Here is a 72,089-nt window from a genome sequence, read left to right on the forward strand (position 1 = left end):
TGGACGTAGTCTGTTAAATTACCGATGTCATTTTAATTGATTATTTTGCTCGTTAATATTTTTACGGAATAATTTTTCCGCGTTATTCCCAACAGAGGGGAATGGTGCAATGTCATCTGTAAAATTATTCAAATCTGGTGTTGGAATTTTCTTTCCCACTTCAAATAGGATTTCCTTGTTTTAATTTTCTCTATTAAGAATTTCATTGAGAGGATTTCATTTAAATCTAATTATGTCTGCTGTTCCAGCTAAACACTTGCGTTGTGCTTGTTGTCCAAGTTGTGCTCTGCTCATCTTTTATACTTGAAAGTTGGAATTGTTTTGAAGTAGACATTTTTTGTGGAAGTGAATATTTGAACATGGCGTTTCTTACTTTTGTACTTATCATTTAAATTCTGTTAAGCATATCTCTACAGATCACGATAGTCAAATAGAAGAAGGATAAGAATAGAAGTCTTTGTTTATTTTATCTCTTATCTCTTATCAGTCAGTTAGTTGTATTTTTTAAATTTGAATTACAGAGTTGTATAACAGAACAACAACTCTTCTTTGTGTATAAAGGTTACGTTCTTAGTTAATAAAAATCATCAAAAGTTATTGCCTTGAAATATTCTCATGGTATCAGACCTTTAAACTCGTTAAAGCCAAAATTATTTCTGCATAAACTCTTGCATGTGATGTTCATCTTCTTTTCTTTGTTACAATGGCAAAAGAATCTGCACTCACAATTCAACAATTCCATCAATGTTCTAGCTTGGTATCAATCAGGCTAAGTCTCACTAACTATCTCTTATGGCGTTCACATGTTATTCCTTTGATCCGGAGCCTTGGTATTTATCACCACGTCTCATCAAATATTAAACCTGCAGAAAAAATTAGAGATGCCCAGAGAAATGAAAGTGTCAATCCTAATTATAATGTTTGGGTGGTTAACGATGGTCTTCTTACATCTTGGCTTCTTGGAACAAGGAAGGAAGATGTCATTAGTTTAATCTATGAAGAAGATTATACTGCTCATCAAATTTGGTCATCTCTTGATGAACAACTCCTTCCTCACACAGTGGAAAAAGAACAAAGTCTCAAAAATCTCTTAATGGGGATTAAGAAAGGGTCTCACTCTATTGAAGAATATCTACGAGAATTCAAATCTATTTGTGACAATTTGGCTGCTATTAAAAAGCATGTGTCAGATTTAGACAAAGTCTTTCAATTTGCAAATGGTCTTGGTGGAACATACATAAATTTTCGGACTGCTATGCTAAGCAAACCTCCATATCCCTCTTTTAATCAGTTTGTAATGGCACTCCAAGGTCATGAACAAACTGTATCAGCACATCGCAATGACGAAAGGAGCTTTCTGGATCAAACTCAAGCATTTTATTCTCAAAGAGGTCGTGGTAGAGGTCGTTATGGAGGAGGAAATCGTGGCAATTTCAATTCCAGAGGACGAGGATTTACTCCAGCTGGTCGGTTTAGAATCCAAAACAGCAGCCCTTCTTTCAAAAACGGCAGCCCTTCTTCCAACAGTGACGGAGGATCCTCGGCTATCAATAATCAATCCAAATCAGATGCTGCTCTTGAATCTTCTGGTAACAAATCTATTTGTCAAATTTGTGGCAAAGCTAATCATCTTGCTATTGATTGCTGGTATAGGTTTGATTATTCATATCAATCTGAAGATTTTCCTCAAGCTCTTGCTGCTCTTAATCTTGCTGATACTGATCCTTCTCTTTATGCTGACACTGGTGCAACAACTCATATGATTAATGATGAGGGTAAGTTATTTTCAAAAAGACCTTATAATGGTCATGATAAAATTTATGTTGGCGATGGAACTGGACTCTTTATTTCTCATGTTGGAAATGCTTGTATTTCTACAAATACTGGCGATTTAAAGCTTAATGATGTTCTTGTTGTTCCTGAGCTTACCAAGAACTTACTATCTGTTGGAAAATTTGCATCTGATGATCAATGTGTCTTTGAATTTACTGGATCTTCTTTTGTGATAAAGGACAGAAACAATAGAGTCATCGCCAACAGTCATAAAAAAGGCAAGCTCTATGCCTTAGATGGATTTTTTCATGAAGCTTTGAGTGCAGTTAGAAAAAGCAGTACAACTTCTTCCATATGGCATGAACGACTTGGTCATCCTCACACCAAGATGCTTTCCCTATTGAAGGATAGAAAATGTATTGATGTTAATCTATGGATTTCTGAACCGAATATTTGTGTCAGTTGTCAGATGGGTAAAAGTTGCAAATTACCTTTCAATAAAACAAATAAAGTTTCGAGCTTTCCTTTGGATAAAATACACTGTGATTTATGGGGGCCAGCACTGGTTGCATCCAATCAATCATTTCGCTATTATGCTCTTTTTGTGGATGATTTCTCTCGTTTCACTTGGTTATATTGTTTAAGAAGAAAATCAGACTTTTTTTATTGCTTTATCAAATTCCAAAAGCTTGTTGAGAACCAATTTGAAAGAAAAATCAAGATTTTTCAATGTGATGGTGGTGGTGAATTTAACTCCGTTACTTTTCATAATCATTTATCTAATTTTGGTGTGTCTCTTCAAGTATCTTGTCCATATACTCCTGAGCAGAATGGAGTTGCTGAAAGAAAACATCGCCATGTGGTTGAAACAGGTTTAACGATGTTATTTCATGTGAATTTGCCTTTAACATTGTGGGTTGAAGCATTTTCTACAGCTGTTTATCTGATTAATAGACTTCCTTCTTCCGCTTTACACAATGATACATCTTATTACAAGATTCACAATAGACATCCAGATTATAGTGGCTTGCGAGTGTTCGGGTGTCAGTGTTTTCCTTCTCTTCGACATCAAGGCAATTCTAAATTTTCGAAGAAAACATATCCATGTATTTTTCTTGGCTATAGCCCTCTACACAAGGGTTATCATTGCTTGGAGCCTCATAGTAAGAGGGTTTATATATCTCGGCATGTTGTATTTAATGAAGCAGTTTTTCCTTGCAAACCTGTTGCAACAAAAGTGCCTGATATAAACTTTGATCTTGTTGAATATCCGTCAACGGACGAATGGTTTTCTTGTGCCTCTTCAAACGTCACATCTGCTACAGTTAATTCTGATGTTCGTCGGTCTCATCCGGGGTGTTGTGACTCTTATGATGTTATTCCAATATCTAATAATGCATCAGATATTCCTGGATCTATTATTTGCTTGAGCAATGATGTGCCTGCATCAGTACCATCATCTGATTCTGTTTCCTCTTTGGATTCTAGTGCTTCAACCTCTAATATTTCAGGTAATAGTGTTGGCACTTCTTCGGCTGATTTGCTGACTGATACTACTGCTGTAGACACCGAGTCGGAGGACTTGTGAAGAAAACCTGAAAACAAGACGGTTGAAGCGGTTGATTCCGGAAGTTTTGAAAAAAAAACAAAAAAAATAATAAGTACATAATAAGGAAGAAAAAGTTACGGCGGTCGCTGTTGTCGATCGGATGGCTCGCGAGTGCTTAGCGGCATGGTGCGAGTGCTTAGCGGCGGCCGACGGGCGTTCGATAGCACGGGGCATGCGCTCGACGTCCGTCGGAGGCACGTGTCCAACCGCGAATGGCGCGCGCTCGACGTCCGAGCGATGCACGAGCCCGGTGGCGCGGAGCGCGCACTCGTCGGCCACGGGGCATGTGCGCCCGGCAGCGCGGAACGCGCGTTCGGCGGCCGCAATGCGTGGGCGCCCGGCGGCGCGGAACGCGCGCTCGACGGCCACGGGACGTGCGCGCCCGACGGCGCGAGACGCGCCCCGGCGGCCGTTGGACGAGCGCCAAACAACGTTGGGCGAACGCCCGACGATCGTTGGGCTAACGCCCAACGGCGGTTGGGCGTGCGCCGTACGATTGTTGGGCGCTCGCCCAACCTTTTTGGGCGACGCCCGATTTTTCTCGGGCGTCGCCCATTCCGCGGGGGATCCAAATGCCTATAAAAGGCACGGATCCCCATGCATTTTGGAGAGGAGGAGGAGCCTTTTTTGGAAGGATTTTCTCACTCTATACATTTTTAGAGAGAGAAAATTTATTTTTTGGGAAAAAACATTTTTTTTTCCTAAAAATTCCAAATCTCCTAAAAGTTAAAATTTTATCAAAAACATCAGGAAGCACGATTCGTGGAATCAATCGACGTCAACCGTCAATACCGAACTTAAGGTATTATCCGAGGACTAGACTCTTTTATTTTATTTAATTTATTTCCTTCTTCTATTTATTTTTATGTTATGTTTTTATTTATTTAGTTATTCATTTATTTTATCACTTTTTATTTAATTTTGGGTATTTATTTAATTTTCATCTCGTGTTGAATAAAATTGGGTTTTGTTTTAAAATAAAAAACCTCGTTTTGATATCCCAATACGAACCGTGATCCGATAAAAAGGTAGTTCGGGTATTGAAAACGTTGTAATTATAAGTTTTTAATTTAAAAAAATTTCCAAATAATGTTTTAAAATAAAAACGTCGTTTTAGGAACTTCCGTTATTGACTATGACCCATTTTTGGTAGTTCGGAAATCCAAAACGATTGAATTAGACTTAATTTAAAGCTTTTGAATAAATCTGGAAACGATTGGAGTGCTGCTGTAATTTTCCATTTCTGTCACTAATTGCTGTTTACCGACGGATTTTCCATCGGTAAATCTGCTGGAATGTAAAAAATGCTGTTTTGGTCCCTGTTTCTTAACTTTTAAGCTTTTGGTCCTTTGTATATATATGTGTATTTATGTAATATATATTTTCAAACTATTTTTAGACATTTGATACATATAGTTATTTAGAATGTTTATATATCATTTTTTATTTTATTTTAAATATAAGTATATGTATATATATCTTTTCTTTTCTTTTTCCTTTACTTAAAAGGTAATGAATTTTATTTTAAAATGATATTTACTTGGGTGTTTTGGGAGTGATTAATTAGTAGACATTTTGTGGATAAATGGATATTATTTTGACATTTAAATTACATTAGGTATGCATATCTATAGTTTTGGACTATTTGGACTATATTAGTTATTATTAGATAAAACTATTTAGGGGACAAATGATATTTTCTTATTTAGGGGTTTTATTTATTATTTTCACATATTTAAAGTAAAAATGTATTATATTTAGTATTTTTCATATATGTATTATATAGTATCTTTTCATTAACCTTTATTTCATGTTTCTTTTTGGCTAAAATGTATATATATATATATGCCTCTATTATTTTCTTTATTCTTTTGGTCATTCATAGGTCCATGTTTCAAATGGGCTTTATTTGGGAGTGAGTTTGGATTTAATATGTTTATTGTTGTAATTATGACAAGTAAAGAATCCATTGAGTGAAAAGGGGAAAATAAATCACAAAAAGAGTTTTCAATTTAATTATCTAAACTAAAGGTTTTTTTTAGAGGTTCCTAATGTAGATAAATAGTGTCTTTTTGGCATTTTAAATCATTTCTTAAAACATCACGTTTTAAAACCTTAGTCCGTTCCAACGACGGATTAAGCGAACCTTGTAATCAAAATCGTTTTCATTATAAATAATAGAGTTTTGAATCGTTTTCTTAAATGATTTGTACAAAATAAATTGACTTGTATACTTAACCACGTTTTCTTATTAAAGGTTTTTACCTTAATGTTTTGAAACACTTGAGTCGTTCCAACGGCGATTCAGGCGGACTTCATCAAACGGGGTTTTGAAACGTACCTAAATCGTTCCAACGGCGATTAAGGTGCAAACTATGTAAATGAACTCGTTTTGGGGGGAAATGAGTTAGTATAGAATTAACACGCAACACGAAATGTAAATCACGTTGTAAACAAATCAATTCTTCCTTCTTCCCCTCTCTTTTATATGTATATTGAACTGATGTAAATGGGTGATTCTTTACCAAAGTGGCTTTTCAATGATATATGCTCAAAACGGTTTTCAAAACGAGAAAGAAAAGGTTTCAAATGAATTTTAAACTTAAAGAAATATACGATTAGTCCGTTATCGCCTAACATGCTGAGTGGCCGGTGGTTCATAACCGGGCGATGTCGGGGTGCCTAGTAGCCTTTCTCCGGAAAGGAGCTAGCCTTCTCGGCTCGTACCTAAGTTTCCCGAACCCACACCGGTCTCCCGCAAGGGATCGGTGTTCATTTTCCCATTCGTGGGTGGCGACTCTTCCATATCTCCGAGCTCCGGTCCTACCGAGCAGCTTGATTCCACGATTGGTTGCTTTCGACGCCAATCACCGCTTACGTCGCCATGAGGTGTCCACCCCCCGGTCCGCCCGGGAGATTAGGCCGCGGCACCTCGTCTAACAAGTGGCGACTCTGCTGGGGAAGCGAGAAATTTGATTCCGGAAGGCGTGTATTAAGCCCTTAACGGGGACGGATCGTATTATTGCTTTTCGTATGCATTCATGTGCATTATTGCAAACCTTTTGGGTAATTTCCGCGAAACCTCTAGCGAGAGTCCATTCGTCGCTCGAAAGAGGCTAGTGTAAGTTCCCCCTTACAGTAAGGCGCCAAAGGGTCCCCATCCATTCGTTAGGGGCGAATTTGTGCGGTCCTCTGAGGTCCCGCGATCAGCCGTGTCAGCATATAGTAGCCTTAGAAGTTGCCATAGGATTACCCGTTACTATTTTTGGCGTGATAAATGAATCAGTTCGTGTTTTCAAATCGCCATGATACGTGTCTAAATCCTAAAGTATGTAAAGAAAATGAAATGATGCGTTAATATATACTCTTGAGTCGACATACTAATTACCCTAAAACATCGAAATGATTTAAACTAAAGACGACTTAGTCATCTCGTATGAATGAACATGTGCGGCCCGCCTTGTCCCTTTCTGTGTCCCGACGAAGGCACATGTTCAGGAAATGCATTACGACGTAAGCACGTATTAGTATGCGTCGGTTTGGTGTTAAGGATAGTTACATTTCGATACAAAAGACTATATTAACAGTAGCCGTTATTCACATTCTTTAAATAAATTGGGATAAAACGAGATCATAATGAAACGAAAACGAAGAACATTTCTGTTTCGAACGACCCTATCATAACGTGAAAAGTTTCGCGCATGTAGCCCGTCCCTTCCGAATAAAAGACGAACTTTTACGTTATGCCCCGTGTCGTTCTTAAGAGAAATGGACGTGTCCGCAGAAGCGACTAAGAAAAGAAAAGCGAAAAATGAACTAAACGACCAAAATCATTCCGAATTTAGGATATATGTCAATCCCGAGCGTAGTTAAAGAAAATAAACCAATGCCGTTGAATACGTGCCTCGAACGAGTGTATACCCCGTTTAAAATCTCGAAGCCGAATTAAGCCAAACCATATAATTGCGCCATATGGACGAGACTACGGGTTTTGACTAACGACTCGATCATTTCGACCGTTACCAAAACTGCAAGAAATATGGCCCGATGTATGTGTTTGTTTAAGTCGTGCCTAAAGGAAAGAGAACGGTGATATCCTCGCTTTGAATAAGCATGCGATTCAACGAAACGTTGATTTTCTACAACCACACTAAGATGATATATCCCGTGGATTGGGAAGAACAACGAACTGTTTCTAGCCGAAAGGTTACCGTGCGCTCAAAATAAGACTCGCCGTCTTTTCAGGTAGCTAAAATGAGCAAACGGATCCTCAACGCTAAGAACAAACACGTTACGCGATGAGTCCGTTCCCTAAAATAAAATCCAAAAGTGATTCCATCACTAAATAAACACGTGGTTACGTCTCTCGATAGATCCAAAAGATCCCGTTGTAATCCAAAAATCAAGACACGAACCCGCACGAACAAAAGGGAACGAGTCATTGACAATAACGAACGATTAGATTAGAAGAATAACTCGTACCACGTCTAAAAACTGAGATGCGCTCAAAGGGAGTCAAAACCCGAACTAATGCGTCTCACGAAAGACGAGTTATTCCGAAAGGACAATCTAACTTGGTCGATTTCTTAGTCACTGAACGTTGATACGTCAAAACGAACTGTATTGTCTGATGGATGATTTACTTTTCCACAATAATCGACGGCATCACGCATCCCCTGGACCGCAATGTGAGCCCCAAACCAAAATCCTAGGAAAGAGACTTGGACCATCGAGTGTGTGGAGGAATAAGGGTGGAAGAGAGATGTTGTGATACATGTAATTAGACTAACGTTTGTTCTTCTTATCTTATATATCCGTAAATAAATAAACGCACACACCATGAATCATGCATATAAAATCATGCATACATACTAATGGATATCGTTCGCGCAGACGTCATCATTAAGCGATTGTGGTACCGAGAGAACAGTCGGCTAGTTAGGCAGTTTGACCAGTTACAGATTGACAGTTCTGAATCGGTAGTTGTGGCTTCGGAATCATCTTCGTCCGAGTATACTCAGTCTTCAGCTAGTATGTCTGCGACCGACGAAAAAGTGGCCGGATTGGAAAACTCTGTGAACAACATTAATGAGCAGTTAGCGGTGATAGCGGCCCAGTTAGCTAAGCTGGCCATGAGAGATGACAAAAGTGGCAGTAAACACGCTGAGAATGAGGTGAATGATGGACCTCGCTTTGGGAATGAGGATGACTATCAAGATTATATCCGGAAGCAGCTTGAGAAAGAGAAAGCTAAGGAAGAGGAGTGGAAGCAACACATCACGCAGGAGGTGCAGGATCTACGTGGGGGAAGTTTCGGGAGTCAAGACTTTTATAACTTGAAGAATTGTTTATCGGCAACGGCTTTGCCTTTAAAATTCCGGCTCCCTGACATGAAAAAGTTCGATGGAACTGGGGATCCCACTGCCCACATGAATCAGTATGTCGCTGTAATGAAGCACATGATCCTGACTGAGGATTAAGTCCTGGGACTGTTTAACACTTACCTAGAGGGGGCTGCCCTCACATGGTTTCATGCATTGCCGATGGTAACGAAGAGGGATTGGAAGGAATTAGCGAAGTCATTCATCGTTCAGTATAGCTTCAATACCATGCTTGAGGTCACTTTGAAAGAGCTAGAGAGCACTAAGCAGCAGACCGGGGAGTCATTTTCCGATTTTGTAAGGAGATGGAGGGCCAAGGCCGCGGTTATGAAACAAAAGCCGCTTGAGCAGGATCAGATCTGAATGGTAGTCGGTAACACATTGTCGTATATTAAGAATGAGTTGCGGTATATGCCTTTTACCGATTTCAATCAGATGTATAGCTGTGCCTTGACCGTTGAGGGGGATGAAGAACCAAAAAAGGCGTACACTAAATGGACGAAGTTTGGGTATAGTGCCGGAGGGCCAAGTGCGAGTGCGGAATCTGCAGCAGTGAAAGTGCTTGATCTTAATGCTATCGAAAAGAGGCAGTTCGCCAAATTTGATCAGACCTACGCAAAAGTTTTCGAACGATTGCAGAAAAAGGGGCTGCTGAAAGCTCTTACTCATTATAACAAGACACCGCCTCCTCCGCAGATACAAGCTAGGGGATATTGCGAGTTCCACAGCAATTATGGGCACACTATTGAGAACTGTGAGAGATTGAAACACGAAATCCAAGATTTAATCGAGGAGAAAAAGATAGCTGATCCTTCGTCAGCGAACCCTTCCACTAGGCGTAATCCATTGCCTAATCATAGGGTGAGCATGATCGGAGTTGGTTTGACAGAATGCGTAGTGATGGAATCCTTCGAGGAGAACGTAGAGGAGTTGCTGGATTCCGACGAAAGGAACAATGTAGGAAATGGTCTATATGTGTCCTTCCTTGGCGAGGAATAAGAGGATGAACCGATGGGAGAGGGATTGGATGGTGGAGCACCGTATGATGAAGATAGTGCCGAAGAGACCGGAGAAGGGTCGTCTCGAACTATTGTGCCCAATTTGGGTCTGTTTAGTGGAGGGGGAAATCCCGAGGTGCACTTGTGTGAATATATGCGCGATATGTTTGTTGAATCCTTCGGGGTGGATGAGATTGCTCAGTGGTTCCACCATTCGCTGATAGGCGAGCCTTTGGGGTGGTTTCACTCATTACCCGACTCTTGCAAGTATGATTGGGATCAATTGTCAGATCTATTTCTAGAAAAGTATCAAAGAGCTGAGGACATGACTGCAGAGCGCTTTGCGATGCAGATCGGACCTATCAAGCGTCCGCTACCGAGGGTCAGTAAGTATAATGGCAACAAAGATCCGATGGAACACCTTCATTTCTACTTGTCGGCCATGGCGCCCTTGGGTTTTAAGGAAGAAGAGATCACCAGCTTGTTCTGTAATTCATTGATGGGTGAGCCGTTGATGTGGTATATGTCACTTCCGATGTATGTTAAGACCGATTGGGCGGCAATGACGAAGAGGTTTATCAAAGAGTATACGGTATGGATGTTGGCGGATCAAACCCCGGACTCCCCCTCTTATGAAACGCCCGAGGCAGTGTTGGCAATGCCTAGGTATGGTGGATACCAGGATCCTGTTGAGCATGCGAGGTTATACCGCAACCATATGTACGACGCCGGATTCCCGCAATGTGAATTACATGAACATTTCCCGGAAACTTTAATGGGAGAAGCCTTGTTATGGCACCAGGGCCTATCAGAAGAAGAAATGGGTCATTGGATACCTCTTAGGAATGCTTTTGTGGCGAGATATGAGATGTATGTTCCATGGACGGGATCCCTGGAAGATCTAGATAGGATCAGGCAATTCCCCGAGGAACCATTCGTGGATTATGCTAGGAGGTGGAGGCACCGGTATGAACAGTGTCACGAAACAATGAGTGATAAGGTGCAGCTTATGTGCATACAGAGAGGAGCTATTCCGTTGGCAGCTAGAAGGATGAGCAGAGTGTCCCTCCGAGATTACAATGATCTGATAGGTTGGGCTTTGTATGGATCAGCGGATCCTTTTTATTTGAATCCGAACGTTCCTCACGTTATGGATTTAATTATTGTGGATATTTGGGAAAGTTCCTCGGACGAGGAAGATGCTAATCGGAGGATTCCTATCAATATTTGGGATGAATCGGATGAAGAGCCGGAAATCGCCATCATGACAAGGTCAGGACGAGTGGCCGAGGGAAAGGCACCTATGGTTGAGACTGAGATAGGGGAAGGGTCGGCTCCTAAGCCCGATGACTAAGTTCTTGAGCAGTTGAAGAAGACACAAGCTAAGTCCACGGTGTGGGAAGTTTTATGCCATTCCAAGTACCATCGTGAGAACCTGATGAAAGAGCTGCAGAATTTGGTTATTTCTACCGATACCGAACCGACAGCACTAGTAGGGGCAATCATGGCTCGAAAGAAAACTGAAATCACGTTTACCGACGAGGATCTCCCAGAAGAAGGGAAGGCTCACAATAAGCCTTTGTACATCCGAGCGGAAATCAACGGGAAGAAGACTAGCTGTGTGATGGTCGATGATGGATCGGCTATTAATGTCTGCCCGTTGAAATTCTTATCTAAGTTGGGAGTGGAAAGGGGAGACTTGACAGCCTCGGAAACTGTGATTAGGGCTTATGATGATAGCCGTAGGCATATTGAAGGAGTCTTTAAGGCCAAGTTGAAAGTGGGGCCGCATGAAGAAGAAATTGAGTTCACGGTGCTGGATATCCCGGTAACCTTTGCTGTATTGTTGGGACGCCCATGGTTCCACAAGTTGGGAGGTGTGCCCTCCACGCTCCATCAGATGATCAAGTTCCCCTTCGGGGAGGAGATAGTGACAACTAGAGCTGAGAAATTGAGCTCGGTGGCAGCATTGGGAATTGAGCCTCAACTATTCTCCGGATTCCAAGTTTCTGTGATCTACGAGTCTAGCATGACCACCGATGTGGTGAAAATGATGAAAGGAGGCTTCATCCCTGGTATGGGTTTGGGAGCACACCATCAAGGGCTACCAGAATTTCCGGACTTCAAGAGTCAGAAAACCCGGAGGGGTTTAGGATATGAACAGGGAGGTTCGTCCGATGCAAGTGGTGAAGGAAAGGTGGGCCTAAGGAAGTATTTTGTGAACGAGGGGCACGGAAAGGTTTATTCGGGGACTCCCGAGTCATGGACTAGCACCGAAGGAAAGATTCTGTCAGGTTTTGAGATCTTCAATGATGTTACTGACTGGGGCAAAGGAAAAGCGAGCTGCTTTGTCGAGGAGATTATGATGTTAGACTTGAATGCCGAGGAGCAAGTCATCACTGTAGAAGTAACTCCAGGAGCGGGAAATGAGCCCAGTACCTCCAAAGCATATGAGAAGCCCGAAAACCTCGATGATGAAAATTGTATTACTGCTTTGTTTGAATCAGATGATGTACTCGCTAATACTATCAATGAAATGAATTCTGATTTTGCTTACTTGCTTGATGTTGATCGTGATCATTCCATGCATTCTCATTCATATAACATTCCTACATTTGAAATCAATGCAATAGAAATGTCAACTTTCAATCTTGGCACGGATGAAAATCCTAAACTTATACAAATTGCTCAAGAATTAACTATTGAAGAGAGGAAAGAATTTGAGAGAATAATAAAAAAATACGAAATAGTGTTTGCTTGGACATACGAAGACATGCCAGGAATTGATCAATCAATCGTAACTCACCGCATTCCAACATATCCCGAGGCGAGGCCCGTAAAATAGAAGCTCCGACGCATGAGACCAGAATGGGCAGATAAGATCAGAGAAGAAGTGAAGAAGCAGTTAGAAGCAGGGTTCATCGAAGTAATCGACTATCCCCCTTGGGTCGCAAATGTGGTGCCCATCGCAAAAAAGGACGGCAAAGTAAGAATGTGCGTCGATTATAGAGATCTTAACAAAGCATGCCCGAAAGATGAGTTCGCATTGCCCCATATTGACGTATTGATCGATAGTGCAGCATCGAGCATCTTACACACGAATGTGGACGGTTTTATGGGCTACATGCAAGTTCAGATGGCCGAGAAACACAAAGCAAAAACCTCATTCACAACTGAGTGGGGAATATACTGCTACAGGGTAATGCCGTTTGGTTTGAAGAATGCCGGGGCAACTTACCAGCGAATGGCTACAGCACTGTTCCATGATATGATACACAAGGAGGTAGAAGTTTATGTGGATGACATGATGGTCAAATCAGAGACGAGAGAGGGGCATTTTGCTGCACTCGAGAAGTTTTTGGCCCGAATTGCAGAATTCAAACTAAGGTTAAACCCGAAGAAGTGCTTCTTCGGCGTTTCATCGGGGAAAATCTTAGGCTATATAATCGGAAACAAAGGAATTGAGGTAGATCCCGATAAAGTGAAGGCCATACGAGAAATGCCGGCACCAAAGAATGAGAAAGAAGTGAGAGGGTTTCTGGGGCAGGTTCAGTATATCAGCCGGTTCATAGCAAGACTCACTGCAATCTGCGAGCCGATCTTTAAGTTGCTACGGAAAGATCAACCCACGATTTGGAATGATAAGTGTCAGCAGGCCTTAGAGAAGGTCCGAGATTACTTGTCTAATCCGCCAATTCTGAGACCGCCTAAACTGGGAAAACCGCTGCTCCTCTATGTGGCAATCGAGGAGCGATCCATTGGGGCAATGCTGGCCCAAGAGGGAGACACCGGTGTTGAGCACGCAGTGTATTATCTGAGTAAGAAGTTCTTGGATTACGAGCTCAGGTACAACATGATCGAAAAGACGTGCGTGGCAGTAGTATGGCTAACAAAGAAACTACGGCACTATTTTCAATCATATAAAGTGATCATTATTTCTCGGATGGACCCCGTGAAGTATCTGTACCGAACTCCGTCTTTGACCGGGAAACTTGCCCGATGGTTACTACTTTTATCCGAGTTCGACATTGAATATGTAACGAAGAAGGTTATCAAAGGGAGGGCCATGGCAGAGTTTCTAGCCAACCAACCTCTGAATACAGAAGAGGAAGAGATAAGCTATGATTTCCCCGATGAACACTTGAACGCAATAGAAGTTATACCATGGAAAATGTTCTTTGATGGAGCAGTTAATTCGAATGGAGCCAGAGTAGGGGTATTACTTATCTCACCAGAGGGAGAAAGGATCCTGATGGCCAAGAAGTTGTCATTCCCTCTTACCAATAATATGGCCGAATATGAAGCGTGCATTTATGGCTTAGAGTCATTAGCAGCACTGGGAGCATCATATGTCGAAATTTGGGGTGACTCCAAGTTGATCATCGAACAGGCACAAGGAAACTGGGAAGTGAGGGAAGAAAGGCTACGTCCATATCTAGATCAGCTAGAAGGGTTGGCACAAAGATTCAAGGAGTGTCGTTTCTATCACATTCCTCGAGCGCAGAACCAGGCGGCGGATGCTTTGGCCACTTTGGTGTCAGTTTGGGACAACCCCCGGAACCTTGCCTCGAAACCGTTGGTATTGAGGAGATCTCACAAACCATTCTACGAGGACGTAATGCTATTAGGGGCAGATGAAAAACCGTGGTATTTCGATATCGTGAACTTCATGAAGCATGGAACATATCCGGCAGAGTCAGAACCGAGGGATCAAGCTGTGATTAGAAGGTTAGCTCGACAGTTCGTCATCCACAACGACTTACTTTACAAAAGGCACATCGATGGGTTACAACTAAGGTGCTTGGATGCGGGAGAAGCCCGCGAGGCAATGGAATCAGTACATTCAGGAATTTGCGGGGCCCATATGGGAGGAGCAGTGTTAGCCAAGTCATCAGACAAGGCTTCTATTGGCTCACCATGGAAAGAGATTGTAGCGAGTATGAGAAGAAATGCCACGATTGTCAAATCCACGGTGATTGTAGTCATCTTCCAGCCATGGAATTACATGTGTTAGCACTTATTTGGCCATTCGCGGCTTGGGGCATTGACATCATTGGTGAGGTAAGGCCTAATGCTTCGAACGGGCACAAGTTTATTGCAGTCGCCATCGATTATTTCACCAAGTGGGTAGAGGCAGAGTCGTTTAGCAAATTGGGATCCAAGCAGATGAGAAAGTTCATTGAGAAACACTTGGTCACCAGGTTCGGAGTGCCTCATCACATGATCACGGATAATGGGGTCCAGTTTCAGGGGGAAGTAAGAAGTCTCTTCCGAGAATATGGCATTGAACATCACAGATCTTCTCCGTACCGTCCACAAGCTAATGGGGCAGTAGAAGCAGCTAATAAGAATCTTAAGAGGATTCTCGTAAAAATGGTGGAATCACATCGGAATTGGCATGAGCAGCTCCCACTCGCATTATGGGCTTATCGCACGACAGTCAGAACCTCGACTGGGGCAATGCCATTCTCCTTGGTATACGGAACAGAAGCAGTCCTGCCGATTGAGATCGAAAAGCGATCGTTGAGAATCGCAGTGGAAGCAGAAATCCCCGAGACGGAATGGGTGAAGAGGCGATGTGAGCAGTTGGCTTTAGTTGACGAGAAAAGGATGGAAGCCCTTTACCATGTACAGTTATATCAAAGAAGGATGGCTCGAGCTTTCAATAAAAAGGTCAAGACCAGTCCTATCAAAGAAGGAGATTTGGTGCTGAAACAGATTCGTGTGACGCACACCGACCCTAGGGGCAAGTTTAAACCTAACTGGGAAGGGCCATTCGTCGTGAAGAAGATACTAAGCAAAGGAGCGGTGAAGTTAACTACCATGGACGGCATGGAATTCTCCGAACCTACCAACCTGGATAGGCTTAAGAAATACTTTTCGTAAGAAAAAAAAAGAAAGAAAAATTCCCGATAGGTTGAAAACCCGTCAAGGGCGGCCTATGCAACAATAAGGGACATCCCAGTGGGTGAAAACCCGAAAGGGCACTCATTTGAAAATTCCGGGATAGTAAAAGGAGAGGAGAAAAATCGCCGGGATCCGAAAACCGAAAGGCGGGTCCTGGTAACAGTAGTTATAACTTGAGCAATTACAAAAACAATGTATAAGAGGCTAAGTATTTCTGTTGTTTGTAAATAAATAAAGGCATGAATATATTTGACGAGAATGATTGGAATCATCATAATCTACTGAATGCATGGTAATATGAATCATGAGTTATAAATTTCCTACCTTACTTTTCACAATAAAAAAGCCTACCTGCTATCCACCCCGCTCCCTATACATCAGCTATACATCGGGGTAACTCTAATGAAAACTACAAAGCAATACATAATAAGCCTAATATGGAGGGAAGTCCCAGTAGGCCTCAAACCCCCTCAAATGCGATGCCCGCTCCGCAGATAAGGTCTCCTCGGTAACTCGGAGCCTCTCCTCAGCAACTCGTGCTCTCTCCTCGGCAGGGAGGCGTCCTGTGGTCTCAACATGCACCCTCTCCTCGGTAGCGAGGCGTCCAATCGTCTCATCACGCGCCCTCTCCTCAACGACAAGACGTCCAGCAGTCTCCCTCCGCATCACCTCCGACCAGTGGTCGTTCCGCTCTTGGTACACCTGGCCAACCCTAGCATCGGCCTCCCGCACCGACTCACTCCATCTCCGCTCATGGGCGTGAAGATCGCTCTAAAAAAGAAAAAAAAAGAAAAACAGATGTGAAAAAAAAAAAGAAAAAACGAAGCAGCATAGGCAAGAACAGAAATCATACATACATGCATGCATTCCACTACACTAAAATCAAGTAAGGATACATACCAGGTGATCGGCACAGCGCAAGCTGAGGCGGTCTTGGAGGTAACCGGATAGTCCCACATAATCTGTACAAGTCTCTCTCGTAGTCTACGAAGCGTCGGGAGGGTCAAATGGCACCCTCGATGTGAAGAGGGGAGGAGCCATCTCGACACCCGCATAGGCTGCCCCGGACTCATCATAACAAACGGTGGTGAAATCTCTCCCGTAGTCCGGAACGGGCACACCAAAGGAGGACCTCTCCGGTCGGGCAGCACTGGAGGACTCGCCGACATAGTAGGGTGGCTCGCCCGCAGATGTCTGAGCTCGAGTGCCGTCAAAGAAGTCCGACAGATGAGCACTCCTCCAGGACCCCTCCTGCAAATAAAAACACAATAAATACCGCTAACCATCTCATGAATAAAGGTAAATAGGCTGAACCACTCACCGGGACCTCCTCCTGACCGAAGACTACCGCGACAGCCTCCCGTGAAAATACGTCTGCCACGGGATCCACCTCCATCGCCGCCGCTGGGGCATCCCTCGCGCTCAACAGAGTCGATAGGTAAAGATCACGGCCCCCGGCATGAACCCATACCTCTCTACCAACGAACCGGCGGGTCAAGTCCTGACGGATGACCGACAAGGGCATGGTCCGCACCGCGATCATGGAAATGGGAATCTCGCCGGGTGACCAGTGTGCGTCCCTAATCCCGGTGATGCCCCGGTCGCCCAAATACCAAGCCCGCACGCAGGGGCCAGTGAGCACGCACTGCTGCTCCTGGATCAAAGTCACGTACATGTAGTCGGGACCGAAGTCAAGGTCGTCCCACCTGAATTTGATCTGAAAACACAAAAGGGGGGTCAGGTCAGATCAAACAAGAATCTAGCGCGATTAGAAGATATCTACCTGTCCCAGGGTCCGCGAGTCAATCCAGTCTAGGAGCCGCGCCACCGTCCGTCTCTTCTCTGCGCCTAGGTCAAACTCTCTCCACCGAGTCATGAGAGGGAGCCTCGGTACTCATGGTCGAGGCCGAGATTGGCTAGGAAGAATCCGCCTCTCGTACGCCCAAACCTGCGGTAAAAACAAGGGTCATGAACGTAAAAGCGTGAAGAAGATAAAATGGGCGAGTCAAGGATGCGTCACGTACCAGTAGGGCAAATGTGTAACCACCGAAGTCCTTGCGCTTCCGGCAAGTCAAATCCAAAAACTTATATAAGAAGGCTAGGCCCGCTCCCGCCCAATCATAAGACGCTGCCGCATCCAAATCACTGAGAGCCTGAATAAGACCAGCGTGTACCTTTCCGCTCTTGGTGCGGAAAATCGTCTCACTCAGGGTATACACTAGGAAACTACGAACTGCCAAGTCAGCATCGTCCGTCTCGCAAACATCTCGACGACTCAAAAGGCTCGCAGTCGAAACAAACTTCGCTGGAGAAGATCTGGCGCCTGGGTAAACTCCCGGCCCAATCAAAGCAGCTAGCCTAGCGCGGTCGACCCGCGGTCGCATCATATCAAAACGAAAGGGAACTGGAGTGCTGCTCCCCCGCAGCCCTGTCAGCAAAGAGAAATCTCTGGGCGAGATAGTCATCTCCCCAAAAGAAAGGTGGAAGGTGTGGGTCGAGTCAACCCACCGCTCGCACAAGGCACGCAGGCCAAAACGATCGCACACCCCGTTGGTGCAGGGCAACGCTGAAATAAAGGGCTCGAAGCCCAACTCACGCACACGGGCTCTCGCCGCGGCGCCTAGCATAGAATACAAGACGGTTGAAGCGGTTGATTCCGGAAGTTTTGAAAAAAAAAACAAAAAAAATAATAAGTACATAATAAGGAAGAAAAAGTTACGGCGGGTCACTGTTGTCGATCGGATGGCTCGCGAGTACTTAGCGGCATGGTGCGAGTGCTTAGCGGCGGCCGACGGGCGTTCGACGACAGTCGGACGCCCGCTTGACAGCACGGGGCACGCGCTCGACATCCGTCGGACGCACGCGTCCAATCGCGAATGGCGCGCGCTCGACGTCCGAGCGATGCACGAGCCCGGTGGCGCGGAGCGCGCACTCGTCGGCCACGGGGCGTGTGCGCCCGGCAGCGCGGAACGCGCGTTCGGCGGCCGCAATGCGTGGGCGCCCGACGGTGCGGAACGCGCGCTCGACGGTCGCGGGACGTGCGCGCCCGACGGCGCGAGACGCGCCCCGGCGGCCGTTGTTGGGCGCTCGCCCAACGGCGGTTGGGCGCGCGCCCAACGATTATTGGGCGCTCGCCCAACGATTATTGGGCGCTCGCCCAACGCTGTTGGGCGATCGCCCAACAATTGTTGGGCAGCCGCCCAACAAATGTTGGCCGGCCGCCCAACAATGTTGGGCGATAGCCCAACAAAAGGTTGGGCGGCCGCCCAACATGCCTTGGGCGGCCGCCCAACCCTTTGGGGCGACGCCCGATTTTTCTCGGGCGTCGCCCATTCCGCCGGGGATCCAAATGCCTATAAAAGGCACGGATCCCCATGCATTTTGGAGAGGAGGAGGAGCCTTTTTTGGAAGGATTTTCTCACTCTAGACATTTTTAGAGAGAGAAAATTTATTTTTTGGGAAAAAACATTTTTTTTCCTAAAAATTCCAAATCTCCTAAAAGTTAAAATTTTATCAAAAACATCAGGAAGCACGATTCGTGGAATCAATCGACGTCAACCGTCAATACCGAACTTAAGGTATTATCCGAGGACTAGACTCTTTTATTTTATTTAATTTATTTCCTTCTTCTATTTATTTTTATGTTATGTTTTTATTTATTTAGTTATTCATTTATTTTATCACTTTTTATTTAATTTTGGGTATTTATTTAATTTTCATCTCGTGTTGAATAAAATTGGGTTTTGTTTTAAAATAAAAAACCTCGTTTTGATATCCCAATACGAACCGTGATCCGATAAAAATGTAGTTCGGGTATTGAAAACGTTGTAATTATAAGTTTTTAATTTAAAGAAATTTCCAAATAATGTTTTAAAATAAAAACGTCGTTTTAGGAACTTCCGTTATTGACTATGACCCATTTTTGGTAGTTCGGAAATCCAAAACGATTGAATTAGACTTAATTTAAAGCTTTTGAATAAATCTGGAAACGATTGGAGTGCTGCTGTAATTTTCCATTTCTGTCACTAATTGCTGTTTACCGACGGATTTTCCGTCGGTAAATCTGCTGGAATGTAAAAAATGTTGTTTTGGTCCCTGTTTCTTAACTTTTAAGCTTTTGGTCCTTTGTATATATATGTGTATTTATGTAATATATATTTTCAAACTATTTTTAGACATTTGATACATATAGTTATTTAGAATGTTTATATATCATTTTTTATTTTATTTTAAATATAAGTATATGTATATATATCTTTTCTTTTCTTTTTCCTTTACTTAAAGGGTAATGAATTTTATTTTAAAATGATATTTACTTGGGTGTTTTGGGAGTGATTAATTAGTAGACATTTTGTGGATAAATGGATATTATTTTGACATTTAAATTACATTAGGTATGTATATCTATAGTTTTGGGCTATTTGGGCTATATTAGTTATTATTAGATAAAACTATTTAGGGGACAAATGATATTTTCTTATTTAGGGGTTTTATTTATTATTTTCACATATTTAAAGTAAAAATGTATTATATTTAGTATTTTTCATATATGTATTATATAGTATCTTTTCATTAACCTTTATTTCATGTTTCTTTTTGGCTAAAATGTATATATATATATGCCTCTATTATTTTCTTTATTCTTTTGGTCATTCATGGGTCCATGTTTCAAATGGGCTTTATTTGGGAGTGAGTTTGGATTTAATATGTTTATTGTTGTAATTATGACAAGTAAAGAATCCATTGAGTGAAAAGGGGAAAATAAATCACAAAAAGAGTTTTCAATTTAATTATCTAAACTAAAGGTTTTTTTTAGAGGTTCCTAATGTAGATAAATAGTGTCTTTTTGGCATTTTAAATCATTTCTTAAAACATCACGTTTTAAAACCTTAGTCCGTTCCAACGACGGATTAAGCGAACCTTGTAATCAAAATCGTTTTCATTATAAATAATAGAGTTTTGAATCGTTTTCTTAAATGATTTGTACAAAATAAATTGACTTGTATACTTAACCACGTTTTCTTATTAAAGGTTTTTACCTTAATGTTTTCAAACACTTGAGTCGTTCCAACGGCGATTCAGGCGGACTTCATCAAACGGGGTTTTGAAACGTACCTAAATCGTTCCAACGGCGATTAAGGTGCGAACCATGTAAATGAACTCGTTTTGGGGGGAAATGAGTTAGTATAGAATTAACACGCAACACGAAATGTAAATCACGTTGTAAACAAATTAATTCTTCCTTCTTCCCCTCTCTTTTATATGTATATTGAACTGATGTAAATGGGTGATTCTTTACCAAAGTGGCTTTTCAATGATATATGCTCAAAACGGTTTTCAAAACGAGAAAGAAAAGGTTTCAAATGAATTTTAAACTTAAAGAAATATACGATTAGTCCGTTATCGCCTAACATGCTGAGTAGGAGGCCGGTGGTTCATAACCGGGCGATGTCGGGGTGCCTAGTAGCCTTTCTCCGGAAAGGAGCTAGCCTTCTCGGCTCGTACCTAAGTTTCCCGAACCCACACCGGTCTCCCGCAAGGGATCGGTGTTCATTTTCCCATTCGTGGGTGGCGACTCTTCCATATCTCCGAGCTTCGGTCCTGCCGAGCAGCTTGATTCCACGATTGGTTGCTTTCGGCGCCAATCACCGCTTACGTCGCCATGAGGTGTCCACCCCCCGGTCCGCCCGGGAGATTAGGCCGCGGCACCTCGTCTAACAGCTGCTACAGATGGTGCTGATCCCATTATTTGCTCATCAAATACTGATTCTCAGAGTCCCATTACTGCTCCTCATATAGACACTGATATGTCTTCGTCTGCTGCTAGTTTGCCGCAAAATGTTTCAGCTACTACTGCAGAAATTAATGATCTTTCCTCTGCTGCAATTAATATCTTGGCAAATATTGATGTTGCCAATCTTGAGGCAACTTCATTCGAGGAATCATCTCAAGCCTCGTTGCCCATTGCTTTGTCTAAACCGACACGAGAACGCCATCCTCCATCCTATCTAAAGGATTATGCAACTCTTGCTTGTGATTCTACCTCTACTTTTGTAGAACCAAAAACACTACAGACAGCTCTCAAAGACTCTCGTTGGGTCGATGCAATGAAAGAGGAACTTCAGGCACTTGATGATAATCAGACATGGGATTTGGTGCCTCGACCAACAAATACAAACATAATTGGCTCACGATGGGTTTTTCGCATTAAAACTAAGGAAGATGGTTCTCTTGACAGATTCAAAGCTCATCTTGTCGCTCGTGGTTTCACCCAAGTATCTGGAATTGATTTTGATGAGACATTCAGCCCTGTTGTTCGGCCTACTACAATTCGTTTAGCAATTGCTTTGGCTATTTCTCACGGATGGACTTTACGACAATTGGATGTCAAAAATGCCTTTCTACATGGGTTCTTAAAAGAAAAAGTCTATATGGAGCAGCCTGCTGGTTTCGTTGATTCTAAGCTAACTGATCATGTTTGTTTGTTGAAGAAATCCCTTTATGGCCTTAAACAAACACCTCGTGCTTGGTTTGATCGTTTATCTCAATTTTTACTTCATATTGGTTTTCGTTGCAGCAAGGCAGATCCCTCTTTATTTATTCTTCAGTCTCTTAATGTGACTGTTCTTTTTCTTATTTATGTGGATGATGTCTTAATTGCTGGTAATGATGCAGCCTTTCTTCAACAAATAATCAATCAGCTTGGCATTGAATTTGCAATAAAAGATTTGGGTATCCTTCGGTACTTTCTTGGCATCGAAATTAAGTATACTACTGATGGTGTTTTCCTATGTCAAAGCAAATATACTAATGATCTCTTAAAAAGAACAGCCATGTCAGACAGCTCTTCCTTTGCGACACCAGCTGCTTTAAAAGGAAAGTCTCATACAGCTGATTCTACTTCTGTTGATGCTTTTTCTTATCGGAGCATCGTTGGGGCTCTCCAATACTTAACATTTACACGTCCTGATATTACTCATGCTGTTAACCAGGTTTGCCAACATTTATCTTGTCCCACCTTGGGCAATTTTAAGGCTGTGAAACGAATTCTTCGTTACTTAAAGGGTACTTCAGATTTTGGTCTACATTATCTTTCTGCTAGTCCATCTTCTCTTTATGCTTTCAGTGATGCTGATTGGGCTGGTTGTCCCTTGTCTCGTCGTAGTATGAGTGGATTTTGTGTTTTTATTGGTGCAAATTGTATTAGTTGGAGCTCGAAGAAGCAGCCTACGGTTTCTCGTTCTAGTTCTGAAGCAGAATATCGCTCTATGGCTTCTACTACAGCTGAGTTAACTTGGCTTACCTATCTCCTTCGTGATCTTGGAATTCAGCTTTCCCGACCTCCTCAACTATTCTGTGATAATTTGAGTGCGCTTCATATGACCATTAATCCTATGTTTCATTCTCGATCCAAGCATATTCATTTGGATTATCACTTTGTTCGTGAGAAGGTTGCTGTTCAACAATTGGTGACTCGTTATATTCCATCGGCCTCCCAACCTGCTGATATTTTTACTAAAGCCTTGGCCAAGGCTCCATTTCAGTCTTTTCTTTGCAATCTGCGTGTCCATTCTGCTTCCCACGCCAGATTGAAGGGGAATGTTAAGCATATCTCTACAGATCACGATAGTCAAATAGAAGAAGGATAAGAATATAAGTCTTTGTTTATTTTATCTCTTATCTCTTATCAGTCAGTTAGTTGTATTTTTTAAATTTGAATCACAGAGTTGTATAACAGAACAACAACTCTTCTTTGTGTATAAAGGTTACGTTCTTAGTTAATAAAAATCATCAAAAGTTATTGCCTTGAAATATTCTCAAATTCTTGATGCTATTTTCAATTAGCTGACTGATATGGATGAAGCTATGGCCCAAGCTGTTGACATTGGTGAAAATGATGTGAGTTTCCTGATTTTATATGATTATCTTACTTGAACTATCTATAAATGTCTCTACTGTGCAATAGTTTTATGACTTATCTTTTTATATTTTGGCATTTGTCTGTTGACACATGCAATAGGATGAAGTAGATGATAGCGATGTTGAAGTAGAAGTAGTAGTAGAAGAGGAAGATGAAGAGGTTGAGGAAGAAGAAGCGGACGAGAAAATTACACGCAATTGGAGCGTTTTAAAGTCTACACCTCAACTTCGCAAATCAAAGGTACAGTATTTTCTAGTAACTCTGACTGCGTTGGTGAGAATTAGACAGGAACACATGCATGAATTTCAAACATTTGGATTACTGTTCTTCAGCTTAATCTACATGGATGGACTTGTTAGTGTTAAATTGTGAGATTATTAGTGTTTAAGCATTATCAGTCTCCATCTCCTTGTTCTGAAACATATCCTTTGAAGCATTTACATAACATTTTTTTGATTGAATCTGCAGGCAAAGCCTAAAAAAGATGGGCGCATGTCTCTTGAAGAGGCAGTAGAAGATTCAGAGAACTTAATTGATTTCCTTACGGACTTTGGAGAAGAAGAATGATTGTGTATTAAACTATCCCCAATAAGATGGCTAGGCCATAAAAGGCCTGTGTTTTTCTCAATTTTAGTCATAAAAACGAAAGGATTGATTCTTTATGAGAAAACTCTTACAACGGAATGACTTACTGTTTCCTAAAACGATATAATATAATATATGATAGGAATTAGGACTGGAATTCATGAAAAAGAAGGGAGAATTTATGGTTAATGCATAGGACTGTAAATGAGTTGATCAGCAGCTTAGTGTTTGGCTTGATAAAAATTCGACCATATTTGGCTCGAGTTATAAGCGATCGGAGCCTGGGCATGTCGAAATTCATGAAGTCCCCGCTAAGCCGAGGGTCCGGGGAGGGGTCCCACCACAGGGGTGTATTGGGGGCAAGTCTTCCCTTGCCATTTTTTTTTTTTTGGCAAGAGGTCGCTAAGACTCGAACCCGTGACCTTTAGTATTTCTATAAAGTGTAAAAGAATTTTTTTTTAACTTAAATATCATTAATAACCTTCAATGGGGCAAGTTGAACACATTACAGAAGAAATATAACTCGGTAAATTATCAAAGTAAACGGGACAAGATGAAAAACGAGAAGACTGCGCAAACGCGTGAGCCATCGCGTTAGCTTGCCTTTGAACTAAGCCGACAGAGTAATTGTCATTGCTATGTAGGATATCCTGACATTGGCGAATAATATCTCCAACTTCTGATCTCGCCTCACATGATCGGTTAATTGCATCATAAACCATCTTTGCATCAATTTCAAACGTGGCAGCATTCAAGCCCAGACTCCTCACCCAAATCATCGCGTCGAGCAATGCCAGGGCCTCTCCCTCCATGATCGGTAGCAGACCTTCTGAACTCGCACAGCGCCCTGCTACAAAATTTCCGTTATCATCCCTAATCGCTGCACCGACTCCCGTTCGATTAAGATTGCTGAAAAAACCAGCATCAGTGTTGCATTTGTACCTATTATTTCCTGGACGGTGCCACTGGTTGCATTCCTTCCTTCGCTGATCTCCAGTCCTGGTTTCACAAAATTGACGAATTTGTATCCAATCTGACAGAATTTCGCAGCCTCTCCTCCACGACTGATGTGCCGTCGTAATTGTATTCCGCCATAGCCTATCATTACGTCCTTCCAAATGCACCATAATAGTAATAAAATTTTATCTCTATAACGATGATTCTCTTCAGTTAACAGCAAGAATATCAGATGAGATAAATTATCCGCTCCATTTTTCCTTCTTTCCATTCTATCCAGCAAACCTGCCTCTTCCCATATCGCTTTTGCCCATTCACATTCAATCATCACATGTCATTCATCCTCAATATCCAAGTCACACATCACACATGAACGGTTGATAGGTTAACCTCTGTTAATTAAATTGACCCGTGTCGGGAGGCATTTCCTCAGAAGCCGCCAAGAGAAGTATTTAATTTTATGGGGGACATTACCTTTCCAAACAGTCTCCCATGATCCCTCAGCTCGTAACTGGAGGTTTGGATCAATTTTCTCAGTAACAAGCTGATAAGCACTTTTGACAGTGTAATTACCAGTTGTTGAACAGTCCCAAATCAACCGATCGTCCTCATTCTGCCCTCTTCTACAGTGAATGCGTATGATCTCTCTCACATCATTCTCTTCAAAATACTCTTCGATCAGCTCCCAATCCCATTCAGTTGTATATGGGATAAATAGGTCCACCACTTTCAATCCTTCCAAGCCTTCAATATAGTTTTTTAGGTTTTAAAACTATATAGTATGTTAAATGAATATAATTAATGGATATAATTAATGAGTTGTTCATGAGTAAAGTTTTTGAACAAGATTAAGGAGTTGTTCGTGACTAAATAAAAGATTTGGTTGCAAGCAACTCACGAATGAACAAGATATTGGTTCAAATTCGAGCTTGTTAATTTTCCATTGTGTCGGACATGAGCAGGATAACACTTCGGCGCAACTCGGCTTGGTTACATCTCTATTAATGTAACCTTAAACTACTTTCGGATAGAATATAAGAAGGAAAAAACCAAAATTTGACTCTAAATTTGGACAATTTATCCCTTTCATTGTAGCATATAATTTTTATTTTTTTTAAATCTACGTTCTGAATTTTTAAAATTCAAATTTAAGTATTGAAAATATTATAAATGCTGAAAGTATAAATGATGTAATAAATATTATAATTAAATATATTAGTTGATAGTGTTTAATTTAAAATTGGGAAAATTAAATATTTAAACTTATCAGAAATATTTTATCAAAAATATTTATAAGTTGTGTTATTGGTGTTAGAATAGGGCCTAGTAAAGTAAAGTAAGATTATCTTATTTTGGTTTAAAACTGTCTAGTTATGGGCTGTATAACATTTTAGTAATCATTCTTTTTCTTTCTATTGTTTTTTTTCCACCCGTCAATCTTTTGTATTCTTTTCTCATCTCATGAATTCCCTAATTTTCATTTTAGATATGCAAAATTATACATCTCAACTCATATAATTAAAGATTATTTACTTTTGTTTAAAAATACCAGGTAAAAAGCATCCCCAATTCTTTCCGTAAAAACTCTATTTCGAAGAGTAAAAAGTATAATTTTAAAATCTGAAGATATGTGTAATGTTTTTTTTTACTGAACTAGAGGTTTACAGCAGGGATTTAATGCGATAAAAATAAATAATCAGAGGTCTGATGTAACCAAAATTAGAATGATTGGAATAAATTTTTGTAAGATTCTATTACTAATTGTTTTTGCCTTTAGATGTGTGAAATTATGTAATTTTGCCATTCCTAGATGATTCCCCTCTTTAACAAAAGTTTAAAAAATAAAAGAACAAAATAAAAAAATTATTTTCCTAATAAGTAGATGTTTAATGTTTGGAAAAGACTTTAATCATTCTCATAATTTCAGATAAACGTTTTTACAAAATTACTTTCTTTTTTATTTCTTTTATAATTTAATTTATGAATAATTTATATAACAAAACAAACTCGTGATTTATAAATTTACAACACTTTATGTAATTCACGTTAAACATTCCGTCAAAATTTTTAGTCTTTTTAAATAGAACGATAGTGTTTTCAAACTTTAAAAATTATTTTTTAATAATTTCAAATACAAATGAAAATAATAACGCATTTTTAACAAAATTAGACGTTCAGAACTTACTAATTTGATCATCAAAGGATTAATGAGACAAACTTCCATCTTGAGATATTGTCCCAGAGGAAGCACTACAAAAAAAAATACCATATGCCAACACTTTTTTAAATGCACTTTTAAAAATATTTATTTATCTACTTCGATTTTACATTCTACAACTAGTATTTTAGCGATTTTTAGTCTGTTTTTGATGCACAAACAGTACGTAAAACATGTTCTAAGTATAGTTTAATTAATTCAACCACATGCAATTATTATATAGTAGTAAAAATTGTCGCTTCGAACATAAAACATTGATTAATTAGACAGAATACATATTCTAGGGCTCTGACAGCAATGAAGGTTTCTATTCAACTAATTATACGAGTTCAAACACGAGTTTATCAGGTTACCTCTTCCAGCACAGATTATCGTTGAGATTGCAACAGAAGAATTTGAACCATGAACTTATATTACATGTGACGTTACTATTACGCCAAAGTTGTTCGGGTGCAAGAACGATTGTTCCACTATCTACATACAAAGTCTCCTTATATATATATATATAGTGAGAGACGCGGAATTAAGAGGGAGATGGAGAGAGATTGTTTCCTGTGATTTTAATTGTTTTATATTATGTATAATTGAGCTCAATAGACCTTTAACAGTACTATTCCTTGACAATCAGTTTAAGTTAATTATTAGTTAGAATGAAATTTCTTAATTAACTTTAATTCTTAGATAAAAATTTGTAAAGATTAACGGTTTCAAAATAACAGTTTTACTAGTTAAAGTACATTTTGCTCAAGTGATTTAGTAACTTGCAGTTATATAGTTAGTTACAAGAACAGTTTTCCATTTCCATTGTATCTGCCATAAATAACATATTGTAATTTACTTACAGATCATCTGATTATATTCAACAACAGAATTCATCTTTTTTTTTAATAACAGAATTCATCTTTAATTTCTCATTTCTTAATTTCTTTTAATATCATTAGAACTCTTAGTTATCTAAATTTGAACCCACAATCTATTCGATCCCAATTAATACGGGCAAATATTTTAGAAATTAGAAGGCTTTTGTCAGTCAACCATTTCAATTGTAAAATGAGTTGATAATGTAAGAAAGTTTCATTAATTTCGTTAACGCTAAACAATCTGTTATTTTGATTCATTAACAGAGGCTTAGTGAAATCCATTTCGTTGGTAGCTCTCAGACTTCACGACCCATGAAAGCAACCTTTTACTTTGTTATTTTATTTATTTATAAATCTTAACTGTTAAAATATATTAAAAATAATGATTTATTTAGTTTGATATAATTAAAATTATTGTTTGACATAGGTATTTGAAAAATAAATTTCTATGTAAATTTCCCTAATAGATAACATATGTGTAAATATATATATATATATATATATATATATATATATATATATATATATATATATATATATAAAAGTATATCTAATGGTGAGAGCAAATAGAAAAAGAAATCACTTGGAAAGCCAAGACTCTGTCTCTCGCTGGCCGCCTCACGTTAATTCAATCTGTTAATTGTGCTGCTCCCAATCACATCATGCAGGCTTGTAAGCTTCCGGATCCTGTGCTTAATGATCTTGACAAGATTAACCGTAGGTTCCTGTGGGGGGAAGCTGCGGAGGGCAGGAAGATCCATCTTGTGCCTTGGAGTGAGGTTTGCCAGCCTAAAGATTCTGGGGGTTTGGGTATTAGGAAAGCAAAGGACAATAATAAAGTTTTATTAATGAAACTCCTTTGGCGTATGTGGCAAAACCCCTCCTCTCTTTGGGTTCGCCTCCTTTGTGGTAAGTATCGGAAAGACAAAATCTTTGGGGGCCCGAAAGAGAGAGTTGTTAATTGTTCCTTCCTCTGGAAAGGACTTAGTGCTGTGTTTGATGAGTTCTGCTCGGGAGTTGGCCTGGAGGTGGGGAATGGTAAGTCCATTAGTTTCTGGTTTGATAACTGGATTGGGGATAAACCGTTAATTGAGGTGTGTTCTTCCCCCCCGCCTAGTGATATACGCAACTGGAGGATTGCCGATGTGGTTGACTCGGAAGGGGACTGGATCTGGTCAAAGTTTGATACTTTCTTTAGCCTTGAGACTCTCCTTAGAATGCGGGGAGTGAAGGTGAGTAATCAAGAGGAAGACTTGGATAGGCACTGCTGGGCGCTGACTAACAATGGAGTTTATTCTTGCAAATCGGCCTTTGAAGCTTTCTCTCTCTTTAGATCTGATCCTCCCTCGGATGTGTGGAAGTCGATTTGGACCCTTAAAGTTCCTTTCCGTATTAGGAGTTTTCTGTGGCTGGGCGTTAAGGACAGGCTTCTTACTAATTCGGATAGGCACAGAAGGCACTTGGCTGATTCTGGAGCTTGCAGTAGATGCAGAGGCCATGTTGAGACTTTGTGCCATGCTCTTAGAGATTGCTCTAATAGTAAAGAGGTTTGGAGGAAAATTCTCCCACACCATATTTTCTCTTCCTTCATGGCACATTTTGAGGTCGACTGGTTCTCTGATGGTGTTAGAGGAAAGTTGCTTCCATACATGGAGCATGGTGACATTTTCTTTGCTATTATCTGTCACCAAGTTTGGAAATGGAGAAACGAGGAGATTTTTGGAGATAAAACTGTTTTTATGACAAACTTAGCTGATTTCTTCTCGAAAAAACTTTTCTCTATTATCGATAGGTTCAAAAGAGAGTCCCTTGCCGGAGCCTCTCAGTGTTGTGATGTCCATCTCGTGGGATGGAGCAGGCCAAGAGAGGGGGTTGTGAAGCTGAATACTGATGGTTCCTGCCTCAGTAACGGTAAGATTGCGGCTGGAGGTGTGCTTAGAGATGGAGGGGGCGCCTGGCTTTTTGGGTTCTCCCAGAATTTAGGGTTGGGTTCTTCCTTTTCTGCGGAGCTCTGGGCTATTCTTACTGGAATCAATCTTGCTAAAAGGATGGGTGTTAAGAGGCTCTTTGTGGAGTCTGATAATTTGGAAGCAATCAAAATGATTTCTGAGAATCATTCTATGGATCTTAACAGTCGCAACCTCATCAAAGCTATTAAAAGGCTTTGCTCCTCCTTTGAGTTCGTAGAGTTCAGACACATTTTTAGAGAGCAGAATCGTGTTGCTGATCGCTTGGCGGCGGCGGGCCATGAAGGGACGTTAGGCGTTACTACCCTTCCTGTTTCCCCTAGTTTCATCTCTCCTCTTCTCTTAGAAGATAGAATTGGGGTTAGCTTCCCTAGGCTAATTCCTGGGTAGTTTGTTGTTGTTCGTTTTTCTTTTCCTTTTCTACCAAAAAAAATAGAAAAAGAAATTGAGAAAAAGAAGAGATTCCATATTTTTTTTATGTCAACTCTTTAAAAAGCATAGATCAGTGTCGGAGAAAGAGTCGTCATTCGAATTTTAAGTCCAAGAATATTACTGAGATTTTTTACGGGAAACAAATAGGTTCGGAAAGTTAGGTACGCTTGGGAAAATTAATATCCCTCCGGAAAGAAATATTAAGTACCCCAAAATCGCTTGGTAAACCTACCAACCCCCTACTTAGCATTTCTAAATACACTCAGACTATTAATAACTTGTTTAAGTTTTTTAAATTCATTACAAATGTTTGCTTTGTTTGAAAAAATCATGTTTTTATGTGTTATTTTGCATATTTATCCACAAAATAAATAAACAACAAAACATTACAACCCAAAAGCAATGAAATAGATATAAATTAGGATAAATAATTATAAAGTCCTTATGTTTTTGCTTAACATATTAGTAGGTCCATCATATTATTATAAGGTCCTTAAGTTTTAATTTAATCAAGTCTTTAATCCTTCCATCTGTTTTTGTAGATGAAAGTCCAAATTGCCCCTGGTTATTTACATAAAAAAAACTTAACTTTTAATGACAAAATTTAATCTAAATAGTTTTAATAAAGTTTACAAAGTATGTATACACCAAAATTTATATAATTGTATTTACTAATCATTAAAAATGTATTTTTATTCTCTTAAATTTTTATTTTTTAATATAATGTCTTTAAACTAACATTAAATACCAATAATTTTTTTTAAAAATCATATCTTTTTCCTTCATTTATAAAATTTATTAGAGATAAATAAAGATTAATTTTTACAAAATTTATATAATTTTGCTCATATATGAATAATTTTTAAAATATTTTTCATTCATTTTTTAGTCAATAAATTTTTAGGCTATTAAATTAAAGTTCTATAATTATATAAAATTCAATAAATTAATTACTCAATATTGTAGAGATTATGTAGTAAAAAAGAAGAAAAAAACATAAAATCGAAAAAAATAGAAGTTTTATTATTAAAATATAGAGTAAAGGGTAATTTTGGTATTTTAAAATTTATTTGGTATAATTTGACCATTGACTCAAACATAAGGACTAAGGAGTTGATGAACACAAAAACTGAAGGACTATATAATTATTTCTAAAAACAGAGGGACTGACTAGTGTATTAAGTAAAAACTCAGGGACCTTATAATTATTTACCCTATAAATTAAATACAATTACATCCGGAAATTTTCAGATCTTCAATCCGCACCAAAACAATATTTTCTTGTACACTCCTATCAACTAAAATAAAATGTTAGAAACAAATAACTTATATATATATAAAATAAAATATGGTGTCAAAATGGACAAACGACTAAACTAAATAAAAAAAGTTTATTCAGGACCAAATTGAAAGAAAAAAAACTTCAAATTAAGGACTAAAGTGAATAAAATATAAACTACTAAATTGTGGACTAAAATGAATAAATCAAAAAGTTATTAAGAGGTGAAAATGGATAAAGATAAAAAAAAAAAAGTTATTAATTGGCAACTATCGGTATCTAAACAGTTGTGAGATGAAATTTATCTCGAATTGGTTAGTTTATCCCGAATCATCTTTATGAATAAAATGTACCGATTAAATCCATAATATTAACTTGTAATATTATTATCAGATTCGAAAAAAAGTATAAAAAATGAATTGATTCGAATAAATTAAAAACTGAAACAAGTGATTTAACTAGTAAATTATTGCTTTAGGGTTCATTTAAATCAATTTAGGGGGTAAAATATTTACAAGAAATATATTTGACATCCCATTTGATAATAAAAATCAAAACTGAAAAATAAAATAGGAAAATAGATGAACAATAGTTATTTCACGGTTCGGAGAATTAAATTGAAAAATAGATTTATAGACATGATATGTTCGTTTAGAAACCTTTATTTAGGTTGTTAGATATTTGAAAAATCTCGAATACTAGATCACGAACTTCACCTTTCAGAAAATTGGAATTAACTCGGGTAGTTTTGACAGAGTTTCAGCTCTGTGCGGTGTAATTTTTGTCTTCCCCAAAAGCTATGTGAAAGTTGTCAATTTATAGACAATATTAGGGTTAAGGGTTAAATTTGAAAAAAAAAGGAATTAAAATTGGGTCAAAATGGTACTTTTTCATTTTATATTTCGAAACCTAAAAATGAGTAAAGAGAACGCAGCCGCCAGCTCCAGCATATGCGCAGTGCGTTGTAGGAGTGTGCAATGGTGTGCTGCCACCTAGCATTGCGCGGCGTCTAGTAGTATGGCACGCGTATTACATGCACCAATAGGAATCTGACACGTGTTTGGTGCGTACAATGTATGCACCCCGTGACACACTGACATATGGGGCCCTTTCACGCGTCATAGGTGTCGGCATTTCACACGCTCACGCATGTCCCTTTCTCCTTTTAAATCACTTTTTGGTAGTTTTAGGGCCCGAAAATGCCTTCTTCGACATATGATTTCAATGATTTTTGTTCCGTTGGACCCATTTCAATGATATGGACATTTTTACGTTGCTTATGGCTAAAAATGACCCTATCTAAGTTTATCGTCCCATCTTATTCCGAATTTCACCCATAACTTCACGTAGTCACAATTTATTTGTTATACCTCCAAATGGATCCTAGAAAAATGCGTTATGACACTCTCGAGGGATACGGTTCATTAAGATATCCCAAAATTCAATTTGATGATTTAAAAATTTGATTTTTGACTGAGAAGGGGTTGATGTTGACTTCCTAATGAGTGATTTTTTTATGATACAATTTCATTCGTATTTTTCAAACATCTCTCAAAGTTTTTTCATCACATGACTCCAACTCTAATATGTACACTTGTCCATAATTCATATGGGGCCGATGTGATGGATTTAGAGGGTATTCGGTTCAGGACATAAGTGGTTGTTAGCAATGCATCTCTATCAATTTAGAAACACTTTCCCTCAAGATCTATTGCAGGAAACAGCGAGCGGCTTCCTCGGGCAGAAATATCTTTCATTTTTTATAGAGGATGATTTATTCAATCACATAGTTTAAAATATAAAACTTTAAATTAAAGTATTTTAAAATGCCGAATATTTTGACCAATTTAAGGTGAAAAATAGTGATTTTATTCGTTGGTGTTAATTAGGTGGTTTGTGGGTGATATAAAATCGATCTTTTTCCAGCATCATATACATAGTTGGTGCATTCATCCTAGTTAGAACTCCAGCTCCTTCGGAAGGGTATTATCTCATAATTATCTATGACTGTTTATGTCTCTAGCATGACCACTTAATTAAATGTGGAGGAAGTGAGATTTCTTTACTTTAATAATGCAACACAGTCAGCCTCATTTATTAGAACAACTTCCATCCGCCACTAGAAACACCACTTCCCAACTAACTTTCATATGTTAAGCATGCCGCCAACAACATTGCAAAAGCTCATGGGGGTGTATCTGTCGTTGGCGGAGGGCATAGTTTAGTGGTAAAAGTGTGATTCGTTCTAGTTTGAAATTTGAATAAGATTAGACAAAATCGGAGCCGCCACTTGCCACAACTATCGATATTGGTATTTTGAGAATACGCCTTAATGACCAATGGTTGACCCAATAAGAAATTAGTAGATTCGCTTCAGTCATTATTGACCTGACCATATCGAGAATCTATTTCCTCTCTCGACAATGTCATTCTGTTGCGGAGTATAAGGGATGGACAATTAATGTTCAGTCCATTTTTCATCATATAAAGCTTTGAATTCATCTAAAAGATATTCCCTACCACGCTCAGTAATCAAAGCTTTAATTTTTCTTTCTAGTTGATTCTCGGCGAAGTTCATAAACTTCTTGAAACATTTTAGTGTTTCAGATTTATAAGACAACAAGTAAACGTGGACATACTTTGTATAATCATCTATGAAATAATCAAAGCTTTAATTTTTCTTTCTAGTTGATTCTCGGCGAAGTTCATAAACTTCTTGAAACATTTTAGTGTTTCAGAGTTATGAGACAAGTAGACGTGGACATACTTTGTATAATCATCTATGAAATTGATAAAGTAGTAGGCCTCATGTCTAGCCCTCACATTTCATTGGACCACATACATCCGAGTATTACAAAGGGATTTCGGCTCAAGTAGCCTTACCAAATGGTTTTGTAGACATTTTTCCTTTATGGAAAGATTGACATGGAGGTAATTGAACTTGCCTCAAACTACCGAATATACCTTGTTTAACTAATTGATTAATTAGATCTTGGCCTATATGATTTAGTCTAGCATGTCATAACTTAACATCTTTATCATCATGGGAAAACTACTATTATGGCTTAAATCAACATTCAAAATAGTCAAACCATTATAATATAACCAAAACGAAAATTGAACACTAAGTTCAATAAAGCTGTAAAGAAGGGAGATTCCTTCGAATCTTAGGAGCATATAGGATATCTTGAAGAATTAGGGGTCGACCACCACCTAGATTCAATATATAGACTTCGATCCCTTGAACATCAATTCTTGAATTGTCCTCTACGTAGATCCACTTTGTTCCGGTTGGCACTCGCTAAAACTCAACAAATGGATCTTTATCCTTGGTTACGTGATCTGTTGCACCTAAATCACCAATCCATATAGGATCGAATTTAGTTAAAAGAACAGTCTTAGATACATATACCTCACACACTTGAGTTAAAAGAATATATCTTAGGGGAAGTGCAATTTTTCGCAAAATGCTCTTGCAATTGGCAGTTGAAACATTTCACACGTGAGATATTTGTCTTCTTCCTGGGTCTCCACTCCTTTTCTGTTGAAACTGCTCATGCTCTTTAGCATTTTCCTTGCCATTGTCATCAGAACACTTACTTTTCTTGCCTTTATAGTTGGAACTTCTCCCAACTGAGTGTGAACCAGCATAGTTGGTCTCGACATTGATCTTAATCGATGCAATACGATCTTCCTTAAGGACGAACAACAACTTCGAAGATTGAAACATTTTCGGAGTGTGTCAGGTGCATCTCCATATGTTCCCAACTATTTAGCGATGAGTGATAACAGTTTGGACTTTCTACTCTTCAGTCAACTCGCGACCATCATCACAAAGCTCATTGATCATGATCGAAATTTCTATTAGATGTTTCTTCATTCTTGTAAGTGTCGAACTTGACAGTGAGAGATCCGATTCTTGTCATAAACACGTCTCTGAACTTTTTTTTTCAAAGTACTTATAGGTCCTTTGAATTCTCATACTTACAGTACTACTTAGTGAAATCTTCCATCGCACTAAGAAGGATGAGCCGAATGTGGAGTTCTTTTTCCACGTGAGATAAGCATCCTTATTTCTCCTATGCTGAGCAGTAGTAGCTTCCTCGGATTCAGTCATAACGGTTTCCAAGGATTCTTGGGCCTCTTGCTCCTCCACATATTTTAGATTATACTCCACACCTCATAATTATCCCTATTAAATTTGCGGTCCTTATTGAGTTCAGCTATTATCGATCTTCTAGCTGAAGCCATTGTTGATGTCAGATCTACAATAAGCCATGGCATGATTTATTAAAAACAATTCCAAATCAATGCACGCAAGTCCTCTGCACAACTATATCTAACTAATTCAGTTTTTGCGTTAGATTTTGATTCGAAAATCAAATCATATGCGACTCAAATTACCTTTTACTTCTAGTGTTCAACCTAATCAATTAGATACTTATGCATAGAGAACTAAGGTACCCCTCTGTTCCATAACTGAGGATTCCCTATCATATCATGGTCTCAGGACACATTTTTCGGACCTTAACTGGGTAGCAGAATGAACAGTGAGAGATTGAACTTTCAAGCTATTCAATTACTCGAGAAAAAGCCCAATGGTCTTCTCGTAATTGTAGCCGCTCTTCATCCAAGATTCAACCAACTTGTTGAAAAGAAGGGTTTTGTCCTGCACATAAGCTAGACCACCATCCTATATGTACTATTACATTAAATTCTCATATGCACAGTCTGGAGCACAATTGCTTCCACGTTATCCCATTTGGCCCTTCTATCCAATTTGCAACGATCAACTTTCCTTGATAAATTCTTCAACTTAACCAACTAATGTGGAATGCGAACTAATTTGGATGGTTTATAATATATACCTATGCAAAATTATAAGTATGGTTAACTATACAAATACAAATAACTCGTATATATAATCAAAACACATTTTTTTATCTATATAAAATCTTCCAAAAATTATTTCTAATATTCTGAAAATTTATAATGATTTTATAATTTCTAGACAATTAAAAACATTTTCTATGAATATAAAATTGTTTTAGAATATTCTAAAAATAAAAAATAAATATTCTGTTTGTCAAAAAATATATTAAAAAATTAGAAAAATTACAAAGATATCTAGAAAAAATTGGAGATAAAAAAATCATCAGATGGCCCCATGCGTCGACATGTGCACCTAACGCTTGATGCATGGGATCCACATGTGCCACGTGGCACGTGCAGATTGGCCCCAATGTGCGATGTGTCATGACGACACACATGACATGTGGTGAAAGTGTAACCCTAAGATCGTGTGACCCACGCATCACCTTCCCGCCATCTATTTTCCTTACAACTTTTTCCTATCCAGGGTTTTTGGGGTCTCCAATCATGTTGGTGAAGTTCATTTTTCCATATGACAATCAGAAACTAGGATTTAAGACTCCAACACTCTTTGATGACATTGAATTTGCACTAGTCCAAATCAAAAACTCTAATCACAAAAACACATTGTTCTATGCGGTTCCAATGTCGTTTTTCACAAAAAAAAAAAAAAAAAAAAAAAAATCCAAAAAGCACGTTACATACCTAATACATTTATGACTTTTACTATGAAAAAAACCAAGTATTTCTTCATATCCGTGGATCAAAACCGACAAAACAATTTTTTTTTTGTATATCTTATACTAATAAAGGATAAATATCACATATTCAACTCGGACTATCGAATTACCTTTTGTGACGCTGGTAACCTCTAATATGATTTGTAGTGGAAGAATGGATCACGACGAACTTCGTACTACCAGTCACGTTTCAACTACGCCGAGGTTAATCGGGTAAAGAAATGACAGATCCACAAACTAAAAGCGATTGCACGTGTGACAGAGAGAAGGGGCATCGCAACACTAAAGGGAAAAGTGAGATAAACTTTTCTGTTTCTCAGCTTAATTGTGATATCTCTTTCATATTAGACTTAGATAGTTCACTGTCTATTTATAAGGAGTGACTAGAGCAAACCATGGTCTCCTTCCCTCTTAATAGATCTACCTCATTCCATTCGCGGACGAATTTTATATTCGGCCAACACCTGAATATTTCTAACAATTACTAAGTTATCAAATTAAATTGATGAATATTCTTGACTTCTTTTAATGAACTAATATTATTAGAAGATTTAACAACTAAAAATCACACATACACCTAAGAATGAAATTCAATTTGACACTAAATTTCATTAATTCCAAAATTACAAACTTAATTTCGAGAAAAAAAAAATTGAACTAGTGAGAGCTAAGAGATATGATTTACAGTAATTGATAATGGTAGAATAGGTATTTAACATTTTTTCAAGGAAGGAAAAGTCTAAATGAAACGAGTCATTCAACTGTTATTTACTAAATTAGACTGTTCATTTAGGCTACTGTTTAAAATAACTGCAAATAAAGAAAAAGAAAAAAGTACAAAAATAAACTATGGTTTGACTAATTTGCAAAAACTGTGTGGTTTAAAAGTTTGCAAACAGGATTTTTGTGCTTTGTACAGTTTACACATGGAGTCATTCCATCAAAATTTATTATCGCGACTATTTACCCCCAAAAGAAATGGATTTTGAACAATTAAAAAAAAAAAAAACTGACTTTGCAAATTACCTAAAATACCGGACTTTGCAAATTAACTAAACTTTTGACTGTAAATTTAACAAAGCACAAAACAGAACTGATGTTTGCAAACTTTTAAACCACGAAAATTATCTTTGCAAATCCGTCTAAGCAAAAGAGTTAATTTTTGTAATTTTCTCTAAAAACAAAGTATAAAAAGCAGAATGTAAGAATCACCAATATAGTAAAAGATTTAGGCAAGAATCCAAGTTAAAGAAGAAAGGAAAAAGGGAGTAGTTAGATAGGGAACCTACCCTACAATGAATTGGCAGTATTATTATTGATATTGGTATATCTTGTCACCATTCCATTCCATCTCCCTTCCTACCCCACAACATGACTCCTATTTCTAAAATATCAAGGAAATGTGGAGGCGCACGTGACTCACGTTTCTATCTACCGACAATCTATTGTCCCACAGTTTTAGGCTTAGGCCACATCTGGATCTTCCTTTTTTTAATGTCTCAATGAATCTACTCCCCTACTCCTACTCCTACTCCTACTACTTTAACCAAAGGACTTCCTTCCTTATCTTCTCCCTTAAATGCTTTTCTCTCCATAATTAGGTGTGATTCAACCCAACACCCACCCTCTACCTAAACTTAAAACATAACAACATTTAGCTCCTTCTAACTATGGAATAACAGTCTAATCTCAAGCTTAATTCAAGCCTAATTATCACATCACATGACACAGGACAATTCAAAGTAAAATGACAGCCAACTTCACAAACTAGTGTCCTTGTCCTACTAATTATGCATAGTATGTATTCAATAACATAGAAACAAGGGATAGTATCTTCTAATTACAGTAATAACTTATATATAAACTTTACTCTAGGATTAGGCAGTACTTACTGCCTCCCCATTGGTCCAGAGAGAAAAGCTAATATTACAAAAGGGAAAGAGGTATCTTAACTGGTTAAATTGTTCAGAAATCCAATGACCCCACCGCTGTTATACCGGTACTCAAATTTCTCGAGTCCTGCCGGCTCGTGTAGTCATCACAACTACTATTTGAGAGCCTCTGAATAGGGACCGAGTTTAAAAGCTCTAGTCCACGTTTGCCCATTTGCTGAACTTCTTGTGGTGACAGTATTTTGATGCACCACACGCTGTTCACAAATTCCCTGGTTTAAGAAGCATCAACTACTTAAGTGGTGCTAAACACAACAGATGGAATTACTAACTTTAGAATTAACAAGCTTGCATGATTATGCTTAAACGTAAAAGAAAAAGATTAACATGAAGATTGCCAAAATAAAATAAAATAAAAAGTGAAACTTACGGCCAGGGGTCATCGCCAAGCAGAAGAACATCATTCTCCCGGTCAACGAATACAAGCTGCCAGCCTGATCTCAAAGGGTCCTCCAACTGGCCTTCAAGGCCAAACATACGAGCAAGCTCGCTCCTCAATTCATTGTAGCTGCTGAATTTGGTAATATCCAGCGACCTACCGAAGGACCCCGACTTATAAACCTGTCAACAATTTAAATTATCAGAAACACTAACATTGAACAATATGGAGTTCACATGCTGAAATGGAAAAGATTCTGAAAAACCAATTACACAAGCGAGATAATGAAAACCAGTGCAGACCACCACTCACCTTAACAAAGGTTCTAGTAGGTGGGTTAACTTGACCCACATTTTCTGGAGACTGCAGGAAACCTGATTCATCAATGCAACTTGATGGTGTCATTGTGGGATTAAGCGAAAAATCAGTTCCTGTAGTACTCATATAATTTGAAGAAGAGAAGGGGATAGTTGTGGAATCACTATCACTACCAACTCCCCTAAGTCCAGACATTCCATTCTGCAGTAAAAGAGATGAGGGCTCTATATTGACCCCAAAGAGAAGATGGCTTTGTGGATCAGTGCTGCCCTCTTGGTCTATTGAACATTCCCTGCCAGGAAAAGGTGGTAATGAAACAGAATGGGGAGAGATGTTTGTGTGCAGGTGACCCAACTGTTCTACCTGGGGCATAACACATTGTACACCTCCAGAGGAAATAAGAGGTTCAACAGCAGCTCTCTTACAAGGCCATCCAGAAGAAGTAATCACAGGACTGCTTCTAGGTAGGTTCATCAAGTGAGATTGTTCATCCTGGGAATAAGAACCCATGAGACTGTGCAAGGGAGAAACAACAGAGCTCGTCACAGGATTCCCATTAGAGTCTGAATAACTCTGCTGCTGGCACATTGAGGACATTGCCTGTAATGGAGGTGACTGCGATTGTGAGACTGAAGCAAATTGAGACATAGCAGAGACAACATTTGGAACCTGTTGGTGCTCAACCAGTTGCTGTTGTTGTTGAGACAATGAATGCTGTTGCTGTTGTTGTTGAGACAATGAATGCTGTTGTTGATGCTGACTATTAAGTGATTGCTGGTGCTGCAGTTGCTGCTGGATAAGCTGTGACTGTGTATGCGCGTGGGATTGAGACTGATGTTGGTTTTCTTGAACACCTTGAAGAAAGGCCTGCTGAGGCTGAGATGACTGCATCATCTGAGATTGAATTAAAGCCGCAGTTCTGTTTGGAAGATTTGCATGTTGCTGGAATTGCAGAAGGGATGGAGTTGGTTGTTTGGAAGGATCCATAGCCCTCATTTCCTGAAGTGCGGCAGCAGCCATAGCTTGATACATATCAGTTTGCAAACCAAGCATGGAAGCATCAACCCTCGGCTGCATCCATGGTGTGACTCCTAGTGCCTGAAAGTTCATGGATTGCATTCCACGATCTCCATCCCCTCGCAGCCACATAAGGGGAGAATTCATTCCCAAATCATCCTCCTTCATTCCTGTATTAAAAGCTCTCTAAATAAGAGACAAATGGAAATGGACCTTTATAGAAAGATAAAAAAAAATAATAACAATAGCATAAAAAAGACTTGAAGGTTATCCTGCTTTTTATATTGCTACAAAGCTGTTTATAAACGAAAGATTAAGACACATAAAAAGGCAGAACCTAGAACTTGGATAAGAAGATTATACTATACCATCATCGAAACTCACTAGCCAACAATAGACAAGCTTACCATGGAAAGAGGGCAGTCCAGGTGGCCAGGGTCGCTTAAGCCTCAGAGGGAATGGAGATGGATACATTGGAAATGTTGTCAGTGGTTCAATTTCCCATAGGGAAACTCTTGGTTGCCTCTCACCAGCTGTAGACTCATCCCAGCCGACCTGCATTTATTTGCGCTATCTGTTTAGGGGTGGAAACTTGAATACTACAAAGCAGAATGTTTGAAGGATTTTAAAAAAACCAAGAAACACTTTATTCAAACATACCTTGACTGAGCGCCAATGCGAGTTTGGCCATTTAGTAGGATCAAGGTCACTTATGCCAGTTATTGTACCCATGTAGCTGGACAGTAAAACAAGTGTTAGAAGTTTATAGTAATGATAACAAGTATAATAGAAAAATAAGAAAGATTTGCTTCCTGTTCAAAAAAAAAAAATAAAAGATTTGATTTAGCGCCTACCGACGGACACTTGATTCTTCTGTTTCAAAGAGCATCCTAAAGCGCATGCCAACCGAAACCCGGGTATGATAGACTGCTTTCACATACTTGGTCAATGGTATGACAAATTCAGATGGGCTAGCCCTGAATGATAAAAAATGAAAATTTATTTTTGTGTACAACTATATCTCATACTTGTATTCACAGTTTCATACCTTGGGTTGAAGAATATGGTGAAACGGCTATTTGTTGCAGCTGCATGTGCTGCAGCAGCAAGAAGCCCTAAGTGCATGCTGTCACTTGATAATACAGATGAAGGCATCACAGTTTGAGGACGATTAGCGCGTCTTATGCCAAGCAACAATTGATTTTTTTCATTCCTAAAAAAGGTAGAGCACTCATTTAGACAATTACATGATACAACAATTGCACTGGATCATCTTTGCAGATTTTAAAAAGCTAGGATATTAAAAAAATTAGATGAATGAAAAGATAAGAAAAATAAAAGTCCAAATAAGTTCAAAATTTCGATACATCCATACAGAAATTAATCATGCAAATGAGCTTTTTTCTTGACAGACATGAACATTGTTCTAGTCCAGGAATTTACAATGTCATACATATACCCATTAAAATGTACAAGCATATGACACTAAATGTGGACAAGTTCAGAGATCATGCAAGAAAAAATGCTAAAATATGTTTATTACAATGCTTCTAGAAGTCAAAATACCATTTGGTGAAAAGAATCGATCAAGGGGAGTTCATCAACAGCCTACCAGATAAAAAGGACTGAATCCCCAGCCACAAGTCTCTTAGCACTAACAAAAACACTCCATCCTGTTGTAAGGAGATGCCTTTTCGGCTGGCCTACATGAAGAAAAGTCAACAACTTCTCAGATATATAATATGCAGGCACCCCTTTCTTGTTCTCTCACCTTAATTATTCTTAACCATTTTAATAAAAATAATGATATCCATAGGAAATAAAAAATAAACAATAAATTGTATATAAAAAGAAAACCAACTTCAGATATAGTATGAAGATCAGAGGAACAATAACGATTCACATGCTTAATTAGGCATCCTAACCAACCAATTCGCTTATACAATCAATTGAAGGGAAAGAGAGAGAGATTTCATTGCTATGAGAGCACTATGCAGCCAACATTAAAATCAACTATAGTTGCTTAATCACAGAAATAACATTTTAACAACATAAAAAGAGCATGAACCCACCACGAAATATATGCCTGAATTTCCATTCGTTGTCATGCAGATCCCTAGCAATTAATTCTTGAGCTGGAGGTTGCTGAGTGAAGTCCTGCAAGTGAAATTAAGATATCTCAAGCTAAATTTCAACCATTAGAAACTTAAACGAACGAATACACAGGAAGATTGAATTACCAATGGAGGAAACACTTTCTCAGCTGCCCTGCGTGGGACAGAAAATCCTCCGTGAGTACTTGTGTCACTTGCTGTCAAAGTTTTACAAAAATAATTTGATGGCTGTTTGCTGGGGGAGCCCAATTCTGCTGGAAGGTAGGCATCCTTCTGCTCTTGCTGCAGGGTAAGTCATTCAAGTACACGTCATGTTTATCGAACAACACCAAAACAAAACATCAATAGAAACAAGATATCATACCGGACTCATTGGCTGCAAGGTCATCTGTGCATACACTTCATCTGTCTCCACATCAGCCTGGAATTGAGAAATTCTCAAAGCTTTCAAGGAATAGAACACACAAACATTAAGAACAAGGAATTATAAAATGAAATGTTCCTTACATGCATGGTCACATTGTGAAGCTGACAGATAAGTTGTGGAGGTAAGCTTGGGTAGTTTGGGATATGCGCATCCACTTCTCTGTTGGTTGATGCAGCAACCTGAATAGAAAATATTTTATGTCAGCAAGAAGATGAACAATCCACATTAATAAACCAGAGAAGTAACCTGAACTGATTCAATGACTTTATATTGGTTATAGATTGCCAAAGCATTTATTCAGTTGAAGGAACATATGGAATAAACAACAATTAAGCTACACATTATTGAAATGTAAATCTGGTTTATAATTAGAGGGAAGCAGGCTATATTCAGAATAAAAAAACAAAAAAAACTTGCCTGCTCACTGTGACCTTGGGGGAAATAAACAACACGGCTTCCAACAGCGGGTAGAGAAACAAGAGGACCCGCACATGCGTGCCAAAGTTCAGAGTTCAAAACCCTCTTCTCCCCTGCAAAAACTCAAGTCAGGGCTATCTTAGAACAGAAAGTGGTGTGAGAAAAGAAAAGGAGGGAGATGGAACCAATTCTGAAGACACTTCAATTGAATTCACCTCAGCTGAGAGGCTAACAAAATAAGAAAAGGGAAAACCCAAAACTTAAAAAAAAAAAAAAAAAAAAGCATAAGCGTATGAAAGAGAATCTATCTGTGCCAGTGCCAGCTGTGTTCTTGAAGATCTCATTTTCTATACTTTCTAAGCAACAAAAATGGATTCAACAGAGGCCTAAATTTCAGCTGAAACCGCAAGTCCTCACTAAACTCAAGCTAGTCCTGGCTACCCTAGTGCCCCCAACCATACAGAAAACAAATAAGTAGTAAAAGAGAAAGAATGAGTCAGAAGTAGAAGAACATCAGCAAGAAAAGACAGTTACCTTCTTGTGTCTGTGGATTAAAACCAGCTGAAGAGAGCCTCATTTTGGCAGAGATTCAAAACCCAGTTTAGACCCACAACCAAAAGATCCAAAAACCCCCACTATTGTCCAAACCAATTAAACCCCAAATCACTCCAACCAACCCACTCCCCAATCAATCTCTTAGATGGCTTTGTTCCACAAAACACCATACCTTCCCCCTCCCCCCTTTCCCCCCTCCAAAAACCAATCCAAATTCACAAATTTCCAGCGCAACTAACCATCAAAGAAACACGCAGCTGGTAAAACAATACTCATTGCGAAACTTCATTTTAAAAGCTAAAAAACAAACACACTAAGTTCCAGAATCCTCAACCGAAGCCGGTGTAGCTACACAAAACGATCAATTTCACCCGCATAAGTTAAGCAATAATTAACTAAACACAAACACTTGGAGTGCAAAAATCTTCAACTCGCATTCCAGGTCTCCAAATCAAGAATCTCGAACAGATAGATCTAGCTGCTCAATTCAGTAAAAAGGCAGATCTCATGAGACGAGGAAAGCCGTAAGTAGAAACTCAAGTAGGAAGCATTATTGAGAGGAGTAGAATCAACATGAACATGCAAGAGTAAGTTCCTAAGAGATATTTATAATAATTAAAGAGAAGAATAATAATAATAATATAGATGTAGGGAAGGTTAAGACACGATGTGTATTGATATGAAAATGAATAAAAGAGAGGATTTTATGGGTTTGGGCAGTAGTTTCCAGTAATGGAAATAGTGGAAGAAGAGGTGATGGTTCTTCTGCAAGCAGAGTTCTCTGTAGTTTGGCTCAATCAATGAACGCCCCAACCGCCATTATTTTATCTGGCTCATTTTTATACCAATGGAGAAAAGGGGGAAAAAGAGAGAGATACAGAGAGAGAAGCGTGTGCTTGTGAGAGAGAGAGAGAGAGAGTGGTGTCAGATTTTTTATTACTGTGAGAAAGAGAGTGCGTACTGTTTCTTCTGTGTTGTTTTCTTTTCTTTTAGTAAGTAATTTCCTTTGCTTTACTGTGACTTTTTGTGTTCATTTCAGACAATTTCGGAATATGACATCTTACCCTCAATCTTTGCAATATTTACCTTCTCAACCTTTTTTTTTCTTTAATTTTGTAAAGGGGATTCAAATTTTGGATTAAAGATCAACTTAACCGCTAAATCTTATTTTAATAATTACTAATCAACTTCACTTTGAATATCAATATATGCTAATACAAATCAATGTCACCGTTACATAACTCTTAACATAGAATAAGCGATTCTAACTAATTTGTTAATAAACTTGACACTAACATTATTAAAATAAAAAAGTACTATGATTCTCTAAAATAACGTTATATGCTGATCTAAAAGGATATTGTCTGAGATGTTCAACTATTATTATTGCATATGTCTCAAATAAATAATTATTAACCCATTATTTTTTAACCGACTAAGAGTCTCTCTAATCTTCATAGTCTCTCTGTTTTTAGCTAAATAACTACCCCATACAACATTGTGGTTAATTTGAAGAATATGAAATATGGCGAAAGAGATGTCAAGACTCATGCCTTTTCGATCTCTTTGAGTTTCCATAAAGACAATCAACAATCAAAACATCATAGGAAGACCGGAAACTTGGCTCAACTAAATGGTCAACAACATCCGACTCAATCCCATCCAAATTTTTAGCCTTTAACGAGTTTAATGTTTCTCGAATACCCATGGCTTTCCCATCATGAGGCTAAATCTCCCTGATAAAGTGACGAGAAAATGCCCCAAAAAATCACCATTATCATTTCGCACAACAACACCAATTCATAGGACTCCAAAACCCACAAACTTGAAGCATCCACATTCAACTTCAACTTAAGAAGATCGCTGGAAAAACTACACAACACATCCTAAAAAGCAGACCCCACGAGCACGTTTAGGAATCTCATAAAAACTAGCAAGCTCCTAAGGCATACTACCCCCAACTAACTTCCACATCCACAAAAAGTCGATTCGAATTTAGAATTTTAACCATCCGCGATAGATGCTAAAATTGGCCTAAACCGCCACTCCTTCCTTTGCAGTTAATAAGTCGTTATTTATACATATTTTTGTATCTTAATTCTCTGTTGTTTAGTATTAGTTTTATCATTTAGATGGACATGCATACTTACTTTATTTTATGTTTTATAAATGTTTTTTGAGATTCAATTCAAATTGATGATTAAAATGCTAATTCTATGGAGCTTAAATTGAAATTGAAAAAAACTACCGAGTCTGAATGTGTGCCCATGCCTTAGGTCATGCTAACGAAAGAGATCTTATACTGAAAAGTTGTTCTATCTTAACCCATGTCCATGGGTAAAGACCAATTCGAACTTAAGAGTGTAATAGTGATTGGAAGACTTATATTTTAGTATTTCCACCATACGTAATACTCACTATTTAGTTTAGAATATGGTAATATGGATCTGTTTTGTACGGGCTTCAAGCCTCATGGATATTTGCGTACGAGTGTGTGTCAGATATTAATATGAATTAGACCTTTAACTATTAGCTTACCCTTTTAGCTTGGTTAGTTCCATGACATGATATTAGAGCTTCGATCTCGGTTCGAGTTCAATTTGTTATTCGAGCTCGGCTCGTTTAGCAATCCGATTGTTCACGAGCCGAGCTCGTTTATCGAGCTCACGAGTTTACTCACGAACAACTCGTTTTATATGTTCGTGAGCAGCTCATTCATTGCCCTCGCGAGCTTTGCTCATAAGCAGCTCGTTTATTTTTCTATGAAAAGCTCATTTTTTGTGCTTGTGAGCTTTGATCACAAGCAACATGTTTGTTTTGCTCACAAACGAGCTCGTTTATGGTGTTCATGAACAAAATAATATCAAATTCGGTACATCAAATAATATTAATTGTATACACATAAAACATCCTTTAGTCCTTGTAGTATAAATTTATACACATTACTAAACTTTATTTTTTTAAATATATAAATATTATAATTGAGTTAGCTCACGAGCTTTTATCGAGCTTGTTCACGAGCCTCTAATCGAACTTGCTCGCGAGCTTTCGAGTCGAGCTTTGGTCTGCTCAAACTCGGCTTGTTTACAAACCGAGCCTGAAAATCGTGCTCACGAACGGCTCATTAAACAATCGAGCCGAGCCGAGCCAATCCTAATTTTTAAGAACTCCTAAATGATAAAGATGGATAAGCAATTTTGGGAGTTTAAGCCATACAACAATGGATGATATGGCACTAGATTTAGGCATAGAAAGAGAGGGTGTCCAAGGTTGCACCGTGAGGTAGAATCTACAAATTGTTCATGGACATTGGGTAACATTTTTAATGTAACATTTTTAATGTAACAGTTGAAAATGCTCTAATTTTTTAAGTCAACTGCTAAATACTGCAACCAAATTCCTTATCACCGTTTCTTTTGGACTTTTCTGCCATTTTCATAATTTTATCAAAAACTGAAAATTCTCTCTCCAAAATCATAAACCCGAACAACAATAATTGAAATTATAAAAATAATTGATGTGTGACAATCCGAACCCCGAAAATGGATGATTACAAGTCAGAAACATTAAGATTTACATCTTTTTATCAAAGAACTCATGAAAATAATATATATTTTTCATGACGATTTTACATTTTTCGTCACAAAAAATAGGAGAATTTTTCATTTTTCGTCATAAAAAATTGAATGATTTAGTATTTTTCGTCACTAAAGTTTTTACGATTTTGCATATTTCAAAATTTGGTCTAAACGGATGCGGCATACCGTTCGACCCATGGTGGGAACGGATGCGGCATACCGCTCGACCTATGGCGGGAACGGATGCGGCGGCGTACCGCTCGACCCATGGTGGGAACGGATGCGGTATACCGTTTGACCCATGGCGAGAACAGATGCGGCATACCGTTCGAACGGTATGCCGCATCCGTTTAGGCTAAATTTTGGATTTTCTCTTAAAAAAAAATTTCCCAATTTCGAAATTTTTTTTATGCGAAGGGCAAAATTGTCCAATGGGTGCGGTAATAAGAAATTTAGTTGCAGTAAATAGCAATACCTTTTTTAATGGAAAATGAAGGTTAGGGAGGAGGGAGGCAACATTGATTTTTAGCTCAAACGTTGAGCACACGTTTAATCAAAAGTTAATGGTAAACGAATAAGGGAGTGTTCAGTTGTTCATTTTCATGCTTCTATTTGTCTTTTTATTTTAAAAGGGATAGTTTTATGTGTTTGATTAGTGGTCTAATGTTTACCTTTTACACCTGAAAAGTAACATTTTATAAAAGTAGGGAATCTCTGCTTTTTGGAAAAACAGTTTTTTCCAACAACAAACAACATGTAAAATAAACGTGCCCTAAATTATAATACTTGATGAGGGGTAAATTGCACTTTAACCCATATTAATTGATTTACTCTATAAACTTTTTTTATTGGAATAATGTATAAAAATACTTCTAATACATACGACCAATATCAATTTTACATCCTCACATCATAAATGATAGTATAATTAAGGGAAAATTATAAAACTGGGTCAAATGGGAGGCCCATTTATATATTTAACCCATTTACTCATCCTACTACATATCTAGACTGATTTTGTGTGACTTTCCCATAATACCCCTAACCTTCCCACTTCCACCACTCGCGAATCGCCGCTCCCCCTATCTCCTTGGTTATGCGAAAAGTTGCTCCTGCATTAATGATTTCAAGACTTTTGATCTTCCTTTTTTTCTTTAAATTGCACGAAATCTTCACCATTTAGTCAAAATCACAATGAATTTCTCTTTTTCCTCTCTTCATCTCTTGATTCTGCAACTTCCTAACCCTAGAAAACGAAGCCATGGTTTTTCATCTTCCTGTTCGTTACTTGGTTTATTTCTTCTTATTACCATCAAAGAAATGGTTTTTCTACGTTATTTCCTTCGTTCTTCCCATGTTATCATATTGTTATTGTCACTTTTGGGGGTAAAAGGGGCGAAAAATGTAAGTATCTGGTTTTTTTTCTGCGTTTTTTCATGAATTCACTTCGCAATCGATGGTTTCGCGAAGTTTTGTGAAGAGAACGAGCCTGGAAAGTGACGATCTACTTCGTTAATCGATGATTTTGCGAAGATATGCGAATAGAAAGAGTCTGAAACGTATGGATCTACCTCGTGAATCGATTAGTTCGCGAAGTCTGCGAATAGATCCTCACGTTTCATACCTCGCAGACTTCGCGGACTTCGCGAAAGCATCGATATGCAAAGTAAAATCACCTCTTCCCCTGCACATTTACATTCGCATGCTTCGCTAATCTTCATTTCGCGAAGCCAAAATCATCTTTTTCCCTGCCTAACACGATTAATTTTTTCTGTAGGTGGTTGAATACGTAACATCCCTTTCTGGAAGGCGACGTACTGGGCTGCAGGGGAGATGATATTCCTTCCTGTATAGGGATTAACTTCCCTCAAGATTGACACATTCACTCCTGAAATGGTTAGTTAGGAAAGATTGTGCCAATCTTGGGGTGCACCATGGGACACGTCCATCCCATGGTGCCAATCTTCAAAGTGAACCTAACTAATCCGGTACCAATTTTGAATCGGATGAGTAATCTTGGTGTGCACCGTGGGACACGTCCATCCCAAAAGGTCTGGAAGTCCAGACCTTCTGGGATGAGAAATGAAAGTCCATACCTTTTGGGATGGATGTGTCTCATGGTGCACACCAAGATTACTCATTCGTTTCAAAATTGGTACCGGATTAGTTAGGTTCACTTTAAAATGACTGGTTAGTAGAGTTCATTGTGGCAATCTTGTTGTAAATTTTGATAATGTTATGATTTGAATGTTGTTATTGTGGCAATCTTGTTGTAAATTTTGATAATGTTATGATTTGAATGTTAGAATCCGTTGTTGTTTGCCATTTTTTATCTACCACTTCGCGAATTAGCTTCAAAACATATCCAGCATTCGCATATGCGAACTAAATTCATCAAGCAAAATAAACTTCAGCTTCGCAGGCTTCGCATATGCGAACTAAATTCATTAATTAAATACAAACATTAGCTTCGCAGGCTTCGCATATTGTCGAATATGCGAAGTCAGACGGGATGGAGACAGACGCGCGTAAATATTGAGGGTATTATGGAAAAGTCATACAAAATCAGTCTAGATATGTAGTAGGATGAGTAAATGGGTTAAATATGTAAATGGGCCTCCCATTTGACCCAGTTTTGTAATTTTCCCTATAATTAATGGTCTAATACTGAAAAATTAGGTCAATTTTAAACTTCATTAAAAAATACATATATTTTATTATGTTGTTGTTAGCGATATTTTACGAATATTCTAATTTCAACATTATCACGTATGGTTGGGTGCGGGCGTGTCAGAGAAATTAATTCTCAATTAATGTAAATGGTTAAGTTTTGTTGACTATGCACGCCAAAACTCAAAATCTAATCGAAGCGATTGGCGAGGGACATAAGGATTGAAAAAGCCCATTCCTAACGTCGTTATAGTAAATTTGCTAGATAATTTAAAGCTATTGAAAGTAAGTAAAGGAATTGTAAATATGTAATTGACATGAGATTTGATGTAAAAAATCGTCACTGTATTGACGTAAAAATGGTTTGAATACAAATGTTCAAATGAAGGCAAATAATTACAATTGAGATGATTTCTATATCAACGTATAGCTAAACCAATTTCAAAAATAAATGTAAACAAATCAACAACATGGGCAGAAATTGAATTGCATAATTACGATAAAAGTAATGAAATCAGAATTGGTAATTGAAACGACAAACTTAGAGCCAACTTTTTTTCTGACTTGAAAAGACTTCAAGTTGCAGTCGGTTTCAAATCCACGAACACCACTCGCACCTCGAGTGATCGGCAAAGAGCGGGACTGACTTCGTCTGCAGCTTTCTGATTTGAATAGGTCGGGAATAGAGCGGGTAACTTAATCGGGATAGAATTGGGTCTCACTTGGATGGCTTGTAAACGAGTTTTCGGATACGGATTAATGCAAAATGAAAGCCTAAAATAAAATTTAGGATATTGGAATGAATGTGTATAAGAATTAGGGTCAGAAACAAATTTTAAGGGGGTCTAGAAACGTAAAAAAATATCACTGGGCAGAACGTGCAATGGCTGGACAGATTGTGTAAAACAATTTGGGGTACAAAGAAGAGCTTGTAAAACGAGTTTTCAGACATGAAATGAGGCGAAACAAAAGCCTAAAGCGAAATTCATGATGTTAGGAGTAAATGTGTGAAAAAATTAAGGACAGAAGCAGGACACAAGGGGTCTGAAATGTAAAAACAAATTTGTTGGGCAGAATATGTAAAAATGAATTAAGATGCAAAGAATAACTTGTAAAATGAGTTTTCGGAGATGGAATGAGGCGAAACGAAAGCCTAAAATCAAATTCAACATGTTAGGAACAAGTATGTGTGAAGATTCAGGAAATAAATAGGACATAATAGGTCGAAAATGTAAAAAAAAAATTGTTGGGCCGAACGTATAAAACTGGACAGAAAGTGATTTTGATGAACTCAGAGCTATGAAGTTGTTAACTTTCGGACTCGGGATTGATAGTCGAACAATAAAAACTTAAAGAACGGGTTGCTAAAGAGCAAATCAAGGCCAAAAGGGAGTTTTTAAAGTGAAATTAAAATAGAGAACTTAGAAAAATAAAGAAACAAGTCTAGAGTAATTTTGGCATAGTTTTGGTGTTTTTGTTTGGTTGGTTGAGCTTTGGAACGAAGTCTTGGAGTCTTATTTAAAGTGTTTTTTAGATTGGGGTGGTTGTACATGTTGCCTACATCTCCTTAAATCACTCTCATCTTCTTCTCACTCTTTGGTTTTTTCCCCCTTTTCCTATTTTTGCTCCATTCCTTAGCCATTTCTTTCCAATCTTCCTTGTTTCTTCGATTAGTGAGTAATGGGTAGTGGATGGCTTTTGCACATGTTTAAATAATGTGTCGGACTTTAAGAGTGAGCCATTGGTTCGATTATTATCTTGTTAAGGCGTCCCATGGTTCCGTATCCCTGAATAAATCTTGAGTTGATGCCCGTTTTCTATCTCACACGACGTGTGGCTCCTTTACACGCTTATTTTTTTTGCCGTTTGACGTACCACATGACGTTTGACTTAAGTTACATGTCGTTTGGATTGATTTATTTCCGAGTAGAGACTTCACATTGCATTCACACATCGTGTGAGAATTCCTACACATCGTGTGGATGCCATTTGCCTGAACTGTGAAAAATTCATACGGTGTATGACTTGGCCACATGATGTGTGAAGTAAAATTTATTGAACTTTATTCTAAATTTATTATATGGTTTTTATTTAAATAAACTTTAAAAATAAAATTTTATTTTATGGATCAACATTTATGCACGACCTGTATATCAATTAGTTGAGAAAGAAAATATTTTGTTTTTTTTTTATTATTTTCAAATAGATTCGTAGATAGAATATTTTTAAGCCCGATGAAATATTTTGATTTAATTTTTTTTATTTCTAACATGTGTAAAATACAAAATGTTTTTTTATATTTTTTATATGTATATACATTTTTAGATTTATTATTGATGAGTGATACCATAACGTACAAGATTGTGGAAATAATAAAACAACAAAGGTTTAGTAATAAATTCTAAAGTTGGACAAATTTGTTAACATTAGGCATTGAATTGCATAAAATATAATGTTTTTTTAAGAACACAGTTTATAATGTCAAGTGTATAATATTTCTGGAATTTAAATGTTTATATTTTTTATTAAAACTTTTGAAAGCTAACTCATAATATTAATAAAAAAAAACTCAAATATTAATCAATAAAATTCACTAATTGCACACAGAATAACGTTACTAACAGTGGCGAATACACGATTGGTCGGTTGGGCCGATTTCACACGTTCGTTTGTAATTTTTTTTTTGTTAAATTGAACTTGTTCAAAAAAAATTCGTATATATGCGTGTTATAATCTGAGAGGACAAGAACCGATTTTTAAGTTCCAATGTAAAACTTCTCAACATTAAACTATATTGTGTTTAAGATTCTTAACATATAAAAAAATTGTGTCTAATCGAAAAAATCGGATTTAGGAAGGGCATAATAGGCCAAAAAATTTAGAAATTTGGATTTAAGAAAGATATAGCATGCTAAAAAATTTAGAAATTTAGAAATTTTTGATTTAGAGAAGATCTAACAAGACTTGAGCCAATTTTTTCTTGGAGAGAAAGTTAAAACCGCCACAACCTCAAATTTTGTGGAGATAGGAGGGATCGAAACTATCATTGGTCATGGTGGTTCTGGCGGCCGAACGGGCTCTGGCCCCTCCCTGTATCCGCACCTGATTACTAACATGATTATATATATATATATATATATATATATATATATATATATATATATAAAACATTACTAACATGATCACCTTGAACTTTAAAATGGAAATCAAACTTCATATAAATTTTATAATTTAGTTAGACTATAATACAACTTTTTTTTTACATTAACAATATAGATTTAGTTTCGGTTAATAAAATTTTAAATTGTACAAATTAAGTTTTTTTTAAAATTTTTATTTAGCACAAACTCATAATACATTTAATAATACATGATTGCATATTATTTTTTATATAATATAACTATCAATATTATCAAATTTTAATATTTTGACTATGTGAGCCAAATTTTCATGACGATTTCTATAATCTAATTTCTAAAAACCGTAACTTAAATTCACTATTATTAATTGAAGAATAAAATAATAATTTTGTTATATTTTTTTTTTGAGGAAAAATAAGTTTCATTAAACGGAATCAACATATAAAGAATGTAAAATAAAATCTTGGAGGGACAGTATCTAACTCCCTAAGTTCTGACAAGGAATGAGAAGACCTAGCTAAAGGATGAGTCACCTTATTCGCAGAACGATATATATACATCTGACAAAAATGTCATTGATACTAAAAATAATACTTTTATATTCGTCTATAATTGAACCATAAGAAGAACGAAAATATGCTTGATGAATATGCTCCACCACTGACAGCGCATCTGACCCACCTCCACACCACCCAAACCTTTAAGTTTGATCCATCTAAGAGCCTCTCGAATACCAATAACTTCCTATTCCCTAACCAACAAGTTTTTAACAATATGAGAACGAAAAATAATAAATAATTTGTAATTTTGCACAAGATCCATTAAAATGCCAACTGCTCATAGGTTGCCTAATCCACGACAGTTTCAGGCTAATAGATTCATGATGATGGGTGGGCATGTCCAGTAGAGCCCACCTGAAACCTATTTTTTGGATCCACAATTAGACTATTATTTGAAACTGCCTCCTCACTCTCATTTACTTCCATAACCACAATATCTTTTTTCCTTCTACGTTTTACTTTCATAACCACAATATCTTCTCCAGACTCATGTTCTGACTCGTGATTTATGTCTGCTTTATAATCAACTGCTATATTAATTATTCCATTACTATCTTCATTAGTCCCACGATTAATGCCAGTAAATATGGGAGTTTGTTCAACCATTTTGGTCTTTTCCATAGCAATTGACCTATGAATTGGGCTTCCTTCATAATTAACTGCCCTATTAATTGTTTCATTAATGTTGTCATTAGTCTCACGATTAATACCACTAAATATGGAAGTTTGTTCAACATTTTTCATATTAACTGATCCATAATTTACTCCTACTTCATAATCAACTGCCATATTAATTATTCTACTAATGTTGTCATTAGTCCCATCATTAATGCCACTAAATATGGGAGTTTTCTTTTGAATCTTACCACCACGCTCCACCACCACTCCCTGGTCACCGCCGCTGATGTCTGACCAGACCTTAATAACCAGCCCTTTTGCACCTTTGTTGGATTGCTTCCTTCCGGTCTGAACAAGCATAGGAGAGTCATAGAGCTTTTTAAGTTCTCCATCAATCGAATTATAAATTTTTGGACATGAGCAATCTGTATGGTCTAAAAAACCACACAGAAAACAAATTTTTTTATTCTCTCGTATCGAATTCTGCCCAGAATCCATCTCTAGCTGGTCATCTTTTATTCTCTTCATAAGCAGTTCTTGGACATCTATAGAGATACGAACTCTCATATATTTTCTCCAAATACCTTGAAAGTTATTGGGATTAGAGACGATAAATTTTCCTACATGATTTCCAATAATCATAGCCACTCTTTCAAACATGAATCCATGGGAAGATTGTAAATATGAACCCAAACATCTATGTGAAAAAGTGAAATTTTAGCCGGTAGTTCATGTTGATTCATTCGATGTACAATCAGGATCTTGTTGTCAAGCATCCATGACATGGACACTATCATACACTCTTCTCGCATCAATCTCATGAAAAAATTGAAAGAGGAATAAATTGATGGATCGTATGTATACTCTTTTTCCTGGTTTCCACAGGGAAACCAAAGTATCTCGCATTGGTTGAAAATCCACGAGTTTATCAGAGATGAATTTACCAACCAGACACCATCTTAGATCCATCTGCCCAGAATTGAGATCTCCATCATCAATCAGAATACCTTTATTTTCCTCTTCCTCCATACTCAAATTGGTATACATAGTCTCAATACTACTTGACGATGCCATGAAGCAAAACAATGCAAAACAAAACAAAACTTGTTATCAGAAACAAGAGAAAACAAAAATTGTTATCAGAAACAAGAAAAATCAAAACTTGTTATTAGAAACAAGACAAAACCATATATGATCTAAAATTAAAACATAGATGGGAGGAGAAGAAAGACAAGCTTCCTTTTTTTTTTTGGAGAGAGAACTTGAAGAAAGGTTCCCATTTTTTTTGAAAAGTATAAATAATAAAATTACAATATATTTGATATCATAAACTTTTGGATAAATAAAAGAAGAAGATTTTACCGCAATCCACAATCGCCTCCCATGATACAACATAAGCGTGAATCGAACTCTAAATGTGTGTGTTGAATTATCACCAGAAACTAAGAAATGAGACAATGAATTGAAATAAAAGTTTTGGAAGTTGAACGAATGAGCAAAAAATCATTGTAGTGAGATTGTTGGAATGCTTTTTCTCTCTCAACTAATTCAATTGTTGAATTACTTAAAAAAATCACTTTTTGAATAATTAATCTTACTGAATTAACTCACATTAATGATACTTAAAAACAACATTTTTTATAATTAATAATGAACATTAATTCAATTTAATACCGTTAATGAGATTTAACCATTCATCTTTTATATATTGTTAATAGATTAGCAAAAAGAAAACATTGATTTTTAGTTTTTTGACACATCAATATTTGCTAAATGCTCTAACTAAGAGCTGTATAGAAGAGACAAAAGGACATAATAAAAGGAAAGCAATAAGTAAATTATTTAAGGTATGTAATCTTTGTATTTTGAGTTTGGTAAGTTCTTTGAAAGGTAATAGTAAATTTTGTCGTATAAATTTCTTTATGTAAAGTGATGGATCTTTCTTTATTTATTAACTAGCTTATGTAGTTTTGTTTAAATTTATGCCCAAAAATACAAACCTCTTTTGCCCTAATAGCTATGGATGCCTTTTTATTTTCATTATTTTAGTATTTTTGTATTCTTTTGATAAGTTTTCAGATAATTTTTGGTACATTAATCTGGTTAGAAGTATCTTTGTTGGCATAAACCAATGATACAGAGTTCATTTTAATAAACTTCTTAAATCTAACAAAAAAAAATACAAGTAGATACATTGTAACTTTTAGAGTATTATGTTAAACCAGATCGTAAGTCATATGAATTAAAACTTTCAATTAATAAGAGAGGAATTCTTTTTTTTTTTTTTGTAATTATTGATTATTTTATCCGATTTTTACAGATTCATAAAAATTTGACACATGAGCATCACTAAAAATTGATACACATTGTGTTGAATTAATTGATATTAACTTTATCTTTATATTCTTGAAACATCTTTGGCTTCTTCATTTCATCTTCCATCAATTAATAAATCTGCATTAATTTTATATAGGTAGAAATCTATATATATCTAAAAAAAGCAGAAATAAATAGTATATCTAAGATTGATACATATGATTTTTTTTATGGTGTCAAAATATAAAAAATCATTACTTATATAATTCTTTTTCCTCTATTCTTTCATATTATATCTAAGATTGACTTGTAGGATTTTTTGTGACGTGTCAAAATATAAAAAATCTTAATTTATATAATTCTTTTTCCTCTATCCTTTCATATTATATTAATGGTTTGTCTAATTTAATAAATAAAAAAATTAACATTGTATCTAAATATAAAAAAAATCCTAATTTATATATATTTTTTTCCTATTTTTTTCCTATTATATTAATGATTTGTCTAATTTAATAAATAAAAATTTAACGTTATATCTAATAAATAACAATTGAATGTCGTATTAAGGTATTTAAAGTGTCAAAATTCCTTTTAAATTCTGAATGGTTGTTATTAGAGCATTAACTTTTATTAATGAAACTGAATGAAATTAATGGTCATTATGAATTCTCTAAAAGTTTTAATGGTTACAATGGTTTTAATTGACATTAACATGGATAAATTCAGTAAGATTAATTGTTCGTTAAGTGAACTAATTTTTGAATTAATTGAGAAAAAAATGTTCCAGCAGTCTCTCTATATAAGAGTGATTTATTTTCATTCAAAACAAATAGACAGTGCATGTGAAGGAAACAAAGAAAAACCGAAAGTTTTAGTTTTAAATAATCGCAATAAAAAAAACATAAATTCGTAATGACTGGATCTCAGTATGTTCAGTTTTTACTTCAGTGTTTGGCTGCTCCATTTTGTCTTGCTATATATAAAAGACATGGGCTGACCAAATGAAAGGATGTGCATTACTATTTTATACATTGATGCTAGTTTATATAGCTAAATCGGATGTGTAGTCAGGCTCTCTGGTGGTGGTTAGCGATTATCATAATCAATTATATAGGATAAATTACATACATGGTGTACAACTTTTGTCATTTTTCACACTATAGTGTACAACCTTCAATTTTACACACAAAATTGTACAACCTTTTGGTGACCTCCCACTAAAGTATACACCCGGTAATTATGACCGGTTAACATGAAGTCAAGCACCACATCATCAATTTAACCTCTATAAAAGTCAAAATTGCTGACGTGGTGCATTAACTTCGCATTGGCCGGTCAATTTTTGACTTTTAGGAAGATCAAATTGCTGATGTGGAGCATTGACTTTGCGTTGAACGATCATAATTACCGATTGTACACTTCAGTGGGACGTTGCCAAAAGGTTGTACAAATTTGTGTGTAAAATTGAAGGTTGTGCACCAAATTATGAAATAGGACAAAGTTTGTACACAACGTATGTAATTTATCCCAATTATATACTACGAGGACAATAGATCATATTTCATCTATGTTAATTTCAATCATTTACTAGAAACGTGTGATCTGTTTTTTTTTTTTTAAAAAGAAACGGGTGGATTTACAGTTACTTACAAATCGAAAGAAAAAGAGCAGCGTCACATTAATTAGGTATATTATTTGATTTTTAAGGCTGTAATTTTTTTTATGTATATAATATTAGAATAAGGCTATCAATAACATTTTTTTTAGATTTATGGTTCTAATATGGTCATGTTTGTTTTGTTGGCCTTCATTTTTTTTACTAGAGTGCTTTAGAGAGGAAGATAAAGTGGTAAAATTTGAAATGTTTGGATAATAATTAAGTGGGCATCACGATAAAGAAGCATGAATAAGGGTAAGACTAGAAGAAATTGAGGCAAAAATTGATAGGTGTTGAAGGTTAACATTGAAATTCTTGTTGCGCAAAATTGCAATTTATATTGTTTGGGACTTCCACTTGTATGTGTATATAATATTGCTTGAATTTTGTAAATTATAGTTTTTACTCATAAAAAAACACTTTGATTGGGAGACTTGTGACATGAAGTAATAAATTTTTCTTCCTAGTATTGCAAATATTCTCAATATGCTGAAACTATAATTTTGACAAATCCTAAAAATAAAGTACTGAATTTAATGATTTTAAGTTTTTATTATTGGTATTGTAACTAAAAATTTTAAGTTACATATTTTAATTTAGAAGAATAAGTTATCAAACACATTTAAATTTAATAAGTATTGAAAATATTTATTTTTAAGTGATGTTTTTTGTTATCAAAATACACATCAGTTTGTCATGTATAAAGTCAATACTATTTTTCATGTAAAAAATGAGAAAGTTGATGATGTGAAGTGTTCATAATTCTATCAATAAATTTATTTATAGAATGTGTGATAAATATTATTGATTTTCATTTGATTTTTTTTTCATCTTTCAATATAAGCTATATGAAATTAAAAATGCATGAAGCTAAAATTTAATTTTATAGTAATTTATTTTCATTTCAATTTATTTTATCTTAATTTTAAGCACTTATTGTTTTATTCTAAACTCTTATAGGAATTTTATTTACTGAGCCATCACGCGACATACGACTAATAAATATATATTTAGATGTTATAGATTTTAATTATACTAAATTCTTAGAATTTACTTTATTTCCTCCTAATAACGCTTATTGCCATTTAGGTTTCCTATAAATAGGCATTTGCCTTCTTCAACAACATCAACATCAATTCTTCCAAGTTTGTTCTATTGAAGTCTTTCCATATTTCTACTGAACCTTTGTTCTAGTTTGTGGAAGACTTGTTTGTTGGTACCAACATGGAAGAAGCCATCACTTCCAAGAAATATTGTTCATCTACCAAAATTCTTCCAGTTGATCTTTTATGTCCTTTCTGCAAAAGACCAATGAAAGATGCTACTTTTGCTAAATGTTGTTTCTATAGCTTTTGTGATAAATGCATCAGAGATCATTTAACATTTTCTAACTTTAATTGTGTTTGTGGGGCATCTGATATGCTAACTGATTATCTTATTCCTAACGTCACTGTTAGAGGTTTGATTAATAGCATGCTCCAATCTGGTTTTACAATCCCACAACCTTAGACATCTGCCAATGTTCAGATAACACATCCTCAAACATCGATATCACCATCAAAATCTACAAATATTCGGGTAGCAGTTGAGGAAGAAGCGGAGGTAGTAGTCGCCCGTGAGACAAAAAAGAAGAAGAGAAACAGGGAAAGTTCTGAAAATGTTGAAGCACAACCTCAGACATCGCCCATTGTTCTGCCAGTGGATCCTCAGACTTCAGCATCTCCAGATGTTCGGATAGCACAGCCTCAAACATCGATATCACCATCAAAATCTGTAAGTATTCGGGTGGCAGTTGAAGAACAAACCCGTGAGATAGGAAAGAAAAAGAGAAAGAGGGAGAGTTTCGAAAATGTGAAGCAATAGAGCGTTCCTTTTAAGTCAAATATGAGCTTGTTTCTTCATATTCAATAGATACATCTCCAAAACTTGCAGTTTGTTTTTCTACATGTATTCTCATGCATTCAATTCATTCTTATGCATTCAATTATCTTGACAATTAAGTTCATGCAAGCAACATTTGATTCTTCAATTGCTTTTCATTATGTTGTGTCTAATTAAAAATAATACTCCATCTTTCCACAATAAATGTCTTTAAGGTTAAAGCGCAAGATGTAATTAATTTTAACTAAAAGACTTTGTTATCCTTGTATTAATTGCATTAACTAAATAATTTTTATCTATTCCCAAAACAAAAAGACAACTTAAATAAGGTGGGTTGAATCAAAACAGCATGTATTATGGAATAAAAAGTATCTAAAAAGACATTTATTATGGAACGCGTGGAGTAAAGAAGATAACAATTTAATCAATAAATATTTGATTAATTAAAGAAGATGTCGTTTGAAATTCCTTAATTCTTGTTAATGTGGTCTGAATTCTTTGGAAGGCCTGTAATGACTATTTCTTTGAGGATATAGATCCCAATACTCATCTGTCCCTTCGTTCACTATGGGTGCAGCTTCGACAATTAGATTCCTTAGGCCATGGTTCAGTTTGGAACTCAAATATGGAGAGGAAGCTCATTAGCGCTTTCTCCTCGGTTGCCGAGAATGCCTCGTACGATTCATGTCAGCTGGCAGTCACCCCCATTGGCTCGATGAAGGCAAATTTTTATGCCTCAGTCACTTCCTCATTTGCCGGCTGTGGGGGGATTTTTCGTAACAGTAACGACAACATAATTGGTGCCTTCATGATGCCATCAATTTACTCCCTTGCGCACATGGCTGAACTTTAGGCCGCTATTACAGCAGTTCGACATGCTTATATGAGAGGGTGGTATGACTTGTGGCTCGAATGTGACTCCTCTTATGTTGTAGTTGTGTTCCACTCCCGAACGAGGAAGGTCCCCTAGCAGCTGCGAGCTGATTGGTCGGATTGTCTCTATTTATTGCCTAGTATGCATTTTGTGGTATCATACATTCACCGTGAAGGTAATCGAGTCGCGGATAAGCTAGCCTGCTATAGTCGTTTAAGCACGACAGCTTAATGGTAGGATTCCTTTCCTGATTTTTGCCAAGGTCTCATTAGGGATAATTTATAGAATCGGGCTTCCTTCCAGTTCACTTAACTTTTTTGCCTTTATCTGTATGAACTCTTCATTTTTTCTTTAATAATACTTGGGTCGGGGTTCTAGATTCGTGGGGGGGGGGGGGGGGTGACAACCTCGTTGGGATGTCCTACTGTCTGGTTCCCCCTCATCACCTTTAATTTAAAAAATTCCTTAATTCTTGTTAATTGTGTTAATAAAATGTATTTTAATCATTGGACCCCACACTTCAATAAATCTTTTTGCTGAATAGACGTGCCATTAATAAGCTTTAGGAATAACCCATCAATCCTAATCTTTGAGACGCTAAATTAGCAGACTCGTGGGGTTTTAGACACTCTTGTCAATTGCACTCTAATTGTTGACATGTCTCTTTCAATTTACTAACTAGTCCTTGCGTTTAACTATTAGAAATGATTTTAGTATCACTAACGTCTAGATATTATGGAAAAAAGTCAATTTTCAAATAACACCCTTTTTGAATGATTTTGTTTTTTTGTTGGGAGAGTTTTTCTCTTGATAAAAACAAAGTAAACATTTATTAGTCTCTATATTTCTACATATTAAACTAATTAGTTTTCTATTTTTAGAAATAATTATATAGTCTCATAGTTTTATTTTTGTGTAACTTTAAGTCTTTTTTATCAAAGTCAGTAGTCAATTAAAATTAAAATGAAAAAATTGACATTTACTTTATTTTAAGTGAACTGCTATTTACCACCTTCTAATTACTAATCACCATCCCGTTTGGACATTTATGCCCTTCTCATAATTTCCATCCAAAATTCCCAAACATCTCAAATCCTCTCAACTTTTTTTGGATTTTCAAAAACCCGACCTAAAACACCATGGCACCAAAATACGGGATGGGAAAAGGCTTCATGGGTATTCTAGCAAGTTTTTTTCAAAAAAAAAAAAAATTTGTTCGAAAACACGAGTTCCGCCTCCGAAATCAGAGACGGAACTCGTTGAATTTTGCCTGAACGGGTGCGCCACCCGTTCGACACCTAGGGAAACGGATGAACTACCCGTTTTCCCTAAGCCAGAAACGGGATTGCCACACCGTTCGGGCCTAGGTGGAACGGTGTGGCGCACCCGTTTCCACCTTAGAGAAAACGGGAACGGTGCTCGTTCTCCTTAGGTGGAGAAAGGGTGTCGCACCCGTTTGGAACTGGGACAGGTGGTGTGCGTCACCCGCCCAGGCCAATTTCGGATATTTTTAATTTTTTTTAAAAAAAATTTACTGTCGGGAGGTGATGCGTATCCAGTAGAGTGGTAATAATATGACGATAAGTGTGTGCTAGGGCTATGGATGTGTTCTTTCTAAATGCTTCTAACTCTACTGGATGCTACAACGTAGGGGCAAGTGTACCCCATCGTATCAAGTAATAATCCGGTTAAGACCGGGTATCGAATCCACGGGATTTATAACTACAAGTATTAAACTACTCGATTTTACACGTTATCTAAGCAGTGAATACTTTAGTGGATAGGTGACAACTATAAGCTACTCCTAAACTATTAGTGAGACAGATTTATATAACGAAAACTCTACGAAGTGATATGGATGGCGATAAGTTATAAGTATGATAAACAATGACTCCGAATATATACGGTTGATGATTTACTCTTGCAATGACGACTATGTGTAGTTCGACCGACCCGTGAAGTACTTAAACTACGTGGTTCCTAGTCAAGGCGTGTCTAATGTTGGGGATTAGAAACTAGGGCCCGTAAGTTCCGTGGTTTGTCAATTCCTACGGTTTCCAGTGCGTCACTTCCGGTAAGGCAACACCTATGTGAATCCCTAAAGATAGCCCGAATGGCATCGAAAATCGTGCTCCCCTACACAATAATCAATTGCAAATATCAAAACAAGTAGCAAACATCAACACGTATAGAGAAACAGAAATTGTAAATCATATATTATAAATATGGAAAGCGTAAATACGAAATACAACCAAGCCTAGTACATAGGAAGAGTACAAGCTAATTAGCAAGTGGAAAGGGAAGAATCAGCCCTCGAAACTAGCTAACCGGACTCAAGGCCGTCTCTTAGGTCTTGGAGGTGGAACTCTCGAGCTTGGTGAGCGAGGATGGAATAGAACTTTTACGGAGTAACAGAACACATGAACAAGCTCTCAAGGTGATAGAGTTTTTCTATGTAAAATCTGAATGCCTAAAATGAGTGCTAATCACTCCTACTTATACACAAACTCGGGGGTAGAATTGTAAAAACATAAGTTACATGATTTCTGAATTTTCCTAGAGCACGCCCCGCATAGCCAGGTAGGTGCCCCGCGTGGGTGCCCATTCCGTTGACAATTTCTGCAAAAGGATCAGGTTTAGTCTTGTAATTCGGACCACGCCCCGCGTAGCCAGGCACACGCCCCGCGTAGATGACCTATTCAGTTGATAATTGACTGTGTGTGGTTCAGATTCAGGCCGGATGTCATGAACACGCCCCGCGTGGACCGGCAGGCGCCCCGCGTAGGTGCCCACCCCGTGATAATTGACTGCGCGTGGTTCAGATTCAGACTATTTTGTCATAGCCACGCCCCGCGTATGTTGGAGTGCGCCCCGCGTGATTGAGCTTCTGAAGTTAATTGCTTGATTTATGCCTTTGGCGCCTCGCGTGGTTCGGGATACGCTCCACGTGGCAAGGGGCACGCCCCGCGTAAATAAGCTCCTGAAACTTTATTTGAAGAATTATCTCATCTACGCCCCGCGTACGGATAGGGACGCCCCCGCGTGGGTGGTGGATTTTACTCCTTTACTTGTACCTGCGAAATACAATTCTCGACGGCCGAGTTAGTTTGACGTTTATTTCTCCGAATTTAGCTGAAAACAAGCATACAATTTATTTTTATTTTGTTATTTTATCAAAACACATTATTTTTGTAACTAAACTCACTTATTTAGCCCATAATTAGACCGTAATTCACGCTAAAAGATAGGGACAAAATGCCCCTACCAGGAGGCCAGTTGGCGGATCCAAAATAGTAAAAAAAATCGAAAACGTTGAATTGAAGCTTGGAAATAATATGTTGGTAATTTTTCATTAGTAATGTAAAAAGTAAATTTCATATAGATAACTTATTAGAGTTTGGATATGTAGTTAATTGGTTTCTTTGTTAATTTATAGGCTGACCTTACTGACGATGGTTCTAGACACCGACATACATCCAGTCGTGCTGTTACTGCCTCCGCTTGGAGGAATCAGACCGAGCAGAGATTGATGGAGGACGCCCAAAGGGCACACGCTGCACACGCTGCACGTATTGGACATCAGGAGGAGGCGATGATGTAGAGATGGATGTAGATGACTTTATGCCTCCTCTGAGTGCTGATAGTGTCCCAATACCCCCTGGAGTAGTGACGAAGGGTCGAGATGGGTGTTTTTTGGCTGTAGGTTCGTCTTCTTCTAGTAAGAAATTTAAAATTACATTATATATTTATTATTGTATTAGCTAATTTTAGTTATTATTATGTGATTTACTTTTGATTCAAATGTAATTCATGTACTATAATTTCAAGTAGCAGCAAACACTCTAGGAGTGCTATAGAGGATGACTGGGTCATAAAGGCCCCGGTCCCCGGGGGTCCAGTTGATGGTACTGTGATCCTGAGCTTCCTAGAACATATTGCATCTGCTATCTAGAGCGGGCAGGATAGGGGCATCCTCAGATGCCATACCAGATCAGTTTACTACGGGAGGCTGGTGTTATGGCACATTGGTGCTTCTGAGGACCTTCAGTCGCGTATAGAGTCATCTGGTTGGCTCATCTTCTAGCTATCATGTATGGCCATATCGATGCGCCTCTGATTACGGCTTTTGTGGAGCGGTGGAAGATAGACATGTCATCGTTTTGTTGGTCCCGTGTGATTAATTCCAAAGGGGGGTTAGGAACTACTGTAACTTTTTCACTTAATTATGCTGACTTAATTTAATTATCGTGATGTCCTTGTCTTTGACCTTGGTCACTAAGTGGTCAGCGTTGTCCTCGTCAACTCTAAGATTTGCGTAAAATTCTCTTACCAGCTGTGGATAGGTGTTACCGGGGAGAGAGAAAAGTTCGGTCCAGCCGTTTTTGGCGATCCACTCACAAAAAGGTTTCTCCGCCTCCACGAACTCTTTAGAGAACCAACGGTAATGGAGTACCTCGCAATTCTTTATGCTTTGGTACACAGGAATGAATACCTTTTCCTTAGGTTGCTTGCTCTTCTTCTTTTTCTGTTTCTTGGACGAAGTTGCTTGGCCAGTTTGAGGGTTTTTGTTCGGAGTGCTGACCTTAGATTGGTCATGCTGGCCATGTCCTTGAGACTCAGTGGAAGTCTCTTCATAGTCCTGCTCAGCAGGAGATGGAGGGTTTTCATCGGAGCGATTTGCGTCGTAATCGGCACCGGAGATGTTTTGAGAATCGTCAGACATGATTCTTGAGGATTTTTGAGAGATTTGAAGATTTGGGATTGGAGAGATAGAGTCGAATGCCAAAGATTTCAAATGTAAAGAGCAGTTAGTGGGAAAACGTCCACTATTTATAGGAATCCCGAGTTGATCTGATAGGTTGGAGTGGCGGTTTGACCTCGAGATGATCAATCGACAGTTATCTCTGGCATTAATGACACATTCGGTGCATATGTTTTCTAATTATTGCGCTTACATCATCCTAGGTGGCTATTTAACGCGCGTGATAGCATTAATTGTGCAAGAGAGTTTACTCAGTTTCAAGAATACTAATCGTTTGGAGTTCTAAGTACTCAGTTTTACGTAGAAGGGATTTTGTCATGCTTAGTAACTCAGCTCGTAGTAATCACTCAGTATGTATGTTTACTCAGCATAGGGTGATTTTTCATTATTCATATTAGCTCAGCATGCAATAGTTACTCATTAAGCATAAATCACTCAGCATGTAATAACCACTCAATATTCATTTAAGCATAGAATTTTATTGAAGAGGATTAGACATACCGATAGCTTCCCTTAGTATGTTAAATTGCTCACGAGCCAAGGGCTTCGTAAAGATATCCGCAAGCTATTCATCTGTTGGAACATAGGTCAGCTTGATCTCACATTTGAGTACATGGTCTCTGATGAAGTGATGCCTTATGCTGACATGCTTCATCCTGCTGTGTTGGATTGGATTTTTAGATAAGTCAATGGCACTCTTGTTGTCGCATTTGACCTTAATTGTTTCTATTTGTACGCTATAATCCTCAAGCTGTTGCTTAATCCATAGGACTTGAGCCACACAGCTTCCAGCAGCAATGTACTCAGCTTCAGTTATAGACAGGGCCACTGACGATTGCTTCTTACTGAACCAAGATACTAGACAGCTTCCAAAGAAGTGACATCCTCTTGAAGTACTCTTACGCTCTAGCTTATCTCGTCCATAGTCAGCGTCAGTATATCCAATGAGTGTGAAGTCATTTGACTTTGGATACCATAAACCTGCATTAACTGAGCTCTGCAGATATCTAAAAATTCTTTTTACATCCATATAGTGAGATTCTCTGGGGTCAGCTTGATATCTAGCGCAATAACATACTTTCTCGTCAACGCAAAGGACAGTGTCAGTCCCCATTGGGGTAGATATGGGCTTACATTCTTCCATATCGAATTTCTTTAACATTTCTTTGGCATACTTAGATTGACTAATGAAGATGTCGTTCTTCCCTTGCTTAATTTGTAGTCCAAGGAAGAAGTTGAGTTCACCCATCATTGACATCTCGAACTCAGTTTGCATCTGTTTACTAAATTCTTTGCACATAGATTCATTAGTAGCACCAAAGATTATATCATCTATGTAAATCTGTGCCAGCAGGGTATCTTTACCCCTTTTCTTAATAAACAAGGTTGTGTCAGCTTTTCCTCTGACATAGTTCTTGGTCAGCAGGAAACTGGTCAACCTTTCATACCAAGCACGTGGTGCTTGTTTTAGGCCGTACATGGCCTTCTTGAGTTTATAAACGTGGTTTGGAAATTTTGGATCTTCAAACCCTGGAGGCTGGCTAACATATACCTCTTCGTTTATAAATCCAATAAGAAATGCACTCTTAACATCCATTTGAAATAATTTGAAGTTCATGAAGCTAGCATATGCACATAATATTCGTATAGCCTCTAACCTAGCAACGGGAGCAAAGGTCTCACCGTAGTCAATGCCTTCTTGCTGACTATAGCCCTAAGCTACAAGTCTGGCTTTGTTTCTGACTACATTGCCTTGTTCATCTAGCTTATTTCGAAAGACCCACTTAGTTCCTATGGTCTTTTGATTCCTAGGTTTTGGTACTAAATCTCATACCTCATTTCTCTTGAATTGATCAAGCTCTTCTTGCATAGCGTTGATCCAGAATTCATCGTGCTCAGCTTCGGTGAAGTTCTTTGGTTCATGGACTGAGACGAACGCAACATTGCTAAGATATCTCCTGAGTTGATTTCTTGTCATCAGGTTGTTCTCAGCAGCATCAAGAATGGACTTCTCCGAGTGTCCTCTTGGAATTTTGATCTCTTTGGGTAATGTTGAGTTGTCGGGAGCAGGTGTTTCAACAATCTCTGCATTTTTAGATTGGTCAGCAAAGGTAATCTCAGGTTCGTTTTTACCTTTAGTCAGCCCGTGTGGTAATGACTCAGCGGCTCCATTTTGGTCAGCGGAAGCTGAGCATGGGTCATCTTCAGCAGACTGACTTGACTTTCCTGCAGGGTCAGTTTCATCGAACTCGATATGGACAGACTCTTCTACAACTTGAGTTCGTTTATTGAATACCCTATATGCTTTACTGTTAGTTGAGTACCCTAGGAAGATCGCTTCGTCAGCTTTAGAATCAAACTTGAAAAGGTTGTCTTTCGTATTGAGTATAAAACATTTACAACCAAAGGCACGAAAATATCCAATGTTGGGTTTTCATCCTTTCCAAAGTTCATAGGGGGTTTTCTTAAGTATAGGTCTAACTAAAGCCCTATTGAGTATATAGCACGCTGTGTTGACAGCTTCACCCCAGAAATACTTTGGAAGCCTATTCTCACTCAACATTGTCCTAGCTATCTCGACTAAGGTTCTGTTTTTCCTTTCAACTACCCCATTTTGTTGAGGAGTCCTAAGAGCAGAAAAGTTGTGGTCAATGCCGCTGACTTCACAGAATTCATCAAACGGTTGGTTTTTGAATTCTCCGCAATTATCACTTCTGATGTGAGCTAATTTTAAATCTTTGTCAATTTCAAGTTTTCTGATCAGTGTTGAGAATATCTCAAAAGCTTCATCCTTGCTACTCAGCAAGATGACCCAAGTATACCGAGAGAAATCTCTACAATGACCAAGGAGAATTTCTTACCGCCCAAGCTGAGTGGCTGGACAGGTCCGAAAAGATCCAAGTGTAGTAATTCCAATGGAAGCTTGGTTGAGACAATATTTTTACTATGAAAATACTTTTTGGTTTGTTTACCTTGCTGACAAGCATTACATAATTGATCTTTCTCAAATCTAAGTTTGGGCAAACCCTCAACTAATTGCTTTCTTGCTAATTTGGCAAGGAGGTCCATGCTTACATGACCAAGTCTCCTATGCCATAGCCAGGAATTATCTTCCTTTGATACTAAGCATATATTTTTCGAAAATTTCTTTTCTAAACTCAACATAAAAACATTGTCAACACGAGGGGCAGTTAAAATTAATTCATTTGTTTTTTCCTCGAGTATTCGACACTCAGTGGCATCAAATACAACCTTTCTACCGCTGTCACACAGCTGAGCTACGCTCAACAGGTTATATTTGAGACCCCTGACTAAGGAGACTGACTCAATAGTAGGGTTACCTCCGATAGTACCTGATCCTACTATCTTACCCTTTTTATTGTCTCCAAAGCTTACATTTCCACCTCGTTTATGCACAAGTGTGATGAACTGAGTTTCATCACTAGTCATATGCCTCGAGCATGCACTGTCAATGTACCATAGCTTTGACTTCTCCGCACACCTCAGGCTCATCTGCAATTTAAACTATTCATCTTTAGGTACCCAATTCTTTTTGGGTCCTCGTTGGTTAGCATGAACAGGAGAAACATCATATTTTGCTTTGTGACGACATACATTTATAGTGTGGCCATCTTTACCACAGAAGTCACAATAAGTTACCCTTTGAGGGTGATGTTGTTTTTGGTCAGCACGATTGTGTTGAGCATGCCAGCATACCTTAGTGGTATGGCCTTTCTTTCCGTAGAAGTCGCATTGGACATTCCGCCGAGTATACCAACACACATCTATGGTGTGTCCTCTTTTCCCACAACAGTCACACTGACTGTTCTGCTGAGTGTACCATCTATGCTGACCAGTACCTTGATACTCAGCATTGGGATAGAACCTTTTCTTAACCGATGTACTCAGCTGGTTCTGTATAGTTGTGATGTCCATTCTCAGCTTCTTAGAGTCTGATTGGACTTCCGAGACAAAGCCATGCATGATTTTTAGATTTTCATCCTGCCTGGTGTTGTCTTGGAGAAGATGTCGGATGTCACTAAGTTTGACTTCCTCGATCTCATCACATCGCCTGCTGAGTGCTCTAATTTTCTTATTACACTTTTTGGTCAGTGTATAGAGATCACTCAGGGCATTAACCATTTCATTTCTGAGCAAAAGAAGAGATGTTACCTCATTGGAGTGTTCCTCTTGGTCAGATCCATCTAAGAGGTCAGCTTGCTCAGATCGGCAGTGGTCAGCAAATTCGTCAGCCATGAAACATATGTTTGCTGACTCAGTGGCATCAGATTCTGATGAGGTTGACTCATCACTATCGCTCCATGTTACCACCATAGCTTTTCTGCTACCTTTCTTTTCTTTCTTCAGAGTTGGACAACTTGATTTAATGTGCCCAGTTTGATGGCATTCAAAGCAAGTGACAGGCTTCGAGCTGTCCTTCTTGTATCTGTTGTCGCTGGACTCAGCTTTGTACTTATCGCTTCTTCTGAATGGCCTTTTGCTGTTCTTGTCATTCTTTCTGAACAGCTTCTTCATCTTCTTGGTAAACATGGCCATTTCCTCATCATCTGATGAGTCAGCTTCTATTGAGTCAACTTTCATGACAAGTGATTTTTTCTTCTTGTCTTCTGACTTCTCTTTAGCTTCAAAGTTTTTCATGGAGATCTTGTGGGTCAGCAGAGATCCTATAAGCTCATCATATTTGTAGGTGGTCAGATCCTGAGCTTCTTCCACAGTTGTCTTCTTAGCTTGCCAGCTTTTGGGTAGACTTCTTAAGATTTTCTTCACCTGCTCTTCTTCCGTGAAGTTCTTGCCAAGTCTTTTAAGCTCATTGATGATGTTGGTGAACCTTGAGTTCATTTCTGAGATGTCTTCATTTTCATTCATCTCAAACAGCTCGTATAGTCTCATGTGTTGGTTCACTTTGGATTCCTTGACCTTGCTTGTTCCTTCATAGGTCACCTCCAGTTTCTACCATATTTCCTGTGCTGACTCACAACCTGAAATTTTGTTGTACTCTGCAGCATCTAAAGCACAGTGAATCATATTGATAGCCGAAGCGTTATTCTGTAGTTTCTTAAGGTCATCTTCTGACCACTCAGTTTCACTTTTAACAACTTTTTCGTTGTTGACCATTTTATAAGGAACAAACGGGCCTTGGACTATTGCAAGCCATACACTCATGTTTGTTGCTTGTATAAAAATTTTCATCATGTTCTTCCAAAATGTATAGTTTGACCCGAAGAACAAGGGAGGCCGACTAATAGATAACCCCTCAGGGAGTATCTGTGTTGTTTGATTTCCTGGAAGGAAACGAGTGATGTTCTCGACCATTTATAAGGATCAGCTCAAGAT

General features: G+C 37.8%; 1 protein-coding gene across 1 annotated transcript; it reads right to left on the bottom strand.

Annotated features, from left to right (window-relative positions):
* Positions 1 to 39,258: 39,258 nt before the first annotated feature.
* LOC136209969 (auxin response factor 6) lies at positions 39,259 to 45,630 on the bottom strand. The gene is made up of 14 exons (XM_066001608.1): positions 44,658 to 45,630; positions 44,124 to 44,236; positions 43,787 to 43,885; positions 43,644 to 43,700; positions 43,406 to 43,561; positions 43,238 to 43,322; positions 42,778 to 42,868; positions 42,214 to 42,378; positions 42,020 to 42,142; positions 41,826 to 41,901; positions 41,573 to 41,720; positions 40,143 to 41,335; positions 39,822 to 40,012; positions 39,259 to 39,663 (listed from the first exon to the last, which is right to left on the bottom strand). Exons 1-14 carry the CDS (start codon positions 44,698 to 44,700, stop codon positions 39,465 to 39,467), a joined length of 2,739 nt encoding a protein of 912 aa, XP_065857680.1. The 5' UTR covers positions 44,701 to 45,630; the 3' UTR covers positions 39,259 to 39,464.
* Between the last annotated feature and the right edge of the window lie 26,459 nt (positions 45,631 to 72,089).

Source organism: Euphorbia lathyris, chromosome 10 (assembly GCF_963576675.1).
Source record: "Euphorbia lathyris chromosome 10, ddEupLath1.1, whole genome shotgun sequence".
Lineage (NCBI taxonomy): Eukaryota > Viridiplantae > Streptophyta > Magnoliopsida > Malpighiales > Euphorbiaceae > Euphorbia > Euphorbia lathyris.

What these genes read in the sequence shown, in the direction of transcription:
- LOC136209969 (XM_066001608.1), bottom strand. Translation starts at nt 44,700, where the DNA reads ATGAGGCTCTCTTCAGCTGGTTTTAATCCACAGACACAAGAAG. An exon ending in TTCACAATGTGACCATGCAT is followed by an intron (nt 43,701 to 43,786) that starts GTAAGGAACATT and finishes TCTCAATTCCAG; the next exon opens with GCTGATGTGGAGACAGATGA. An exon ending in CCTTGCAGCCAATGAGTCCG is followed by an intron (nt 43,562 to 43,643) that starts GTATGATATCTT and finishes CTTACCCTGCAG; the next exon opens with CAAGAGCAGAAGGATGCCTA.